Here is a 60,948-nt window from a genome sequence, read left to right on the forward strand (position 1 = left end):
CTAGGCGGATGGTAAGAGGAGACAAGGGACACGATGTTTTACCCAGGTTCGGGCCCTCTTGATGGAGGTAAAACCCTACGTCCTGCTTGATTGATATTGATGATGTGGGTATTACAAGAGTAGATCTACCACGAGATCAAGGAGGCTAAACCCTAGAAGCTAGCCTATGGTATGATTGTTGTTCGTCCTATGGACAAAAGCCATCCGGTTTATATAGACACCGGAGAGGGCTAGGGTTACACAGAGTCAGTTACAATGGTAGGAGATCTACATATCCATATCGCCAAGCTTGCCTTCCATGCCAAGGAAAGTCCCATCCAGACACGGGATGAAGTCTTCAATCTTGTATCTTCTTAGTCTTGGAGTCCGACCGATGATGATAGTTCGGCTATCCGGACACCCCCTAGTCCCGGACTCCCTCAACGACCTTCGTCCTTTCTCTCTCTTCTGCCGTGGTCAGGTCTTGAGTCTTACTCAATACTCACACCTTATGACACTGCCAAGAACTCCTTCTTTGCCGATCTATTTTGAACTCCTTCAAAATCTTGTCACGGTATGTATTCATTTGAAAGTACTATTAAGTGTTTTTGATCTATCCTCATAGATCTTGATACTCAATGTTCAAGTAGCTTAATCCAGGTTTTTATTGAAAAACACCTTTCAAACAACCCTATATGCTTTCCAGAAATTCTACAACATTTCTGATCAACAATATGTTAACAACATATACTCATCAGAAATTCTATAGTGCTCCCACTCACTTCTTTGGAAATACAAGTTTCTCATAAACTTTGTATAAACCCAAAATCTTTGATCATCTCATCAAAGCGTATATTCCAATTCCGAGATGCTTACTCCAATCCTTAGAAGGATTGCTGGAGCTTTGCATGCTTGTTAGCATCTTTCAGGATTGACAAAACCTTCTGGTTGTATCACATACAACCTTTCCTCAAGAAAATTGTCGAGGAAACAATGTTTTTTTCATCCTATCTGCAAGATTTCATAAATAATGCAGTAACTGTTAATATGATTCCAACAGACTCTTAGCATCGCTATGAGTGAGAAAGTCTCATCGTAGTCAACTCCTTGAACTTGTCGGAAAACATCTTAGCGACAAGTCGAGCTTTCTTAATGGTGACACTTACCATCATTGTCCGTCTTCCTTTTAGAATCCATCTGTCCTCAACAGCCTTACGACCATTGAGTAGTTCTTCCAAAGTCTACACTTTGTTTTCATACATGGATCCTCTCTCAGATTTTATGGCCTCGAGCCATTTATCGGAATCCGGGCCCACCATCGCTTCTTCATGGCTCGTAGGTTCATTGTTGTCTAGCAACATGACCTCCAAGACAGGATTACCGTACCACTCTGAACTAGTATGCATCCTTGTCATCCTATGAGGTACGATAGTGACTTGATCCGAAGTTTCATGATCACTATCATAAGCTTCTACTTCGGTGTAGGTGCCACAGGAACAACTTCCTGTGCCCTGCTACACACTAGTTGAAGTGATGGTTCAACAACCTCATCAAGTCTCCACCATCCTCCCACTCAATTCTTTCAAGAGAAACCTTTCCTCGAGAAAGGACCCGTTTCTAGAAACAATCACTTTTGCTTCCGGATCTGAAATAGGAGGTATACCCAACTGTTTTGGGTGTCCTATGAAGATGTATTTATCTGCTTTGGGTTCGAGCTTATCAGGATGAAACTTTTTCACATAAGCGTCGCAGCCCCAAACTTTCAAGAAACGACAGCTTAGGTTTCTCTAAACCATAGTTCATATGGTGTCATCTCAATGGAATTACGTGGTGCCCTATTTAAAGTGAATGTGGTTGTCTCTAATGCCTAACCCATAAACGATAGTGGTAAATCTATAAGAGACATCATGGTATGCACCATATCCAATAGGGTGAAGCTATGATGTTCGAACACACCATCACACTATGGTGTTCCAGGCGGTATTAGTTGTGAAACAATTTCCACAATGTCTTAATTGCATACCAAACTCATAACTCGGATACTCATCTCTATGATCATATCATAGACATTTTATCCTCTTGTCACGACGATCTTCAACTTCACTCTGAAATTACTTGAACCTTTCAATAATTCAGATTTGTGTTTCATCGAGTAAACATACTCAGAATCTACTCAAATCATCTGTGAAGTAAGAACATAACGATATCCACTGCATTTCTCAACACTCATTAGACTGCACACATCAAAATGTATTACTTCCAACAAGTTGCTTTCTTGTTCCATCTTACTAAAATCGAGGCTTTTCAGCCATCTTGCCCATGTGGTATGATTTGCATGTCTCAAGTGATTCAATATCAAGTGAGTCCAAATGATCCATCTGCATGGAGTTTCTTCATGTGTATACACCAATAGACATGGTTCACATGTCTCAATCTTTTCAAAAAACGAGTGAGTCCAAAGATCCATCAACATTGAGCTTCTTTATGCGTTTTATACCAATATGACTTACATGGCAGTGCCACAAGTAGGTGGTACTATCATTACTATCTTAAATCTTTTGGCATGAACATGTGTATCACTACGATCGAGATTCAATAAACCATTCATTTTAGGTGCAAGACCATTGAAGGTACTATTCAAATAAACAGAGTAACCATTATTCTCCTTAAATGAATAACTGTATTGCGATAGACATAATCCAATTATGTCTATGCTCAACGCAAACACCAAATAACAATTATTTAGGTTTAACACCAATCCCGATGGTAGAGGGAGCGTGCGATGTTTGATCACATCAACCTTGGAAATACTTCCAACACATATCGTCACCTTGCCTTTAGCTAGTCTCCGTTTATTCCGTAGCCTTTTATTTCGAGTTACTAACACTTAGCAACCGAACCGGTATCTATTACCATGGTGCTACTAGGAGTACTAGTAGAGTACATATTAATGTAATGTATATCCAATATACTTCTATCGACCTTGCCTGCCTTCTTATCTACCAAGTATCTAGGGTAATTCTGCTCCAGTGGCCGTTCCCCTTATTATAGAAGCACTTAGTCTCGGGTTTGGGTTCAACCTTGGGTTTCTTCACTAGAGCAGTAGCTGATTTGCCGTTTCATGAAGTATCCCTTCTTGCCCTTGCCCTTCTTGAAACTAGTGGTTTCACTAACCATCAACAATTGATGCTCCTTCTTGATTTCTACTTTCACGGTGTCAAACATCGTGAATATTTCAAGGATCATCATATCTATCCCTGATATGTTATAGTTCATCACAAAGCTCTAGTAGCTTGGTGGCAATGACTTTGGAGAAACATCACTATCTCATCTGGAAGATCAACTCCCACTCGATTCAAGTGATTGTTGTACTCAGACAATCTGAGCACAAGCTCAACGATTGAGCTTTTCTCCCTTAGTTTGCAGGCTAAGAAAATCATCGGAGGTTTTATACCTCTGGACGTGGGCACGAGCCTGAAATCCCAATTTCAGCCCTCGAAACATCTCATATGTTCTGCGACATTCCGAAATCATCTTCGATGCCTCAATTCTAAACCGTTTAACTTTACTGAACTATCACATAGTTATCAAAACGTGTATGTCAAATGTTCGCAACATCCATAGATGACGTTCGAGGTTCAGCACACCGAGCGGTGCATTAAGGACATAAGCCTTCTACGCAGCAATGAGGACAATCCTCAGTTTACGGACCCAGTCCGCATAATTGCTACTATCAACTTTCAACTATATTTTCTCTAGGAACATATCTAAACAGTAGAACTAAAGCGTAAGCTACGACATAATTTGCAAAAACTTTTTGACTATGTTCAGGATAATTAAGTTCATCTTATGAACTCCCACTCAGATAGACATCCCTCTAGTCATCTATGTGATTACATGACCCGAGTCAACTAGGCCGTGTCCGATCATCACGTGAGACGGACTAGTCATCATGGTGAACATCTTCATGTTGATCGTATCTACCATACGACTCATGCTCGACCTTTCGGTCTCTTGTGTTCCGAGGCCATGTCTGTACATGCTAGGCTCGTCAAGTCAACCTAAGTGTTTCGCGTGTGTAAATCTGGCTTACACCCGTTGTATGTGAATGTTAGAATCTATCACACCTGATCATCACGTGGTGCTTCGAAACAACGAACTTTCGCAACAATGCACAGTTAGGGGGAACACTTTCTTGAAATTTTAATGAGGGATCATCTTATTTACTACCGTCGTTCTAAGCAAATAAGATGCATAAACATGATAAACATCACATGCAATCAAAAAGTGACATGATATGGCCAATATCATTTTGCTCCTTTTGATCTCCATCTTCGAGGCTCCATGATCATCATCGTCATCGGCATGACACCGTGATCTCCATCATCATGTCTCCATGAAGTTGTCTCGCCAACTATTACTTCTACTACTATGGCTAACGGTTTAGCAATAAAGTAAAGTAATTACATGGCGTTGTTCAATGACACGCAGGTCATACAATAAATTAAGACAACTCCTATGGCTCCTGCCGGTTGTCATACTCATCGACATGCAAGTCGTGATTCCTATTACAAGAACATGATCAATCTCATACATCACATATCATTCATCACATTCTTTTTGGCCATATCACATCACATAGCATACCCTGCAAAAACAATTTAGACGTCCTCTAATTGTTGTTTGCATGTTTTACGTGGCTGCTATGGGTTTCTAGCAAGAATGTTTCTTACCTACGCAAAAGCCACAATGTGATATGCCAATTGCTGTTTACCCTTTGAGGGAGTCCTGGACTAGGGGGTGTCCGGATAGCCGAACTATCATCATCGGTCGGACTCCAAGACTAAGAAGATACAAGATTGAAGACTTCGTCCCGTGTCCGGATGGGACTTTCCTTGGCGTGGAAGGCAAGCTTGGCGATACGGATATGTAGATCTCCTACCATTGTAACCGACTCTGTGTAACCCTAGCCCTCTCCGGTGTCCATAGGACGAACAACAATCATACCATAGGCTAGCTTCTAGGGTTTAGCCTCCTTGATCTCGTGGTAGATCTACTCTTGTAATACCCACATCATCAATATCAATCAAGCAGGACATAGGGTTTTACCTCCATCAAGAGGGCCCAAACCTGGGTAAAACATCGTGTCCCTTGTCTCCTGTTACCATCCGCCTAGACGCACAGTTCGGGACCCCCTACCCGAGATCCGCCGGTTTTGACACCGACATTGGTGCTTTCATTGAGAGTTCCTCTGTGCCGTCGCAATCAGGAGGGATGCCTTTTCCCGTCTTTAAAGACGGCGCCGTCGCCAAGGGAGCTTTGACCACCGGCCAAACTATCCGGCTTGGTGGTTTTCTTATGACCGCCTGTTCGACCACGGCTCCGACAATGACCTCTCAGGTCATCAAAAGCGATCTTCACGTCAACTCGGAATTCGCCGAGCAGCTAGATCCGATGGAGCAATCCTCCGTGAATGAGCTCTTGGATCGCATCGCCGCCCTGGGAGTCGCTACAGACTACGATCAGATTGGGCTTAAAACCGATCTGAGAGAAATTAACTCTCCCCAGGCTACCCACCACGTTACTGTGGTAGAGGAGCCACACGGCGACTCTTCTTCTATGTTAAAGACCAGTTATGTCCGGATTCCCGATCCCTCCATGCCGGATTCCCGCGGAGGGACGGATGTCAATCAAGTACTGAACCTAAAGTCAGGCATCAGACCAGATTTGTTGGATAACATCCAGCAATCCAAGCTTCCAAATCCGGAAACTTCTCGGCCTTTGAGCCTCGGATTGGACAGGATTCCGAATTTAATTCCGCCCGCCCACCCAAACATAAGCGATCTATCTCAAATACGGCAAGAGCCCGATGAAACAGTACATCATTACTGGGCCAGATTCCTCCTGGTTATGGACAAGATAAAGGACTTCCGTGAGGAAAGCGCAATCTCAATTTTCTGCAACAATTGCACGGACAAGGGAATCATGAACGCCATAAGTCGTCGCGAAGTTACACGCTTCGCCAACCTGGCGACCATAGTACAAAAATACTGTGCGATGGAAAGTGCCTGGAAAACCGAAACCAGGTTTTGGGACAATCCGGCCCTGAACATAACCCTAGTTCGAAATAAAAGGGTGCGTCATACTCAAGCACCCGGGTCAAAAACCAAAAAGCAAAAACCCCCTAAAGGGCACGGAACCGTACTAGAGGGATGGCTCAACGGACCCTGTAAAATCCATAGTACAGAGGGCGCCACTCCAACACATAGCCTTCGAGCATGTTGGATACTACGGCAGGTGGACAAAAGTGGCGAAGGTTTTCTAGCCCCGGGTAACCAGCCCAACAGTACCAGTACGGTATTAACAGTCTTCGAGACTTTCGCATCAAATAATATGCGGAAACGAACAATCCGCAGCCTCGCCGAAGCCTACCAAGTAGCAACAACAAATCCATGGAGCGACACGGCTATCACCTTCAATGCCAGCGACGAACCTAAATTCCGAACAGCCCGAGCACCAGCCGCATTGGTCCTCAGTCCGATAGTGGACGGCTCTCGTCTTACCAAGGTACTCATGGATGGCGGCAGCGGATTAAACCTCATCTACGAGGAAACCCTCCAAAAAAGGGAAATAGACTGGAGCCGCATTGAGCGAAGCAGCACAACCTTTAGAGGAATAATCCCTAGTCGGGAAGTACGCTGCATAGGAAAAATCACACTACATGTAGTGTTCGGCTCACCGGACAATTACAGGTCCGAGGAGGTCACGTTCCAAGTGGCCCTGTTCGGCAACGGATATCACGCCTTGTTAAGGCGAGAGGCATTCACAATTTTCCAAGCTATACCCCATTACGGGTACATGAAGCTTAAAATGCCCGGGCCCAATGGAATCATCACTCTTGTCAGTGATCCAGATATAGCACTCCGCGCCGAGAATAAGACAGCCGCACTAGCCCTAGAGGCACTATCCGAAGCCCTAGCGGCAGAGGAACTCACTGCGCTGCGCTCCACGGTGAATAGGGACGATGTGATACTCGATAAGAGAACTAAGTCCACCTCTTTTAAACCAGCAGACGAAATAGTCAAATTCTAGGTCCATCCAACGGACCCCACAAAGACGACCTCCATTGGGGCACAATTAAACCCTGATGTAGAAGCCGCACTACAAGAATTCCTTCGGGAAAATTGGGACATTTTTGCCAGGCACCCTTCAGATATGCCAGGAATCCCACGCAGGCTGGCAGAACATAGCCTAAATATCCTAAAAGGATTCAAGCCAGTCAAACAGGCTCTTCGGCGATTTTCCGAACCCAAAAGACAGGCAATGGGAGAGGAGCTAGCCAAACTCTTAGAAGCCGGATTCATCAGAGATATAAAACATCCGGACTGGCTAGCAAACCTGGTAATAGTACCAAAAAAGGACAAATCCTGGCGCCTTTGTGTCGATTTCAAAGACCTTAACAAAGCCTGTCCAAAGGATCCTTTCCCCCTCCCCCGCATTGACCAAATCATCGATGCTACCGCAGGGCATGATTCATTGTGCTTCCTCGACGCATACTCTGGATACCATCAAATCAAGATGGCGGAAACAGACCAGGCCGCAACAGCATTCATTACTCCATACGGACCATTCTGCTTCAACACAATGCCCTTCGGACTCAAAAACGTCGGCGCCACATATCAGCGCATGATTCAGACATGTCTGGCTACCCAGATAGGCAAAACAGTGGAGGCATACGTAGACGATGTGGTCGTTAAGACCAAAAACGTCGAAACTCTAGTAGACGATCTGAGGCTTACATTTGACAACCTCCGAGCATATGACATTAAGCTCAATACCCGGAAAAAATGTGTGTTTTCGGGCGTACCGGCCCGGGAAGCTCTTGGGCTTCATTGTGATCCGGTAGAGAAATTGAAGCAAACCCAGCCAAGATCCGAGCTCTGTCACAATTGGATATCCCAAAAGACCTCAAACAAATACAAAAACTAACTGGATGCGTAGCGTCTCCCGTTTGGAGAAAAAGCCTGCCCCTCTATCGCTCCTCGCGTCACCGACATTTTGAATGGACGGATCGCAAAAGAAATAAGCCATTGGCACAATCCGTCCTGGCCGCGCCCACCTGGCGACCATGTTATTTATATCGCAGCAACCATAAGTTGTCAGCCGTACCGTCGAATGGGAACGGCACAATTCCCTTCAAAAACCAGTGTACATGTATCATGCTAACCCATGCATAGCGTACCACTACAAAATACGCGGTGTTCATGGCATCTCGGAAGCTGCGACACTACTTTCAAGAGTGCTCTTCCATAAACGGTTGGCCTCCGAAGTACCTCTCAACGACATTATAAACCAACCGCGACACGACGGGCAGGATTGCAAAATAGGCCCTTGAGCTCTTACCATTTGACATAACCTACAAACCACGGCGAGCTATAAAGTCGCAAGTTTTGGCTGACTTCATCGCCGAATGGACCGAAGCCGAACTCCCTAAAGAGTACGACGCATACTCCAATTGGATCATGCATTCCGACGGCTCCAAAATGTTGGCCGGCTTGGGGGCTGGCGTCGTCTTGACGTCCCCAACTGGAGACACAGTCCAATACGTACTTCAAATAATGTACACGGACTCCAACAATGCAGCCAAATACGAGGCCCTTCTACATGGTCTCCGGATGGCAATCTCCATGGGTATTCAACGCCTAGAGGTGCGCGGGGACTCAAACCTCGCAATAATGGAGACTTTGACGCCAAGGATCCGAAAATGGTAGCCTACCATAACGCCGTCCTAAAAATGTCAGCTCGGTTCGAAGGACTCGAATTCCACCATGTAGCCCGGGATAATAACCAGGCAGCAGACGTGTTGGCACGCATCGGCGCAAAACGCGACGCCGTCCCTCCAAACATCTTCCTGGAGTGGCTCTTTAAGCCATCCGTATTAGGGGAAGAGGAGTCCAGAAATAACAACCCGGAACCAACTACACCACCCAACACGGAACATTCTGACACAATCGGTGGCTCAGCCAATGAAATAACACCTTCAGCCCACGAAATAATGGCAGTAATTGCCCCGTGGACGGAACCATTCCTAGCCTGCTTAATTAGGCAGGAACTTCCCGAAGACCAAAATGAGGCCCGCTGCATAGTTCGGCGATCTAAAGCCTACAAGGTCCATGAGGGAGAACTTTATAAGAAAAGCACAACCGGAGTCCTACAAAGGTGTATCTCCGAAGAGGAAGGGCGAAATCTCCTGGCTGAAATTCACGCCGGACTCGGCGGGCACCACGCCGCAGCCCGGGCCCTTGTAGGCAAGGCCTTCCGTACATGATTTTATTGGCCGACAGCCCGGGCAGATGCTCAGGACTTAGTCCAACGATGCGTCGGTTGCCAGCTCTTTGCTAATCAAAGCCACATGCCACCCACCGCCCTCAAAACTATACCCATCACTTGGCCGTTCGCGGTCTGGGGGCTTGACATGGTTGGACCCCTTAAAGGGGGAACCCACAAGCAAAAATACTTATTGGTCATGGTGGACAAATTCACCAAATGGATAGAGGCCAAGCCAGTTAAAACGGCAGAATCCGGACCCGTGATAGACTTCATATCCGGGGTAGTACACCATTTTGGCGTCCCCCACAGCATCATCACTGATAACGGCACGAATTTCACGGCCGACGAGGTTAAACTCTGGTGCAAAAACATGGGCATCAAGCTCGACTATGCTTCAGTCTACACCTCAACTAACGGTCAAGTCGAACGAGCAAATGGTCTAATCATGAGCGGCATTAAACCCAGATTAGTGCGGTCCCTCACGGAATCTAACACGCACTGGGTAGAGGAGCTCGACTCCGTACTCTGGGGGCTGCGGACCACGCCAAACCGCACTACTGGATTCACACCATTTTTTATGGTATACGACGCAGAGGCAGTTTTGCCCTGCGATATAATTCATGACTCACCTCGCGTGCGCATGTACGAAGAAAGAGAAGCCGAGTTGGATCGGCAGGACAGTTTGGACGCCTTAGAGGAGGAGCGCGACGTGGCAAAATCCCGTTCCGCATTCTATCAGCAGCAGGCTCGAAGATATCAAAGCAGAGAAGTACGGGCCAAAACTTACAATGTTGGCGAGCTAGTTCTACGCCTGCCGGACAAGAAAAAGGACAAACTTAAGCCCAAATGGGAAGGTCCCTTCATCATCGACCAAGTCCTTACCGGCGGTGCATACCGTCTACGCAACGCATCTGACAACCGACTCGAGCCGAACCCATGGAACGCAGCCCGTCTCCGAAGATTCTACGCCTAGCGCCGGACTCAGAGTTCGTCTCCTTCCTCCGTCCACCTTTCATATTTTTTCGCTGTCTTTTGTTTCCCTCCTTTTTCCTCCCTCTTTCAGTAAAAGCCTTTGAGGGCTGATCTGCGCATTGTTCGCACACACTTGATGTGCTACTCGCACTCGTTATACCTGGGGGCTTCTTTAACAGAAGCTTATTTATACGGGCTTCATGCCCAACACATGTGTCATACTTCCACATGTACCTTTTACTCACCATTATATGCATCGATATGACTTAAGTTTTGGCCAAGCTGGGTTGCCTGGCTCCTGTGCTTACCCCTACATTCCCGATTGTTCGGCTAGGAGGTAAAGGGAGCACCTCTGCGATTGTTACTGCCGGGTCAGCCGGATGTGTACCTCAGACTGGGTGAAGCCGAAGGCTAGCGTTCTTAAGGGAATATTCGGTCGGTGACTTGAAAGATGATTTATTACTTATTTATTTATCTGCCCCCAGATGCTTTTTCTGCTCTTTTCGCAGTCCGGACATGCACTTTAGGGCATGCCTCCCAGGGAAAGGAACCCCTAACGGAACTATTCTCCCTGGAAGATGTTTCTTACTAACCATGTAATATAACATAGCTAGTTGGGCACTTGTCTGATAAAGCACTTATGACCCCTACGCCTGGTCTCCATGCATGCCCCGGTTTTTGTATAACCGTGAGGGTATTCGGACACACTCCGGACTGTTGGGTCCCGAGGTTGAAGCGAAAAGGTCCGCAAAGACAAACGATCTACAATCCGGCTAGAAGGCATTTTACATGTCATTTTAAATTACATCGTCAAACTGACTGATTGTACTCCTCTTCAATCCCATCTAACAGGCTGTCTAGTTTACAGTCCCGTTGGGAATATTTCGCGGCCAACTCTACTTGGCCGTACATCAGGCTCACAGGGATCTCCTTCCCATCGGGCCCCACAGGTCCGACCTCGGCCATGTGGTTTGGATCAGCCTTCGTGTACCGCGTCTTCACCATGGCCCAGGCCTCCCTGGCGCCTTGACGGCAGGCCGATATCTTCCACAGACGGAAGCGCTGCCGTACTCCCTGAAGCTTCTCAGCAAGCCCTCCAAGACCCTCGGGTAGGGAGACGGACGGCCATAAGGCCTGAACGACGCCGCTCATCGCCTGCCGGACATGTTCGTGCAGTTGCAGCAGCTCGGAAGAAGGTCACCCGTGGAACCAGGCATTTCCTCCGCCGGACGACCCGTGAGCACACCTACAGACACATTTCTGTCAATCGACTTCCTCGCCGAACTCTTCTTTTCAAAAGAGTTTGCTCAAGCACTTACTGTAAATGCCGCGACGAAGCCGCCGATTCTCCTTTACGGAGTTAGACAGCTGGACCCGAACATCTTTTAGTTCTTCGCCCAGCTGGGTGTTGGCATCTTGGAGTTTGTTCCTCTCCTGCTGCACCCTCATAAGCACCTTCTCGCCGGCCTTCAGCTGGCGCAGCAGATGTTGCTTGTCCGGATCTAGTCCGGCACCCTCTGCAATATTATTGTCAGACTAAACGCACACGCCGCACTTCATAAACTACTTATCTTTTCGAAATATGTATTACCAGAGGGGGTCTCTGTGGCTCCCCCGGCGGCGGCTAGTGCGGCCTCAAGTTGGGCCTTGCATTCTTGAAGCTCCTGGGACAGGTGGGTATTCTTCTCCGTAAGATCCTGCATAACAAATGATCCTTAAATCAGTTAGTTTAACTATTTTAAGTCTCGGGGGCTACTGGCATATATAACTATTAAAATTCCTCACCCGTATGTCTTTCACATACTGCTCCGTGGCTCTGGTTAAACCATCTTGAGCAGCACGGAGGTGCGCGTCTCCCGCATTAAAGGCATTCAACGCCTCTGGGGAGAAACACGCGTCACGAAGAACTGTCCGACGGCGCCTGTGATTCATGGCGCTCTCCACCTCAGACCTGGTGGCGGACAGCCTGTCGGCATCCTCCGTTGGAGGAGCATCCGGCTCGCGCCTTGCGCTCGCCTCCCCCTCCGGACCAGGTGTTGGAGCCTGGCTGGCGGAGGCTTGGTTGGCAACCTCTCCGGGCACAGTCCGGCGAGCGCTCTTTCTCCTGGAAGAATCATGAGCATTAATATACCTCCCAGGAGTCTTTCCCATAAGGACAATGGTGCGCCATACCTTTGCGGCGATGTTTCGATTCGCGCCGCACTCCTCTTCCGCCTGCTAGGCCGCACTGACCCTGGTTGGTCAGTCGCCGCGGGCTCGGCTTCCCGCCGCAAAGGCACCTCCTGCGAAGCACTGTTGATATACGGTGGTCAGAAATAAGCATTAAAAAAGTAATGGTGTCAGGACTTCGGTCGTACTCACCTGGGAAGCCGGAGATAAACCGGGGTAGTCAGCCGTAATGGCGACTAGAGCATTGTCTATGCTGAGTTGGTGGAACACCCCGTCAATCAGCTCCACCTTTATGTCCGGATCCTCTCCGGAGGCCGGATCAAGGGATCTTCCCGGATCCTCGGGTTGTGGAGTCGGGCTTTGTATGCCCTCCACATCCCGGCGCAATTCCTGCATCGAAATCATAAAGTAAGACACTTAACTTTGAAAGCACAGATCGGATATATAAACGTCCGCCTACCCAGCTCCGAGGGTTATTCATGGAGAATCCATTCAATGGACTCGTGCGGAGGAAGTCCTCCTTCTCCCCCTTGTACAAGCCGGACAGGATCTTCACCAGATCGGCGGTCGATCCCGGCCCCTTGCGGCCATGACGGGTGGCGTCATTCTCCCCGTTGAAATCCCACATGGGGTGGCCCCTATATTGGAGCGGCTGCACCCCTCGCATAATGCATGTGGCCATGACTCCAATCATGGTCAATCCGGAATGGGCCAGTAACCTTATCCGGCCCATCAGATATTGGACGCTCCTATCATCTTCCCGTTGAGGGCTCCGCGGGCGCCAACTCAGGCGTTTCTTCAGAGGAGCGTTACTAAACTCCGGGAGGCCGATCCGAACTGGATCCGGCAGCGGGGCGTCTTCCATATAGAACCATTCCGAAGGCCAGTCTTCGGACGCCTTCTTCGGGGTTCCGGATAGATATCCGGTCCCGGCGATGCGCCATATTTCGGCTCCGCCCACTTGATATATCGACCCCTCGTGAGAACGGGGTACGAGGCAAAACAATCTCTTCCACAGCGCAAAATGGGGCTCGATGCCCAAGAACAGCTCGCAAAGAGCTACAAAGCCCGCGATGAGCAAGATGGAGGCAGGTGTGAGGTGGTGAAGTTGGAGTCCATAGAACTCCAGAAGCCCCCGGAGAAACGGATGTATGGGAAATCCGAGTCCCCTTATTAGGTAGGGGACGAAACATACGCGATCTCCTTTGGAGGGATTGGGGACGCTTTCCGCCTGTTTCCCACCCTTGTAGGTGGCCAGTCCGGCTCGAACCGGAACCATAAAGGCTGGGGGAAGGTATCCCTCTGCTTGGAGCGTCACTAACTCGCTGTGCGGGACTGAACATCTCCTCCAATCTCCTGGCTGAGGACTGGGAGCGCGAGAGGAGGAGCCGCGTCGACTGTCCATGTTGGAATGGATTTTTGTCAGATGCGCTTCGATGAGTTCTTGCGGAAGGAGGATGGTGTGATTTGGATCTGGATCCTCGCCTCTCTTATAGGCAGCTTATTCACGCAGCTAGGGGGCAAAACATAAATATACATTGGCTTTTCGCATTCATACGACACGTGGAAGAGGGCCATTATTGGACGTAGAAGCCAAGGAGCGCAACATTTATAAGGAAACCGGACACTATTCGGCAAACACATGGAATATGGAGGAGAACCCGCCTTGCAAACGCCGAAGACAATATACGCGTTGGACTCGTCGTCATTGAAGCCTGGTTCGGGGGCTACTGAGGGAGTCCTGGACTAGGGGGTGTCCAGATAGCCGAACTATCATCATCGGTCGGACTCCAAGACTAAGAAGATACAAGATTGAAGACTTCGTCCCGTGTCCGGATGGGACTTTCCTTGGCGTGGAAGGCAAGCTTGGCGATACGGATATGTAGATCTCCTACCATTGTAACCGACTCTGTGCAACCCTAGCCCTCTCCGGTGTCTATTTAAACCGGATGGCTTTGGTCCATAGGACGAACAACAATCATACCATAGGCTAGCTTCTAGGGTTTAGCCTCCTTGATCTCGTGGTAGATCTACTCTTGTAATACCCACATCATCAATATCAATCAAGCACGACGTAGGGTTTTACCTCCATCAAGAGGGCCCGAACCTGGGTAAAACATCGTGTCCCTTGTCTCCTGTTACCATCCGCCTAGACGCATAGTTCGGGACCCCCTACCCGAGATCCGCCGGTTTTGACACCGACACCCTTCATAAGGACCCTTTTCATCGAATACGATCTGACTAAAGTGTGAGAGGCTGGCACCCACTAGCCACCTTTTGCAACAAGTGCATGTCAGTCGGTGGAACCTGTCTCACGTAAGTGTACGTGTAAGGTCGGTCCGGGCCGCTTCATCCCACAATACCGTCAAAACAAAATTGGACTAGTAACGGTAAGCATATTGAACAAAATTAATGCCCACAACAACTTGTGTTCTACTCGTGCATAGAAACTACGCATAGACCTAGCTCATGATGCCACTGTTGGGGATCGTAGCAGAAATTTAAAATTTTCTACACATCACCAAGATCAATCTATGGAGTAATCTAGCAACGAGGGAAAGGGGAGTGCATCTACATACCCTTGTAGATAGCTAAGCGGAAGCGTTACAAGAACACGGATGAAGGAGTCGTACTCGTAGCGATTCAGATCGCGGTTGATTCTGATCTAAGCACCGAACAACGGCGCCTCCGCGTTTAACACACGTGCAGCCCGATGACGTCTCCCGTGCCTTGATCCAGGAAGGGGAGAGGGAGAGGTTGGGGAAGACTCCGTCCAGAAGCAGCACGACGGCGTGGTGGTGGTGGAGCATGGGACTCCAGCAGGGCTTCGCCAAGCACTACGAGAGACGAGGAGGGAGAGAGGTAGGGCTGCGCCAAGAGAGAGTTCATCTCGTATGTTTTGCAGCCCCAAATACATCAAGTATATATAGGGGAAGGGGAGGGGCTGCACCCCCATCTAGGGTTCCCTCCCTAGGGGTGGCGGCAGCCCCCAAAACCCATCTAGGGTGCGGCCAAGGGGGAAAAGAGAGGGGGGCGCCCAAGGGTGGGCCTTAAAGCCCATCTGGACCTAGGGTTTGCCCCCTTCCACTCTCCCTGCGCCTTGGACCTTGGTGGGGGGCGCACCAGCCCACCTGGGGCTGATCTCCTCCCACACTTGGCCTACGCAGCCCTTTGGGGCCGGTGGTCCCACCCGGTGGACCCCCGGAACCCTCCCGGTGGTCCCGGTACGTTACCGATAGCACCCGAAACTTTTCCGGTGACCAAAACTGGACTTCCCATATATAAATCTTTACCTATGGACCATTCCGGAACTCCTCGTGACGTCTGGGATCTCATCCGAGACTCCGAACAACATTCGGTAACCATGAATATCTATTCCCTATAACCCTAGCGTCATCGAACCTTAAGTGTGTAGACCCTACGAGTTCGGGAACCATGCAGACATGACCGAGACAACTCTCCGGCCAATAAACAACAGCGGGATCTGGATACCCATGTTGGATCCCACATGTTCCATGATAATCTCATCGGATGAACCACGATGTCAAGGATTCAATCAATCCCGTATACAATTCCCTTTGTCTAGCGGTATAGGACTTGCCCGAGATTCGATCGTCGGTATCCCGATACCTTGTTCAATCTCGTTATCGGCAAGTCTCTTTACTCGTTCTGTAACACATCATCCCATGATCAACTCCTTGATCACATTGTGCACATTATGATGATGTCGTACCGAGTGGGCCCAGAGATACCTCTCCGTTACACGGAGTGACAAATCCCAGTCTCGATTCGTGCCAACCCAACAGACACTTTCTGAGATACCCGTAGTGCACCTTTATAGACACCCAGTTACGTTGTGATGTTTGGTACACCCAAAGCATTCCTATGGTATCCGGGAGTTGCACAATCTCATGGTCTAAGGAAAAGATACTAGACATTTAGAAAAGCTTTAGCATACGAACTACACGATCTTGTGCTAGGCTTAGGATTGAATCTTGTCCATCACATCATTCTCCTAATGATGTGATCTTGTTATCAACGACATCCAATGTCCATGGTCAGGAAACCGTAACCATCTATTGATCAACGAACTAGTCAACTAGAGGCTTACTAGGGACATGGTGTTGTCTATGTATCCACACATGTATCTGAGTTTCCTATCAATACAATTCTAGCATGGATAATAACCAATTATCATAAACAAGGAAATATAATAATAACCATTTTATTATTGCCTCTAGGGCATATTTCCAACACTATCTTTTACTTCTTAGTACTTACCTTTATGCAAGAGTCATGGTGATCTTCACCACTTCCTATATTTTGCCTTTTTCTTTTGGCAAGCGTCATGTGTTCGGGAAAGATCTAGACACATATATCCAATCGGATGTAGGTGATCATGAGTTATTATTGTTGACATTACCCTTGTGGTGAATAGTTGGGAGGCGAAATTGTAAGCCCCTATCTTTCTTTGTGTTCAATTGAAGCGTTGATCGCATAAGTATCTCGTGAGTGATTAGCAATTGTGAAAGACTAAAAGATGATTGAGTATGTGGATTTGCTAGACAAGCTCTTATATTGACTCCTCCTAATGTTATGATAAATTGCAATTGCTTCAATGACCGGGATCATAGTTTGTTGGTTTTCAAAAAAGATTTTTTGTTCATACTTTACCTTGTGAACGAATTGTCACTTTAGCATAAGGATTTATATGACAATATGTTGTTGTTCTAAAGATGACCATGATGCCCTCATGTCAGTATTTTATTTTATCGACACCTCTATCTCTAAACATGTGGACATGATTATCGATCTCGGCTTTCGCTTGAGGACAAGCGAGGTCTAAGCTTGGGGGAGTTGATACTTACATTTTGCATCATGTTTTTATATCAATATTTATTGCATTATGGACTATTATTTCACATTATGGAACAATTCTTATGCCTTTTCTCTCTTACTTTACAAGATTTACATGAAGAGGGAGAATGCCGACGATTGGAATTCTGGACTGGAAAGGAGCAAATCTGAGATACCTATTCTGCACAACTCCAATGTCCTGAAACTTTACAGAGAATTAATTTGGAATAAACAAAAAATACTAGGTGAAGAAAATACTAGAGGGGACCCATCAGGTGGCCACAAGCCTTTGGGACGCGCCCTACCCCCCAGGGCTTGTGGCCCCCATGGAAGGTCTCTGGTGCCCATCTTCTGCTATATGGAGGGTTTTGACCTGGAATTTTTTTTAAGAGAGAGCTTTCAGGATGAAGCGCCGCCGTCTGAAGGCGGAACCTGGGCAGGAGCAATCTAGGGCAAAGGTAGAGCGATTCTGCCGGGGAAACTTCCCTCCCGAAGGGGGAAATCAAAGCCATCGTCATCACCAACAATCTCATCGAGGGAGGGTCAATCTCCATCAACATCTTCACCAACACCATCTCCTCTCAAACCATAGTTCATCTCTTGTATTCAATCTTTGCCCCAGAACCTCAGATTGGTACCTGTGGGTTGCTAGTAGTGTTGATTACTCCTTGTAGTTGATGCTAGTTGGTTTATTCAGTGAAAGATCATATGTTTAGATCCTTAATGATATTCAATACCCCTATGATCTTGAACATGAACATGCTTTGTGAGTAGTTACTTTTGTTCCAGAGGACATGTGAGAAGTCTTGTTATAAGTAATCATGTGAATTTGGTATTCGTTTGATATTTTGATGAGATGCATGTTGTCTTTCCACAAGTGGTGTTATGTGAACGTTGACTACGACACTTCACCATGATTTGGGCCTAGGGGAAGGCATTGGTAAGTAATAAGTTGATGATGGGTTGCTAGAGTGACAGAAGTTTGGACCCTAGTTTATGCGTTGCTTCATAACATGCTGATTTGGATTCAAATGTTTCATGCTATGGTTAGATTTATCTTAATTCTTCTTTTGTAGTTGCAGATGCTTGCAAGAGGGGTTAATCATAAGTGGGAGGCTTGTCCAAGTAAGGACAGCACCCAAGCACTGGTCCACCCATATAACAAATTATCAAAGTAACGGACGCTAATCATATGAGCATGATGAAAACTAACTTGACAATAATTCCTATGTGTCCTCGGGAGCGCTTTGCTTTATATAAGAGTTCATCCAGGCTTGTCCTTTTCTACGAAAAGGATTAGGCCACCTTGATGCACCTTTGCTACACTTGTTACTTTTTACCCATTACGAATTATCTTATCACAAAACTATCTGTTACCGACAATTTCAGTGCTTGCAGAAAATACCTTGTTGAAAACCGCTTGTCATTTCCTTCTGCTCCTCGTTGGGTTCGACACTCTTACTTATCGAAAGGACTACGATAGATCCCCTATACTTGTGGATCATCAGACGGTGATGACACTGCTGCCAGACGAATCCTAAGGTTTCCCCTGGTACGCGAAGGGAAGTGGGGGATGGCTACCACCGACACCCTCCAAGAAGGAATGGTGGCACCTGCCGGTGTCACTGCATTGGAGCCGGACGAACCGACAAGGATTTCTCCCGCACTCCAAACCCCACCGCCCAACCGGAGCCGACCAACCAAACCAGTGCCCAACACCATGCGCCATCGTGGTTGCGCCGCCATGATAACCCACAAGTGTAGGTGATAGTTGTAGCCTCTTTCGATAAGTAAGAGTGTCAAACCCAACGAGGAGCTAAAGGTAGAACAAATATTCTCTCAAGTCCTATATGCCACTGATACGACTCTACGCACGCTTAGTGTTCGCTTTACCTAGAACAAGTATGAAACTAGAATTACTTTGTAGGTGTTGTTGGATAGGTTTGCAAGATAATAAAGAGCACGTAAATAAAAAGTAGGGGCTGTTTAGATGAAGACACAACTAAGTTAGTTTTAGTAGAGAGCTTTTTGTCACGAGAAAGTTATTTGTCCCAAGGCAATCGATAACTAGAACGGTAATCACTATTGCAATTTTATTTGAGGGAGAGGCATAAGCTAACATACTTTCTCTTCTTGGATCATATGCACTTATGATTGGAACTCTAGCAAGCATCCGCAACTACTAAAGATCATTAAGGTAAAACCCAACCATAGCATTAAAGTATCAAGTCCCCTTTATCCCATACGCAAACAACCTACTGACTCGGTTCTGTGCTTCTGTCACTCACGCCATCCACCATAAGCAAATCATGAACATATTGCAAACCCTACAGCGGGGATCCCTCATGCTTGCGCGACACGGAGAGCACCATAGGATAGCACCAATAATAAAACATGCAACTCAAGCCAATCATGATCATCAATTAACCCATAGGACAAAACGGATCTACTGAAACATCATAGAATAGCCATACATCATTGGGAAATAATATATAGCGTTGAGCACCATATTTAAGTAGATATTACAATGTGTAAAAGAGAGGTTACACCGCTGCATTGAGGGGGGAAGAGTTGGTGATGAAGGCGGTGAAGTTCTTGGTGTAGATCGCGGTGACGATGATGGCCCCTAGCAGCGTTCCGGCGCCACCGGAAGCAAGGGGGGGGAGCCCCCCTTCTTCTTCTTCTTTTTCCTTGACCTTCTCCCTAAATGGGAGAAGGGTTTCCCCTTTGGTCCTTGGCTCCCATGGCGTGGGAGGGGCGAGAGCCCCTCCGAGATTGGATCTGTCTCTCTGTCTCTCTCTGTTTCTGCGCTCTAGATTCTGCCCTTTCACCGTTTCTTTTATATTCGGAGATCCGTAACTCCGATTGGGTTGAAACCTTCGCCTAGATTTTTCTCCAAAAATTAACTTTCTTGCGGCAAAAGAATAGCAGCAACTGCCTTACGAGGGGCCCACAAGGGTTAGGGGCGCGCCCAGTAGGGGCAGGTGCGCCCCTTGCCTCGTGGCCACCTCGGGCACTGTCTCGCGTTGATTCTTCCTCCCATATTTCCCAAGTATTGCAAAAATATTCTCCGTACGTATTTATCCTGTTTGGACTCCGTTTGATATGGGGTTTCTTCGAAACATAAAACATGCAACAAACAGGAACTGGCATTGGGCACTAGATCAATATGTTAGTCCCAAAAAATGAGTATAAAAACTTGCCAAAAGTATATGAAAGTTGTAGAATATTGGCATGGAACAATAAAAAATTATAGATACGACGGAGACGTATCAGCATCCCCAAGCTTAATTCCTGCTCGTCCTCAAGTAGTTAACTGATAAAAAAAGATAATTTTTGATGTGGAATGCTACCTAGCATAATCTTGATCATATGTCTAATCATGGCATGAATATTAAGGCACGAGTGATTCAAGGCAATAGTCTATCATTTGACATAAAAACAATAATACTTCGAGCGTACTAATAAAGCAATCATGTCTTTTCAAAACAACATGGCCAAAGAAAGGTATGCCTACAAAATCATATAGTCTGGCTATGCTCCATCTTCATCACACAAAATATTCAAATCATGCACAACCCCGATGAAAAGCCAAGCAATTGTTTCATACTTTTGACGTTCTCAAACCTTTTCAACTTTCACGCAATACATGAGCATGAGCCATGGATATAGCACTATAGGTGGAATAGAATATGATGGTGGGGGTTATGTGGAGAAGACAAAAAGGGAGAAGGTCTCACATTGACGCGGCTAATCAACTGGTTATGGAGAGGTCCATCAATTGATGTCAATGCGAGGAGTAGGGATTGCCATGCAACAGATGCACTAAGAGCTATAAGTGCATGAAAGCTCAAACTGGAAACTAAGTGGGTGTGCATCCAACTTGCTTGCTCATGAAGACCTCGGGCATTTGAGGAAGCCCATCGTTGGAATATACAAGCCAAGTTCTGTAATGAAAATTCCCACTAGTATATGAAAGTGACAATATAGGAGACTCTCTATATGAAGAACATGGTGCTACTCTGAAGCACAAGTGTGGAAAAAGGATAGTAACATTGCCTCTTTTCTTTTCTTTTTATCTTTTTTTGGGCGGGCTTCTTTGGCCCCCTTTTTTATTTAGGTTTCTTTGGCCTCTCTTTTTTTATGGGGCAATGCTCTATAATGATGATCATCACACTTTATTTACTTACAACTCAATATTACAACTCAATACTAGAACAAAGATATGACTCTATATGAATGCCTCCGGCGGTGTACCGAGATGTGCAATGATCTAGCGTAGCAATGACATCAAAAAATGGACAAGCCATGAAAACAACATGCTAGCTATCTTACGATCATGCAAGGCAGTACGACAATGAATGCTCAAGTCATGTATATGATGATGATGGAAGTTGCATGGCAATATATCTCGGAATGGCTATGGAAATGCCATGATAGGTAAGTATGGTGGCTGTTTTGAGGAAGACATAATGAGGCTTATGTGTGATAAAGCATGTCGTATCACAGGGTTTGGATGCACCGGTGAAGTTTGCACCAACTCTCAAGGTGAGAAAGGGCAATGCATGGTACCGAAGAGGCTAGCAGTGATGGAAAGGTAAAAGTGCATATAATCCATGGACTCACATTAGTCATAAAGAACTCATATACTTATTGCAAAAGGTTATTAGCCCTTGAAGCAAAGTACTACTACGCATGCCCCTAGGGGATAGATTGGTAGGAAAAGACCATCGCTTGTCCCCGACCGCCACTCATAATGAAGACAATCAAAGAAACACCCCATGCTTCAAATTTGTCACACAACGGTTACCATACGTGCATGCTACGGGACTTGCAAACCTCAACACAAGTATTTCTATAATCCACAACTACCCACTAGCATGACTCTAATATCATCATCTTTATATCGCAAAACTATTGCAAGGAATCAAACATATCATATTCAGCGATCTACAAGTTTATGTAGGATTTTATGACTAACCATGTGAATGACCAATTCCTGTCATCTCTCTAAATAGATATAAGTGAAGCAAGAGAGTTTAATTCTTTCTACAAAAGATATGCCCACGCTCTAACAAATTTAAGTGAAGCAAAAGAGCATTCTATAAATGGCGGTTTTCTATGTGAAGAGAAACAGGCAATCCAAACTTCAAATGATATAAGTGAAGCACATGAAGGATTCTATGAAGCCATACTCAAAAGATTTAAGTGAAGTGCAATGAGCATTCTATAAATCAACCATGGACTATCTCATAGCAGAATGGTGCATAAAAGAAAAGTAAAAACTAAATGCAAAAGACGCTCCAAGACTTGCACACATCGCATGAACGAAACGAATACGAAAACATATCGATACTTGTTGAAGAAAGAGGGGATGCCTTCTGGGGCATCCCCAAGCTTAGACGCTTGAGTCTCCTTGAATATTTACTTGGGGTTCCTTGGGCATCCCCAAGCTTGATCTCTTGCCTCTCTTCCTTTTCCTCATATCGAGACCTCCTCGATCAAACATTTCATCCACACAAAACTTCAACAGAAAACTCGGTAAGATCCGTTACTATAATAAAGCAAATCACTACTATAAGTACTATTGCAAACCAATTCATCTTTTGTTTTTGCATTATGTCTACTGTAATATAGCTTTTCCATGGCTTAATCCGCTGATATAAATTGATAGTTTCATCAAAACAAGCAAACTATGCATCAAAAACAGAATCTGTCAAAAACAGAACAGTCTGTAGGAATCTGAACATTCACCATACTTCCGATACCCCAAAAATTCTACCAAAATTAGGAAAAATAAAAAATTTGTAGAGAAAGACAGTTCAAAAAGAATCAGAACCATTTGACGTTCCAGCAAAAAATTTAAAATCGTGCACTACAGAAAAAGTTTCTGTCCTGAACCATACAAACCAACAAGCACTGTAAACATCCTAAAGGCAAACCTTGGCACATTATTTTTATAATACAATGAAATTCTACAAGGGTATAATTATTTTTGATGAAAAGTTTCTGTAATTAAGATTCAAAAAGTTTCCTTGAGCATGAACAAAGTTCAAGGAGCTTTCCCACTTGAACAATGCTTGTCTTTCTTACTTTCACTTGCCTTTTTGAAAAGTTTTAGGTTCCCCTCTTTATTTTTTTGTTTTTAGACTATATGAAAGCACTCAACAGAAATAAATGACTCTCTAAAACTTCCAGGTTGTCTCCCTGGCAGCGCTTTCTTTAAAGCCATTAAGCTAGGCATATAGTGCTCAAGTAATGAATCCACCCGGATCCCAAGGTATATCAAAGCCAATTTTAATTAGCAATGATTTGTAATTTAGTAGTGAGCACAAAGTAACATATATCAAGCAACAACGAAGTCTAACTCTCTTCCTATGCATCACATGTCATAAAAGAACAATTCATGCACACATAGTAAAGGCCAATGCATAGTATAAGCAGTTTCTTGCAATTTTATCATATTGTAAACATAGAGAGGTGGAGATATAGTTCCTCTCTCATAATAATTTCAAGTAGGAGCAGCAAGCACATACATATCACATTCATCAAAATTATCATGTGCAACGGTAAAAGGCAACCCATCAATATAATCCTTAATAAGCACAAACTTCTCTGATATAGTGTAGTTTGGAGAATTCAAAAAGATAATAGGACCATCATGCGTGGGTGCAATAGCAACAATTTCATGTTTAACATAAGGAACTATAGCAAGTTCATCTCCATAAGCATAATTCATATTGTCATCTTGGCCGCAAGCATAGCAAGCATCATCAAAAAGGGATATTTCAAGAGAATCAATGGGATCATAACAATCATCATAGAAATCATCCTTCAGTAAGCACGAAGGGAAATTAAACAATGTATGAGTTGAAGAGTTACTCTCATTAGAAGGTGGGCACGGGTAGCTAATCCGCTCTTCCTCCCTTCGTTCTTCGCTCTCCGCATCATCTTTTTCATCCAATGAGCTCACAATTTCATCAATTTCTTGTTCCATAGACTCCTGCAAAATATTAGTCTCTTCTTGGACAGCGGAGACTTTCTCAATAAATGCATCAATATCGGAATTGTATTCATAATTTTCATAACAATATCTAAGTATAGTAAAAAATTTAGGTCTGTAAACTGAATCATCAAAATCTTCAAACTCTTTAAACATAGATTCAATCTCATAAGCACCCATAAAAGCAACGAATTCTTCTATCTGTTCCACATCATAGTAATCATATATACCATTAGCATAAGAAGCCAAGGTTTTATAATCATTAAATTTGCATGAAAATGGAAGGTGTGGAGCCTTCATCCTAGAGCAACAAGTATAATCACGTCTCAAGCATAGATCCCGAGCATACCAACGCAACATAGAAATTTGATCCCATAATAGTTTCTCTTTTTGTGTCAAGCGATAATCCCTAAAGTATTCATGTTGATCCAAGGTGTCTCCCATAACATAATTGAATGGGGTTTTCTCAGGATTATCAAAGTAGTACATAATTTCTTTCACATAACGAGCATCGAGGGTTTTAGGAGGTTCCCCATCTCCATGAGTAGCAAGTACACCTAATTTTGTTGGTATTTCGAGTTCCATATCCATAACTAAAGATAGAGAACAACTTAGAACATCAAATAAAAATTACTTAGTGATAAAGCAAACAAGCACACACGAGAATATTCACCCCACGCTATGACTCCCCGGCAACGGCGCCAGAAAAAGGTCTTGATAACCCACAAGTGTAGGGGATAATTGTAGCCTCTTTCGATAAGTAAGAGTGTCGAACCCAAAGAGGAGCTAAAGGTAGAACAAATATTCTCTCAAGTCCTATCTGCCACTCATACGACTCTACGCACGCTTAGTGTTCGCTTTACCTAGAACAAGTATCAAACTAGAAGTACATTGTAGGTGTTGTTGGATAGGTTTGCAAGATAATAAAGAACACGTAAATAAAAAGTAGGGGCTGTTTAGATGAAGACACAACTAAGTTAGTTTTAGTAGAGAGCTTTTTGTCACGAGAAAGTTATTTGTCCCTAGGCAATCGATAACTAGACCGGTAATCACTATTGCAATTTTATTTGAGGGAGAGGCATAAGCTAACATACTTTCTCTTCTGGGATCATATGCACTTATGATTGGAACTCTAGCAAGCATTCGCAACTACTAAAGATCATTAAGGTAAAACCCAACCATAGCATTAAAGTATCAAGTCCCCTTTATCCCATACGCAAACAACCTACTTACTCGGGTCTGTGCTTCTATCACTCACGCCACCCACCATAAGCAAATCATGAACATATTGCAAACCCTACATCAGTGATCCCTCACGCTTGCGTGACACGGAGAGCACCATAGGACATCACCAATAATAAAACATGGAACTCAAACCAATCATGATCATCAATTAACCCATAGGACAAAACGGATCTACTGAAACATCATAGAATAGCCATACATCATTGGGAAATAATATATAGCGTTGAGCACCATGTTTAAGTAGTGATTACATCAGGTAAAAGAGAGGTTACACCGCTGCATAGAGGGGGGAAGAGTTGGTGATGAAGGCGGTGAAGTTGGTGGTGTAGATCGCGGTGACGATGATGGCCCCCGGCGGCGTTCCGGCGCCTCCGAAAGCAAGGGGGAGAGAGCCCCCCTTATTCTTCTTCTTCTTCCTTGACCATCTCCCTAGATGGGAGAAGTGTTTCCCCTCTGGTCCTTGGCTCCCATGGAGTGGAAGGGGCGAGAGCCCCTCCGAGATTGGATCTGTCTCTCTGTCTCTCTCTGTTTCTGCGTTCTGGATTCTGCCCTTTCACCGTTTCTTTTATATCCGGAGATCCGTAACTCCGATTGGGTTGAAACCTTCGCCCAGATTTTTCTCCAAAAATTAGCTTTCTTGTGGCAAAAGAATAGCCCAGTAGGGGCAGGCACGCCCCCTGCCTCGTGGCCACCTCGGGCACTGTCTCGCGTTGATTCTTCCTCCCATATTTCCCAAATATTCCAAAAATATTCTCCGTCCATTTTTATCCCGTTTGGACTCCGTTTGATATGGGGTTTCTGTGAAACATAAAACATGCAACAAACAGGAACTGGCACTGGGCACTGGATCAATATGTTAGTCCCAAAAAATAGTATAAAAAGTTGCCAAAAGTATATGAAAGTTGTAGAATATTGGCATGGAACAATAAAAAATTATAGATACGACACAGACGTATCACGCCACCCACGCCGTCTCACAACGAGCACCAACACGAGGCCAAGAAGACCAGAGAGAAGTACCAAGCGACGGGAGCAGCAGCACCAAGGCCGAGCGGGAGGGAACCACCTCCACCACCGTCATGCAAGAGGCCCACGCCTTCGACACCATCGCGGTCGTTGTCCGGACACGGTAGTGGGTCATACCAGGCCACCCCTGGCTCGGCCAGGCCCGAAACACGCCCCCTAAGCCCTACCAGCCTTGATGTATCAGGCTGGCATCGGCGCTGCCAGCACCCAGCCGCTCATCGCCGCTTCCCCACCTCCCGGGAGTCGCGCTGTAGAACCGCCCTGCCGCGGCCCGCCCAGGTCCATATGGGGCTCATAGGGCCCAGATCTGGGCTGAGCGCCGTCGCCAGGTCGCACCACTGCGCCACCCCGCCGCCAACAACGTTGCTGCCCGCCCGCGCCGTGTCGGGGAACTCTGTCGCATGCCAGAGCATCGCCATCTAGGAGCGGCCCCCGGTGCAGCTTCGCCCCATACCGGAGAGCCACCGAGAGGGGAAGGCCAGGGGGGCTCCTCCACCAGCGTCCCCGAGGCTAGGCCGGCCGCGGGCGCCATTGACTGCGGCGGGAAGGAAGGGGAGAGGGGGGCTGGAGGAGGAGGAGGTCGATGCGCGGGAGGTCGCCCGCGGGGGCGACACGGTCAAGAGAGGAGGGGGTGGGTGTCGACGGTGCACCACACCGACATTTACTCCACCTCTTCTCCCCATGCATGGTGAACTTATCTCACACCATCAAAACTTGTAACAACTTCATCTATGAGGGTTGAATTTGAAAACTTACAACATGAGAGTTACATGGAACAATGAGATGAAGCTAGTGGTCAAAGGAAATTTCAAACGAGTGACCGCCACTAGTGCAGAACCGGGCTATAGCACTAGTTCATAAGGGCCTTTAGTGCCAGTTCTGCAACCGACACTAAAGGGTGGGGACTAAAGGTCCCCCCCACTTTAGTACCGGTTCAGCATGAACCTCGGGGAACTCTGCCGCATGCCAGAGCGTCGCCGCCTAGGAGCACCCCCCGGTGCAGCTCCGCCCCATACCGGAGAGCCACCAAGAGGGAAGGCCAGGGGGCCTCCTCCACCAGCGTCCCCGAGGCTAGGCCGGCCGTGGGCGCCATTGACTGCGGCGGGGAGGAAGGGGAGAGGGGGGCTGGAGGAGGAGGAGGTCGACGCGCGGGAGGTCGCCCGCGGGGGCGACACGGTCAGGAGAGGAGGGGGTGGGTGTCGACGGTGCACCACACCAACATTTACTCCACCTCTTGTCCCCATGCATGGTGAACTTATCCCACACCATCAAAACTTGTAACAACTTCATCCATGAGCGTTGAATTTCAAAACTTACAACATGAGAGTTACATGGAATAATGAGATGGGGCTAGTGGTCAAAGGAAATTTCAAACGAGTGACCGCCACTAGTGCAGAACCGGGCTATAGCACCAGTTCGTAAGGGCCTTTAGTGCCAGTTCTGCAACCGGCACTAAAGGGTGGGGACTAAAGCCCCCCCCCCTTTAGTATCGGTTCGGCATGAACCGCCACTAAAGTGCCACCACGTGGCACGAGCCAGGGCCGGGTGCGGGGAGACCTTTAGTACCAGTTGGTAACACCAACCGGTACTAATTGTTTGGGGGTTTTGGTTTTATTTTTTATTTTTCCTTTAGTTTGTGTTTTCAATTTAATTTAGAGATTGTTTTTACATTATAATGAGTTGTTAAATCATTAGGTGAAAGTACCGCAGATTAGTTTCAACTGGATGCATGCATGGATCCTAGCTAAGTGATCAAAGTATATATGCCATATCCATATTACTTGATCACTTATATTAGGTGAGCAAGTAATATGAATATGGCATATACTTGATCACTTAGCTAGCTAGGATCCATCCAGTTGAAACTAATCTGCGGTTTCTTTCATAAATGATGTAATAACTTATCATCATCATATTAATATAAAAACTATTGCATCATATATCATCACCAACAAGTTAACGGTATACTAGCTAGCTAAAAATCATTATAGTCGTCATTACCACTATTTAATCATCATAGTCATTACCGCTATCTAATCACCACCAATACTAACTTAAAGAAGAAACATTCACTTGTACCAGAAGGAAAGATATCATCGAGTTCAACATGGTCATGATTATAAGCGTTCATATATAAGACCACAAAAGCAAATCACTCTTTGAGATTAAGTTCAGGACGAAGAACACAGACATGAGAGGACAAGTACTAAGAGCATGCTAATCACTCCTGCTGCTCTCTCTCAGGTAAAATAGCATAGAACATGTATAGCTCTCCTGATTCATCATATTGGAGCATGTAGATGAACCCGTCTCCTAATCGTGTGTTGCGCTTCTGATTGCTGCCCCCTAGTACTTCTATGCAATCGTGGACAATTTTGCTTCAGTCTTTCACTATTAAGCATTCTTCGCTATTAGAAATCCTGAATGCACTAAAGTGCATTGTAGGATGTCTTGGCCGTAAGCTAACTATTCTCATGCGACCTTTAGTCTCGATCCACTGAGGCACAACATTCATCGGGAGTCCCTGTTGAAGAACATCGTATAGTAACATACTTAGCAATGAAGTTTAGCTTAAAAAATAATGTATGCAAAAGATGCACCGAGGAAAAATAGTAAAATTCTTACCATCTTTCCTAAATAGATGTGACCGTAGTTCAATACGATCACTATTGGTTGCACATTTTGAGTACTAAGATTTTCAAATTCAGGAAAATAATTTTTCTTGACAGCATCAAGATCCTCAAGCCATGAAACATAATGACTTATCTCCTCGCAGTTTAGTTCAGCCCCGGGACAGTGGACGGTCCTGTCTACCAAGCACTGGACATATTTGCTTGAATGGAAATAAGCTGTCAATAGAAATTAGTTGTCAACTACTTTTCAAAAAACAATATCGAAGACATAAATATGGTTGAGAAACTCACATAATGGTAGAACTGGAGGCGTCTGCACATCGACCCAAATGTCTCTACTACCTTCAATATCATCTTCAGGACGAATATCAAAGGTGAAAAACATATCATGCTCAAATGCATAAGCCTTGCATAGTGCTTGCCAAGTTTTGCATTCAAATGGGTGTATGTGTCTTGATTGTATAATTTGACGTTGAAGGTATAACCATGCTCGGTCTTCAAGTAAACTCTCTTTACCTCCATAGTTTTGTTAAGACTGAAACCAATCTTATCCAAGACAAAAATTCTTGCATGGCAGGGGATATGCCAGTAGAATAGTGAAAATTTAAAATAATAAGTTGAAGCAAATGAAGCATATATAAGTCATGCTTAATTACAAAAAAAGACTTGTCGTTGTGACTTACTGTATCCACTTCGAAGGTCTCATCCAGCTTGATGCTGAAGCGCCTATCATCAACTAGGAAATTTTTGTCGCACGGGCCGCGTTGGTCTTTGCAGTCTTAGCACATAATGAAATTGTTTTCGTCGTCAGACGATATTTCCTATGTTCATAGGTGAAACTTTAAACACTTATTAGTTATATTAATTCAACTAATTAAACTACTTCTATTAATTCAACTAATTAAACTAGTTCTATTAATTCAACTAGCTAGTTCAACAAATTAATTCAACTAAGCACTTACAAAAATATACCTAAGTAGCTCCTAATTCAACTAACTAGTTCAACTAATTCAACTAAAATAGTTCTATTAATTTTCTTACTAAAAATAAAGTAGCTAGTCTATATACTAAAATTTTAATTAGATGATCAAATCTCATATACCTAAATTTAATATATATCTAATTCATCTAACATTAATATAAATTCATCTATAACTAAAAGTATAAAAACTAACTCATCTAACATTATCTAATTCATATATAATCTAACATTTTGACATTAAACATTTGTGTGTGTGTGTGTGCGTGTGTGCATGTGCACGGAGGCTGCCGGCGAGCGGCAGGAGGCCGGCCAGGGCGCGCGAACGATCTTACAGCGGGGGGGGGGGGGGGAAACGACGATGACGGGGGCGGCGACGACGGTGACGGGGGCGGCGCACGGACGGGGGCAGCGACGATGGTGATGGGGGCGGCGCGGGGACGGGCGCGACGAACAGATGAAGATGATAACTGAAATTTTCATAAGTGTTGCTTATATGGGGGAGGCCTTTAGTACCGGTTGGAGATAGGAACCGGTACTAAAGGTCAAATTTGGCCCGGCAAAGCAGCGGGAAGTGACCCCCTTCAGTTCCGGTTCATGGCTCCAACCGGTACTAAAGACCCGCCCTTTAGTACCGGTTGGAGCCAGGAACCGGTACTAAAGGGGGTGTGATCCCGTTCCGCGGTGCACAATGTTTAGTCCCACCTCGCCGAGCGAAGGGCAGTCGCACTCGTTTATAAACCCAGCCATGGCTGCTCCTTCGAGCTCCTATCTAATGCAGGCCTCTGGGCCTAACTTTGCCGCGCTGCCCTGTGAGCCTGCTGAGCCTTATGGGCCTGGATAAGCACGCCCAAGGCCGAGCAGGCCCACTAGGCAGCGCGGAAACAATTTTTTTCTTTTGTGGTTTATATATTTTCTTCCATTTATTTCTAAGTAGTTTTTTTTGCTGTATTTAGAGTTTCTTATGTCTAATATTAGTGTGTTTTATCATTATATTCATATTTGTAGTGATTTTTCAGTTCATTTTGTAGTGTTTTTCAATTTCACGGTGATTTAGCTCTGAAAACAAATCAGTAAATGCATCGAAAATAGAAAATTATGTCAGAAAGGGTTGAAAGTTGATGACGTGGATTTGAATTGTACATCTGAACGCAAAAAGTTCGGAGTTTTAATAAGTTATTAAAATATTGAATAGCCGGTGTAACAGATGAGTTTTTGTCCGAAACCCTGATACTTCGAAAGAGATTGTCCAGTTTGTGCACGAAGTGCATCCAATTTTTGCCGTAACCCTCTCTACTTTTTTGCACATGCTATGCGGGTGAAATGATGATACCTTGCCAAGTTTCAACCTTTTCAGAGTCATTTTGTAGTGCTTTTCAAGTTCATGGTCATTTAGCTCTCAAAACAAATCAGTAAATGCATTGAAAATAGAAAATTATGTTAGAAAGGGTTGAAAGTTGATGACGTGGATTTGAATTGTGCATTTGAACACAAAAAAGTCCGGAGTTGTAATAAGTTATTAAAATATTGAATAGCCGGTGTAACAGATGAGTTTTCGTGTGAAACTCTGATACTTCGAACGAGATTGTCCAGTTTGTACACGAAGTGCATCCAGTTTTTGCCATAACCCTCTCTACTTTTTTGCACATGCTATGCGGGTGAAATGATGATACTTGCCAAGTTTCAACCTTTTCAGAGTTCATTTTGTAGTGCTTTTCAAAATCACGGTCATTCAGCTCTCAAAACAAATCAGTAAATGCATCAAAAATAGCAAATTATGTCAGAAAGGGTTGAAAGTTGATAACGTGGATTTGAATTGTGCATCTGAACGCAAAAAAAGTCCAGAGTTGTAACAAGTTATTAAAATATTGAATAGCCGGTGTAACACATGAGTTATTATCCGAAACCCTGATACTTCGAAAGAGATTGCTCAGTTTGTACACAAAGTGCATCTAGTTTTTGCCGTAACCCTCTCTACTTTTTTGGACATACTATGCGGGTGAAATGATGACACCTTGCCATGTTTCAACCTTTCTAGAGTTCATTTTGTAGTGCTTTTCAAGTTCACGGTCATTTAGCTCTCAAAACAAATCAGTAAATGCATCGAAAATAGCAAATTATGTCAGAAAGGATTGAAAGTTGATGACATGGATTTGAATTGTGCATCTGAACACAAAAAAAGTGCGAGGTTGCAATAAGTTATTAAAATATTGAATAGCCGGTGTAACAGATGAGTTTTCGTCCGAAACCCTACTTTTTTGCACATGCTATGCGGGTGAAATGATGATACCTTGCCAAGTTTAAACCTTTTCACAGTTCATTTTGTAGTGCTTTTCAAGTTCACAGTCATTTAGCTCTCAAAACAAGTCAGTAAATGCATCGAAGATAGCAAATTATGCCAAAAAGGGTTGAAAGTTGATGACGTGGATTTCAATTGTGCATCTGAACGCAAAAAAATTCCGGAGTTGTAATAAGTTATTAAAATATTGAATATCCGGTGTAATAGATGAGTTTTCGTCTGAAACCTTGATACTTCGAAAGAGATTGCTCAGTTTGTACACGAAGTGCATCCAGTTTTTGTTGTAACCCTCTCTACTTCTTTGCACATGCTATGCAGGTGAAATGATGATACCTTGCCACGTTTCAACCTTTTCAGAGTTCATTTTGTAGTGCTTTTCAAGTTCACGGTCATTTAGCTCTCAAAACAAATCAGTAAATGCATCGAAAATAGCAAATTATGTCAGAAAGGGTTGAAAGTTGAAGACGTGGATTTGAATTGTGCATCTGAACGCAAAAAAAGTACGGAGTTGTAATAAGTTATTAAAATATTAATTAGCCGGTGTAACAGATGAGTGTTCTCCGAAACCCTGATACTTCGAAAGAGATTGTCTAATTTGTACACGATGTGCATCCAGTTTTTGCCGTAACCCTCTCTACTTTTTTGCACATGCTATGCGGGTAAAATGATGATACCTTGCCAAGTTTCAACCTTTTGAGAGTTCATTTTGTAGTGCTTTTCAAGTTCACGGTCATTTAGCTCTCAAAACAAATAAGTAAATGCATCGAAAATAGCAAATTATGTCAGAAAGGGTTGAAAGTTTAAGACGTGGATTTGAATTGTGCATCTGAACGCAAAAAAAATATGAAGTTGTAATAAATTATTAAAATATTGAATAGCCGGTGTAACAGATGAGTTTTCGTCCGAAACCCTAATACTTCGAAAGAGAATATCCAGTTTGTACACGAAGTGCATCCAGTTTTGTCGTAACCCTCTCTACTTTTTTGCATATGCTATGCAGGTGAAATGATGATACTTTGCCAAGTTTCAACCTTTCCAGAGTTCATTTTGTAGTGTTTTTCAATTTCACGGTGATTTAGCTCTGAAAACAAATCAGTAAATGCATCGAAAATAGAAAATTATGTCAGAAAGGGTTGAAAGTTGATGACGTGGATTTGAATTGTACATCTGAACGCAAAAAGTTCGGAGTTTTAATAAGTTATTAAAATATTGAATAGCCGGTGTAACAGATGAGTTTTTGTCCGAAACCCTGATACTTCGAAAGAGATTGTCCAGTTTGTGCACGAAGTGCATCCAATTTTTGCCGTAACCCTCTCTACTTTTTTGCACATGCTATGCGGGTGAAATGATGATACCTTGCCAAGTTTCAACCTTTTCAGAGTCATTTTGTAGTGCTTTTCAAGTTCATGGTCATTTAGCTCTCAAAACAAATCAGTAAATGCATTGAAAATAGAAAATTATGTTAGAAAGGGTTGAAAGTTGATGACGTGGATTTGAATTGTGCATTTGAACACAAAAAAGTCCGGAGTTGTAATAAGTTATTAAAATATTGAATAGCCGGTGTAACAGATGAGTTTTCGTGTGAAACTCTGATACTTCGAACGAGATTGTCCAGTTTGTACACGAAGTGCATCCAGTTTTTGCCATAACCCTCTCTACTTTTTTGCACATGCTATGCGGGTGAAATGATGATACTTGCCAAGTTTCAACCTTTTCAGAGTTCATTTTGTAGTGCTTTTCAAAATCACGGTCATTCAGCTCTCAAAACAAATCAGTAAATGCATCAAAAATAGCAAATTATGTCAGAAAGGGTTGAAAGTTGATAACGTGGATTTGAATTGTGCATCTGAACGCAAAAAAAGTCCAGAGTTGTAACAAGTTATTAAAATATTGAATAGCCGGTGTAACACATGAGTTATTATCCGAAACCCTGATACTTCGAAAGAGATTGCTCAGTTTGTACACAAAGTGCATCTAGTTTTTGCCGTAACCCTCTCTACTTTTTTGGACATACTATGCGGGTGAAATGATGACACCTTGCCATGTTTCAACCTTTCTAGAGTTCATTTTGTAGTGCTTTTCAAGTTCACGGTCATTTAGCTCTCAAAACAAATCAGTAAATGCATCGAAAATAGCAAATTATGTCAGAAAGGATTGAAAGTTGATGACATGGATTTGAATTGTGCATCTGAACACAAAAAAAGTGCGAGGTTGCAATAAGTTATTAAAATATTGAATAGCCGGTGTAACAGATGAGTTTTCGTCCGAAACCCTACTTTTTTGCACATGCTATGCGGGTGAAATGATGATACCTTGCCAAGTTTAAACCTTTTCACAGTTCATTTTGTAGTGCTTTTCAAGTTCACAGTCATTTAGCTCTCAAAACAAGTCAGTAAATGCATCGAAGATAGCAAATTATGCCAAAAAGGGTTGAAAGTTGATGACGTGGATTTCAATTGTGCATCTGAACGCAAAAAAATTCCGGAGTTGTAATAAGTTATTAAAATATTGAATATCCGGTGTAATAGATGAGTTTTCGTCTGAAACCTTGATACTTCGAAAGAGATTGCTCAGTTTGTACACGAAGTGCATCCAGTTTTTGTTGTAACCCTCTCTACTTCTTTGCACATGCTATGCAGGTGAAATGATGATACCTTGCCACGTTTCAACCTTTTCAGAGTTCATTTTGTAGTGCTTTTCAAGTTCACGGTCATTTAGCTCTCAAAACAAATCAGTAAATGCATCGAAAATAGCAAATTATGTCAGAAAGGGTTGAAAGTTGAAGACGTGGATTTGAATTGTGCATCTGAACGCAAAAAAAGTACGGAGTTGTAATAAGTTATTAAAATATTAATTAGCCGGTGTAACAGATGAGTGTTCTCCGAAACCCTGATACTTCGAAAGAGATTGTCTAATTTGTACACGATGTGCATCCAGTTTTTGCCGTAACCCTCTCTACTTTTTTGCACATGCTATGCGGGTAAAATGATGATACCTTGCCAAGTTTCAACCTTTTGAGAGTTCATTTTGTAGTGCTTTTCAAGTTCACGGTCATTTAGCTCTCAAAACAAATAAGTAAATGCATCGAAAATAGCAAATTATGTCAGAAAGGGTTGAAAGTTTAAGACGTGGATTTGAATTGTGCATCTGAACGCAAAAAAAATATGAAGTTGTAATAAATTATTAAAATATTGAATAGCCGGTGTAACAGATGAGTTTTCATCCGAAACCCTAATACTTCGAAAGAGAATATCCAGTTTGTACACGAAGTGCATCCAGTTTTGTCGTAACCCTCTCTACTTTTTTGCATATGCTATGCAGGTGAAATGATGATACTTTGCCAAGTTTCAACCTTTCCAGAGTTCATTTTGTAGTGTTTTTCAAGTTCACAGTCATTTAGCTCTCAAAACAAATAAGTAAATGCATAGAAAATAGCAAATTATGTCAGAAAGGGTTGAAAGTTGATGATGTGGATTTGAATTGTGCATCTGAATGCTAAAAAAGTCCGGAGTTGTAATATGTTATTAAAATATTGAATAGCCGGTGTAACAGATGAGTTTTCGTCCGAAACCCTAATACTTCGAAAGAGATTGTCCAGTTTGTACACAAAGTGCATCCAGTTTTTGCCGTAACCCTCTCTACTTTTTCACATGCTATGCGGGTGAAAGGATGATACCTTGCCAAGTTTCAACCTTTTCAGTGTTCATTTTGTAGTGCTTTTCAAGTTCACGGTCTTTTAGCTCTCAAAACAAATCAGTAAATGCATCGAAAATAGCAAATTATGTCAGAAAGGGTTGAAAGTTGATGACGTGGATTTGAATTGTGCATCTGAACGCAAAAAAAGTCCGGAGTTGTAATAAGTTATTAAAATATTGAATAGCCGGTGTAATAGATGACTTTTCGTGCGAAACCCTGATACTTCAAAAGAGATTATCCAGTTTGTACACGAAGTGCATCCAGTTTTTGCCGTAACCCTCTCTACTTTTTTGCACATGCTATGCGGGTGAAATGATGATACCTTGCCAAGTTTCAACCTTTTCAGAGTTCATTTTATAGTGTTTTTCAAGTTCACGGTCATTTAGCTCTCAAAACAAATCAGTAAATGCATCGATAATAGCAAATTATGTCAGAAAGGGTTGAAAGTTGATGACATGGATTTGAATTGTGCATATGAACACAAAAAAGTCCAGAGTTATAATAAGTTATTAAAATATTGAATAGCCGGTGTAACAGATGAGTTTTTGTCCGAAACCCTGATACTTCGAAAGAGATTGACCAGTTTGTACACGAAGTGCATCCAGTTTTTGCCGTAACCCTCTCTACTTTTTTGCACATGCTATGCGGGTGAAATGATGATACCTTGCCAAGTTTCAACCTTTTTAGAGTTCATTTTGTAGTGCTTTTCAAGTTCACGATCATTTAGCTCTCAAAACAAATCAGTAAATGCATCAAAAATAGCAAATTATGTCAGAAAGGGTTGAAAGTTGATGACGTGGATTTGAATTGTGCATCTGAACGCAAAAAAGTCCGAAGTTATAATAAGTTATTAAAATATTGAATAGCCGGTGTAACAGATGATCTCAGAGACCATTAGCCAGCTTATCGGACCAAACGCAAGTTGAAACACAAGGCATGTTAATTTCTCGTACCACTCGGTACTCATTAAAAATACCCCATATACACAACTAAAGCACCAACCTAGTAACATCCAACATAAAGAAGTAATGCATAGTCGTTCGAACCGGCTCTTGTGTAAACATGTAAAAATATACATAAAAATACATTGATCAGTACCGCCTTTCAGCCAAAACGCGCTACTGCTACAGAGCAATACATCAAAAATACATTGATCATCAATGATCTTTTTGTGTATAATCTGAATTGTCAATATGAGTCCTCACCGATTTAGAAAGCTGAGTAGACTCATATTGTGGCCACAAATTCTACACATAGAGTTCAATGAAGACCAAGTGATTATGATAGTTTCAGAAGTAACATATTTAAGGTGGTAAAAACTCTGTTAGCGAAGCGAGGTGGGACTAAAAAATCGCTATCAACTAGGAACCGCTAGTACCGGTTTGTGGCACGAACCGGTACTAAAGGTGCTGGTGGGCCCCCAGCCTGACCATAGCCTGCAACAACCACTTTAGTACCGGTTCGTGGCGCGATCCGGTACTAAAGGGTCGCCACGAACCGGTACTAATGATCTTCGCCCCCTAGCCGTTGGGACCGGCACTAATGATCACATTAGTACCGGTTTTGTTACAAACCGCACATTAGGCCCTTCTTCTACTAGTGCGCGTGCGATGAATTTGATGAAATTCTTTTAAAATAAGTCCCAACTTGAACATGAAATATAGTCCATGAGGGTCGAAATACAAAAATTACAACATGCGAGTTGTGTTAAACAACGAGATGAAGCGAGTGGTCAAAGAGAATCTCAAACGACCGACCGTGTGCGATGAATTTGATGGAATTCATCTAAATTAAGTCTGACTTGAACGTGAAATATAGCTCTATAAAAAATCGAGTTGGTGATGATGGTGTGCCTGCCATCTTGCAATATAGACCGTCCGATCTATATCTAACGGATAGAAAGCAAACTATGGTAATTTTGCAAAAAGATACTCGCATCTCTCTCCACATTTGCAGATAAGGCCTTCCCTCGTTCATCTTTATCTCCCGCAACCTCATTGTTGAGCAATTAAAAAAGGAAGTCTCTGGAACAATCTGGCATGGTGGCCGCTGCCAGCGTCGTTCATCCCCATGCCCCCGCTCAGTCCGACCACCAATCACCACCACGCCCCACTCCTCCTCACCTTATCTCCCATCTTTCTCGAGATATCATTAGTTTTTACACATATGATTACTCCCACATGGGTCAATCACAACATGTGTTTTGTAAAAAAATATGCATCTTGGTGTTCCGTGCAATGCAACGGGCATCTTGCTAGTTTTTCTTACAACATGAGAGTTATGTGGAACACCGAAATAAAGCTAGTGATCAAAAAGATTCAGTCGCCGCGTGTGACAAATTTGGAAAAATTCGTCTAGAAAATCTCCAAACGAAAACACGGAATTGAAAATTAACAGTGAACGAAACTTGGAATAGATCGCATGAATGGAATCACAATGTCGAGGCACATCTTTATCATGTAGAGTTTACCTTGAATTGAAGCACCGTTGTGTAGATTTGAAGGGATTAGGTGAAGGAGATTCAGAAAGGTGCACAGGTTACCCACCAGCTTGCACCATCAAGCCGCCGGTACGAAATGCAGGGCCCTTTCATCGCTCGCTAGAAATAGTCAATTCATCCGTTCCTCAATAGCCAGTCTCTAGGCTACTTTGAAGATGGTGCAAGCCTTTTTCTCCCCGCGGCCCAGGCAATCAAACAACGCGAGTCTGCATGGTTCTTATGCGAGCAACCAAAGATGCTCTTAGTGTGCAGGAGGGTTTGCCACACACCATCCCCAGTAAGGAGCTTGTACAACCATTGTTTTTGACCTAGATGTTTTGAGTACCTAGATCTTCCTAGTCTTTGAGGGACAAACCACGCTCCATTTCATTAGTCTATTTTTTTTTCATTGTCCCCTTGCCAAAAGGACCTCGATTTGAAATAGCCCAGTCTTTGCAAGACCCATTTTGGGAGTTGAAAAAACGAGAGCATAGAGAGAGCTTCATATTGGGTAGTAACTCAGCAGCAAAAATGTGAAGGCGGCATGCACCAGGATGCAACACGCGCAGAAGGAGCGTGCAAAAAACGAAAGGAGGGAGGGAGGGCCAGGATAAAGAATGTGGTGCTGGCCGGGTGTGAGGCTAATCATCGGATGAAGCTCACGCCTGTCATGGGAATGTGGTGGTGTTGGAGGGAATGAATGCAACATGCCACCTTTCTCGCACAAGCCAAGAATGTATTCTCCTACACACTTCTCCGGTACTACCCCACTTGCTGTTTTCATGCATGGTCTATCACTTCCATTAAAAAAAATTCTTGTAAGAAATATCAGCTTTTATACCTTTTTGGTGCAAGCCAGGAATGGGGTATTCTCCTACACACTTCTCCCAACTGGGCCGGCGTGCATGGTCTATCAGTTAGATTTTTCAAAAGGGAAAAACTTGTGATGAAATCAGCTTTTCCATGGAAAGTTGTCCTCTATTTTATTTCAGAGTTTTTTTATATATAAATCAGAGCAAAAAAAAAACCCTTTGCCATTTACTAGTTTGGCTCACATTTCTCCTCGAATTATTTGGACTCACTTAATTCCCTAAAAACATCATATCTTGAAGCACTTTACCCGCCGACTAGTTTCTAGAATGATAAAAGTGTTGTCCCTACAAGGTTGTTCCACATTATTTGAACAATAAAATCGTATATGCATGCAAATTACGGGGCGAACGTCATACGAGCAATTTTTCGGTTACAGAATATGACTATTCACGATTGGTGCAAAAATAAAGGTAAATAATTCAGTTGTCATAGCACGGGCAGTAAATCGCCATTAAAAAAAAATCACATGCATACATTTCACTGCGTACCCTACGTACATATCTGATACTTTAAAATAATAAATAGGAATTTTGTGCAGATTAAACTGTTGTAATACTTGCAGTTCTATTGGTAATATTTCGCTGCGCATATGGAGAGACCGGGTGCGACAATTCCATTTTGATAGAAATAATGATGGCAATCAACTCTATATGATCAAAGTTTGCGGTATGGATGCCTATCCATATACATGGGGCTCTAGCCATTTGTGGTCTTCATCTTCTCCTACCACTCTACGTATGAACGTACAAACTAATGCTGTAATGCACCTGCCGGCCGGGTAGATCATGAACCATGCATGATCACTAATGATCAGTGTCATACATAGGGACAAGCACATGATTATTTACATCCCCCAGGCTTAAGCTTGACCCACACATTATGCTCTACACATACAGCCTAGGTAGGGCAGGTACGTGGGATGACGATGGGGCTATAGCCAGAGACGACGATGGATGTAATGAGGAGGGACATGAACACTTATCACGCATGAGATTGCTACCTGCATGCCTAGCTTTCTATCTACTCGGCATATATATGAATCATGCAGTTATATTAGACTATTGCTAAAAATGAACATATATAGTACCAACAATTGTCAATGCAGATAGTCGTAGATATTGGAGTCAAGTTAACGATGACATTTCCGAATGTTTTTTTTGTATAAAAGATAATTCGAGACGTTGGTTTCAAACAAAAGATCTAGCTAATTAAGAAAGGGATCTCGATCGCGGTAAAGGCGCGAAAACATCTCTTTCGGTGTGCAGACATGAGATCGCGCGGCGGATCGAGTACTCATCACATGAGTATTTTGAGGGATCGGTCTACGGCAGGCGAAAGCCGTTCTCATCATCATAGGAGTATAAATGTCATTATCTTGCAAAGACTAGACTTACATACCCGATCGAAGTCCTACCCTTCAGATACGCCCCCCCAAATTCTTTTCATACTATGTACTCCCCCGTCCTAAAATACCGAGTTCCGAGATTTAATTTTGTCCATCGGTTAAACCCACAACATACGGGTTGCGTATCCAGTCGGTCGTACCGTTGTAAATTTCTTCAAAGCACATATTCGATGATTCAAATTTTGTGGTATACATACACATAACCTCCACACTGTTGGACTACTGACTGGCGGTGAAAGTCGAACCTCGAAATATACGAGCGCCGTACGGTTTATCGCGAGAGGAAGTGGAATGGCACGAGCTATAGTATCCATCACACTTGGAGGCACTAGGCAGATGGATGGATGGATCAAGCTAGCCACAAACCCTAGAAGAGAGGAGAGGAGCAGTAGCAATTGGCATTGGGCTTTTGGAGGGATATTTTATGAAAAGAAACTGAAAAGGAGGGGAATGATGGCGCGAGGCAACAAGGGTGGACGGGAGGGATTTGTTTGGTGGGTGGTCGGGTCCCTTTCCCTCCCTCCCTCTCTTTCTTTTCTAGCATTGCGTGTGGGCCACAGGGGGTCGCTGTTCTCCTACGTCTTCTTCTTCTCCACCTCGACCCCTTCTCTCACTCACTCGCCACCACCTCCATTGCCCCTCCCTTTCACCCTAGCCAGGCAGCTCGATCCTCCGCGGTTCATCGGATCGATCGCTGCCTAGCTCGGATATTAATCTTGTTACCTTTAGCTGCCTGCCTGTCAACCGATCCATGGCGGCCATAGATTAATCAATCCTTGCGCTAAGCTTTTCCTCCATTTGATCATCCTATCCCGTTCTGCCCCCCATACATTTATCAACCCCGTTCCCGTCCCGTTCCCCCACTCTCTCTCCTCCTCCTCTCCTGCAGCCCTCTTCCTCTCTCTCCTCTCTGCAGCAGCTACCTGCTCAGCAGGATCAAGGGACGGAGGAGGAGGAGGAGGAAGAAGCAGCCAACAATCAGCCAAGAGCTCCGCCGGAGGGTGCATGCAGACCGATCGATCGACTAGGCAGCAGGTATATATGAGCGAGTTTAACCTTGATGATGTTCTTTTTTTGTTCCATGTACTTCTGTGAGGAGCTAGCTAGCTAGATTCATCTCAGCTCTTGTTCTTCTTAGTTGGTCTTGTTGGTCCTTGAGCTTTCTCTGACGTTGTTTGTTATTGTTGTGTTGTACCTGTGCGCGCGCGTGCTCTTCTCTGCGGTCGTCGTTCTCGACATTCTCCTTGGGATCTGAGCCAGACAATGAGTTATTAGGGATCAGAAAGGCAGATCGGAGAGACAAGCCTTGAGACAAAAAGCTCATCCCTGTCTACTAGCTATTGTATTGCTGCTCCCCTAGCTAGCTAGCCAGATCTCTGGGCTTCTTTCTACAAGGTTTCATCACGCATCTCACGACTGATCTCCATTGATCAAACAAAGGTATAAAACCGAACATGTATTTCAGTTGTCCTGAAAAACATGTCTTCCCTGGAACCCTAGATCAACTCTTATCTATATATGATATGATAAGTAGAGATGTTCTGTTCGATCAGTACGTTAAAATTGATCACAGATGCAACATACTCTATATTACTAGCACACTAATATACGCAAGAATTTCATACATTTAATGGATTGCATCTTCTTCAATATGGACTTATCATTTGCAGAAACCTATATGTACATATGAGAGTAAATTTTTGTGTTGACGAGATCCAAGTTCAATCTAGCACACATACATATATGGATATCATTTACATATTTGATTTCAAAACTTGTGTGAGCTACTGGCTTGCTACCACCTTTTATTTTCAGCTCCCCAAATATATATTGTGTTTGTGTGTTTTATTTTCTTGTGGCGGATGGATATATATAGTTTGTCTGTATGTTCTATTTTCTTGTGGAGAATGGATATGATGTGTTTTGTTCTGCTACATAATCTATGCTTGAGATTTCTTTGTGCTGATAAGTATGTACATATACATGTAAATTCTTCTGGAAAGGGATCATATTATCATATATAACACACACTGATAGATGTATATCTTGTAAGTACATGCATGTTGAGATGATGTGTGTGTGCATGTCTACTTTATTTAAACTTGAAATGCTTATAATTAAATGAATAAGGATATATATCAACTTGCACATGACCACGTATATTTGTACTTACAACATTATACATACACATCCATGCACCATGCATGAGTGCTAAATGTATCCTCCAAATAGATCTTACAAACTTAGATCAGATCCAGGCATAAAGCATGCCCACCAGTCAGCTAGCTAGCACATATGATCATAGATGCATGAGCACCTTGACTGGGACCTAAGCTAATACAAGTGCTTATATATTACCCAACTATGTACAAAATAATAAAAGTGCAAATACAAGTAGCACATACATATGTTCACTACACAAGTAGCTAGGTAGAGCAGGGACAAACATACATACATGCATGTATGATGAGATCTACCTTTGAGCAGTAGAAGCTGGGGAACATTTCCACAAGGTGCAATGAGTGATGCCTCTCAGCATGTGTAGTATGCATGCGTCACACAAATGATCATGCTTTCTCCCAGCATTACCACTACTTTTTACCTATCCATTATCACATGCACGCTTCCCACACAAGACACATCTAGGCATGCATGCTTGCCTGCTCGATCTTCATCAAATTCTGTTAAATTAACACAGGCATGCATGCCTACGTGTATAGATGGGCAATATGTTTCCTGATCTGATCTTTTGCTGTCTTCTCTGCACTGCATGCATGCTTCATTTTTACTCACACGCCACAGTTATGTAATTAAGAAGATTTCCATACATTTTGCAGGTGTAGTTATACATCGATCGATTGGACGGACGACATGGGCAGCAACACACAGCCGCAGGTCCCTCCGGGTTTTCGGTTCCATCCGACTGACGAGGAGCTCGTGGACTACTACCTCCGCAAGAAGGTGGCGTCCAGAAGGATCGACCTAAACGTCATCAAGGATGTTGATCTCTACAAGATAGAGCCATGGGATCTCCAAGGTACATACATTACATACACAATTAATTAACGAAGTCCAATTAAATGTACAATGACAACTTTTTTTACATTAAAGTGTACAATGACAACTTAGTGTAGCCTTGACAACATAGTATGTTTTTGCTGATCTTCTATACCATTCATTTGTGTACAGAGAAATGCAGGATAGGGCCTGAGGAGGAGCAGAGCGACTGGTACTTCTTCAGCCACAAGGACAAGAAGTACCCGACGGGGACTCGGACGAACCGCGCGACAGCGGCGGGGTTCTGGAAGGCGACAGGGAGGGACAAGCCCATCTATGCAAAGCACTGCCTGGTTGGCATGAGGAAGACCCTGGTGTATTACAAGGGTAGAGCTCCCAATGGCCAGAAATCCGATTGGATCATGCATGAGTACCGCCTCGAGACCAATGAGAATGGCCCTCCACAGGCAAGCTGTTGCTTCTCCAACTTATATCCATGGATCCTCTGTCCATCTTGACTCACATACATATAAACCTGCAAGCTACTCTATAAATTAATATAGACTAATTAAGTTTGTAAATTTCAGGAGGAAGGGTGGGTAGTATGCAGGGTGTTCAAGAAGAGATTACCCACAACAAGAAGAGATTTAGACCATGATGCACCATGCTGGTACGTCGACGATGATGGGCCCTTCATGCATGACCTCAACTCTCCGATGAGAGGGATGCCGCCTCACCACAGCATGGCGCTGCAAGAACAACACCTCCAGATGCTCAACAGCACCTATAAGAGGGAGCTGAAGCTGCAATACCAAATGCCAAACCACCATCATGTTCTCAACACCATTCCTCACGAGCTAGAGAGCCCTTCTTCCTTCCATTCTCTTTTGGTATCGCCAGACGATCACCAGATCAATGTGCACCATGCCCAGCACCACCATGTTCAACTTATTGACCATGCCGTCGACGACCAAGCTGCCACTGACTGGAGAGTTCTGGACAAGTTCGTCGCGTCTCAGCTTAGTAATGATGCAGCCAAGGGTGTCGATTATGCTCATGAAGGAGACATTCTTCAGCTCAACGAGAAGGCGCAAGAGTTGGTAACTGATTACGCGTCGACCTCAACATCGAGCAGTCAAGTTGATCCATGGAAGTGATGAGCAGCGGCGCCAATCGAATATACTAGCATCCCATCTATAATTATTATATTAAGGAGTTACAATAAGGATGATGATCATATATCAATTATTGGACAGATAAGTATTTTGAGTTACATAACGCCATGTAAATAAGACTATTACATATGCTGTGTGTAGTGTTGTGCTGTTTACGTGCTTCAGGGGCATTGTACTAAATATACAATTACATATCACTGTGTTGCTATATATATGAAATAATATCATGGAGAACATAAAGGCTTCATGAATTATGATTTGTAAAGGGCAACACGGTTCAGTTATGTAATTTTAATCCGTTGGTCTTTCAACGATTTGATAGCGCATATGTACAATTGTGCCAATAAATATATGCTCGAACACCGTACCGACTGCGCTCATTTTTATAACAAGACATTTGTTTCTACATTTGTTGCCCGTTGCTATAATCCTCTTGTCAGAGAACAATTTTTTTTAGCAGACTTAACCATGTACAGACGCTAAGAAGATGTTTATACTCATAGCCTTACATGTTTCTAGTACTTGCATAATAAGAAGTACAAATGACAACGTGAAGATCTTCCAATTAAATTAGCAAAGATTGTTCAGAATAACTAGATAACATAAGACACCAATATTACATTCAAATAAATTAGGCAAAGATGTAAACAATGTAAACACTTACTTAATCTTAATAAGTATGACTAATCATTCTCCCTCTGTGGTCCGAAGGGTGAGCCATCATTCTTATCTATGTGGATGCATGTGAGTATGCATTTAGTTCATCATCAGCTAATTCTTTTACAGAAACAAAGGGCTATGGGATGAAGTGTTTATGATTACATGCGTGCAGTATATTTGATTAAATACCTATAATGGTAGCTAGCTTGCTTGAACAATGTGTGTTCATGAGGATCACCAAGAAAATTATCTAGGTCCCTCGAGTGCATATATTATATGAAGTCTTAACTTGAACAGTTAGTAATGCATGGGCCTGAAATGTCGGTCTCACATGTTCTTCACATTGTTTCACCTAGTTCGATACAGGCTATGTTCTACTCTGCTACGATCATACCTAAATAAATAAATAAACACTTATAGAATAAACATTCTCTATGTCAAAGTCCTGAAATAACTCACAGAATCAACAACGAAATGTAGGTCTCTGCTACGACTCTGGGTACTAGCAAATAACTGACGCCGAAAACATGTAGACATCAGAAAACTTAACATGGCGTCATAGTCGCAGGGAATGAGTAGTCTCAGAGCAGAATAATAACTTAGATCAACAAAGCAGTTTTAAGTTCAATCATAAGAAACATATATGGAGAAGGAAACCGACATGCATGGAAGAACTTCTTCAGATCATGATACAGAACAGTCCGGTTATATGATGCTGGATAGGTCTGCTAGAGAGAAGAAAACTAACTAAACTTGACATCATATATTTGACAGGGATGACCTATATACTTGACATCATATATAAGTGATAATGTCTTCAGATATAGCTCTGCATCGAAGGTAATGTTACCAGAATGACAGGTACCAAAAATCTACTGTCCAACTACTTATCTACATCACAAGCACTTTACGTTAATAGGAACAGGGTAGCTCTACCACTCAGGGAAAACAGTCACTCTTGTTTCATGAGACATTCAAACAGCAACTTACAAAAGGTAAGAAATGGGTTTAAAAAGCAAAGCATATAATCTAGGGCCCTGGGCGAGTCGTATACTGAGCCACAAAGGCGAAGTGTTTTTCGACAAAAAGAGCTACAGGTAAAGGAATGACTTTCTGGAGAAGAATGAAAAGAAAAGGTAAATGTCAATCACAAGCCCGGAGATATTAACCAGGCTAACCAACGACGTGGCAATAAGGGAAGAACAGTAATGCATATACGGAACTCACTTACCACAGATAACACTCTGGTGATTATGGCCCAAGGATGGTGCTGAAGCAGCAAGTAGATGACACAGCATTAGAGACAAGCCAGAAAGCCCGGGATGAGATCGACAGCGACCGCTTACGGCCCCGAGTGCGTGGTACCGGCGAAGCAGGGGATGTATATATGCATGCTTCCCAGCCACTGCTTTAAGGGGATGGCAAACACGCATAAGAGCAGCAATGACATGCATGCCTCCCACCAACTAAGCTTCCGGCTGGCCGGCCGACTGCCTGCTGGCTTATATAGTGCATGCAAGAACGAACCCTATGCTCGACCGCAAGCCATGCACGGACCGCAATCTCGCCTCTCACCACTCAGTGCTGCTCAGCTTGTGCGAAGCAGTCGGCATGATGGAACACATGCATGAAGCGTACTGACCGGAATGTCAGAGGAGAAGAAAGCGCGGCGGGGAACACAATATGATATAATTATGCGCGCGTGTATGAGGTTGAAAAGATGGTGTGGAAAAGGCAGTGACTCGAGAGGATGAGATGAGGCGGGCGGGGCGGGGCGGGAGGGAATAATTAAGCGAGGAGGGAGGGACAGATGGGAGATGGTGATGTTTGTTTGCAGAGGAAGATAAAATGATGCCTGCCTGCGTGAAAGCTCTCATGTGAGGACCCATCATGCACGCAGCTAGCCCTTCTGTTCTATCTTGCTGATTAATCCTGCCTTCTACTATGCTGTTTTCACACTGCATATCTCTCGCGTGCAAAATATAATAGTGTCTGAACAATGATGCACACAAAACAAATAGAAAAGGAATTGAGAAGCTACATGCAACGGAAGGGAAAACGATCCTGGTACTTACATCATTATTGTGCTCATCCCATGTGTATCACGGAATGATGAACGCGGCAGATCCACCATTTGCCAAGATCACCCCGTTTTATTCCTCCTGTCTCGGTAATTAGTTGAAGCACTGAGATCCAAAGGGCAGGCCACCCAGTTCAGATCAAGATGCCATTTTCGCCCCTTGCTGTTGTCCAGCTTGTTTCACATGATTTTCATTTGCCGCGGCGAAACAGCTTTACTGTACATCTGCATAACAACAAAAATGAATGAAACATTGGAATATCTGATTCAAGAGTGATGGATAGAGTAGAACTTAGAAAAAAAAACAAGAGAGACAAAAAGTTCAACTCAATATGTTCTCTACCTGGGGTATGCGGGCCGACCGAAGCCAGAAGAACCAGCAGGCGATCCTTTCCGTATGCCATTAGCTTAGGTTTAGCCTTAACTCCAAACTAGTAATCGCACAGCGCTATGATTGAGCTTATGAGCACATGTTCCCCTCACCTTTGACCAAAGCTTAAGGAAGAAGCTACCAGATTGCAAGCATACTCCATTTCTACTTTTTCCCTGGGTGATGTCAAGCCCTGCATGCCTGCGTGAGTACACATCACATTTCCTATGTGTTTCCTTAGGTGACACACTACAGAAAAAAATATTGAGTAGAGTATATTTAAAAGGTATATACACATATAAATTGCAAATATTGTTTGCTGTTGTCAGGGTTTCTGAAAGCTTCGGTTAAACTGAAATTCAACGGAAGATCAGGTTCTTGGATGGGTCAGTTGCAACAGTACAGGCTGAAATACTATGTCAAGAAAAATCTGTCAGTGTCTCAGTGATTCGGCCAGATCAAAACCAGGCTGCCGAGATCGGGAACGCCAAAACACGCTACCGCCTACGGTGGCAGCAAATGCAACAATAATTGCCATTTGTTCCTTGCCAGGAAATTACCACGGCATGCCTACAAACAGCACCCAGGACCAGGCAGCAAATGCAGTATGCTAATGAGTTGAGCTGGGCATAGACCCAACCACACATGAAGGCCATTGCCCAGCCAGGAGCAAGCAATAATATATACTGCTACTACTACCAAGGCAGGGGCAAAGGAGGCATAAGCATGTGGTGTGGAGCCAACCAGCAAGCAAGGGGACAATGCTTCTTCCTCCAGTGATTGCTGTTTACTCCACCAGGGACCAAACACCCAGAAAAAAAGCAGGGGTGAAGGTCCCAATGGAAAAGGGCTATGTTGAGTTACTTTTAAGCATTGAGCGCAGGTGTTTGTCCCTAAACCCCCCAAGGTTTGCAACTTGCACACTTGCTTTATTGACTTCTCGTGCGTAGTGCTGAACTTATCCAAACCTCAAAGTGGCAAATAAGGTGTGGTTGCATAGCTAGTTGTTTATTTCAGTTGCCTTGCCAAATGCCAAAAGCTGGAATGCATAGCCTTTTCAACTTCAGAAGAAGAATATAGCCAGGAGATATCAGATAATAAAGTAATTAAGAAGCGTCTTCTGAACTAGACGTGCTAAAATTACGGAGTTTCTGCGGAAAAAATATATAAATCCATCAGTATTGCAAAACAGAGTTTTGTTGCAGCTAAATTCATGAACTGCAAGAATTTGCTCAGGTCACTTATCTGCCAAGTTTCTTAAGGCATATCCTGTTGACTGCTAATATAACTGTCAAACTTTACAGCGGTTCTGGTTGTCAAAAGAAGCGAAAAGCTGCAATGTAAATAATTGTGGGAATATATTTTGTCGTCAAGAAAGGCTGCATAAAAAGGAGGCAATAAGCAGCAGGCCAAACAGTTGCTGACATATCAATGTTAAGGTTTTTGCAGCAAGAGTAAAGTATTTCTCAAATTGATCGCAAATTTGGACTTTGGACCAACCTGTAAAAATTCAGTCAGTAGAGAAGGCGAAAGAAATAGAAGAGAAACAGGGGAGCAATGAATCCAACAACAGTTGAAGCGCCGTGCAAGGAGCATGATCAGAACCACCGGCCAACCTCATTTTATCTGTTCCTTTTAGATCATAATAATATGTAAACAGAAACATCATAGAGAAAAGTGAGATATGATGTCGTACCTAACTGTGACTGATAAGGAAGTCAAAGAAAAAGGTGCTGAAAGCCAAATATAAGGCTGCGATAGGCACTAGTTTTTGATACAATGAGGAACTTGTTTTCTTTATGTAATTACATTGCTTACAAGAATTTTTCTATACCAAATCATTAGCAACTACTCCCTCCGTCCCATAATATAAGAGCGTTTTTTACACTAGTGCTAAGAAATATAAGAGGGAGTATTATTTAATATGCTAAGAAATGTTAGCCAGCTTGATTATCTTATAACTGAATTTACAGTACCAATATAGCAATCAAGACATATGAGTAGATCCTTAACCACATATCTGCATTACCTGAAAAATCCAAGATCGAAATGAAGGTGATCATGACTTCTGCTTACGCCTTCATAGTGGGCGCCGCACATCTGAAGCTTTGCACCAATGCAGTTAAAGTATCAGGTTCATATCCTTGTCAAGTCATCTCAGAGTAGCTGCCTAACCTTTCTCTCTTAGGTGCGCTCTTCCTGCAACAGAGGTCATTGAATTTGAACTATGGCGGCACAACAAGTCACGCCCCACATCCCAGAGGGTCCATCGACCACCTTGTGTTGGAACAATCTGGGCAAGCAACAACTGAAAGGACAAGCTCAACAGATAACATTCATCCACCTCATGTCGAAAACTTGAATACAAACAAAACAAACAACCCCCAACAAAGCATGTATCCAATGAAAAAGGAAGCTACATCAAAATTGCTCAGAAACAGCCAGTTGGAGCAGGTAGCAGAGCTTTTCTTCATCATCAAGCTTATTACATTCCGGTAAATGGATACCCCAGGTTTAGTCTGGGCTAAAACGCATGCTGATCCGCGCTTTCAACAAACACGCTTCCCACAGCATGGATGAAAATTCAGTACTTGTTTCGCCAAGCGTGCCAGTTTAGCTTTAGCTGGTACCACAGAGGGGATATGCCATGGACTCCACTGGACAAGCGTGAGTCGAAGACGTTGAATTCGCGGCGCCGCAGGGAGTCCAGAAGGACCTGGGCCGGCACAGCTGGGAGGAGCACAGGGAGCGCCTCTGCTGGCACAGACGCGGCAAGCTCCCGCGCCTTCTGCAGGTGAGCTTCGGCAACAGACGCGACCTTGAAAACTGCGTCCGGGAGCGCATCGCCCATCCTGACCTCTGTCCGGCCACCCTCCCGGGCAAGCAGCCCGCACTCCTCCGCCACACTGGCCGGGATGTATGGTATCTTCCCTTGCTTGCTCACATGGTGGGGCAGCGCCTTGAGCAGCAGCAGCAGCCCACTCGCCTTGCCGATGTGCGAGGCCGCATGATCAGCAACAGTGGACTGTATCCCGCCGGCCTGCAGCGTCATGTACAGGATGGTCGACTGCGTGTCCTCCGCGTACCTCTCCAGCTCCGGGACGTTCTCAGGGATGGCGTCCTCCTCCCGGTTCCCGTCGTTGATCCTGGCCTCCAGCGACCGCTTGAGCCAGTGCTTGCTGACCTTGTGCTCGGAGAGCACCGAGGAGAGCGCGAGCGCGACGGGGTGCTCGACCGTCTTGCCCGCGCAGACCTTGTCGACCACGTCCTTCCACCAGAGCAGGCGCATGAGGCCCTTGCGGGGGTCGGAGACGACGTCCATGGCCTTGGCCGTCTCGACGTTGAAGGCCCGGAAGGTGAACGCCGCCCTGCGCATCGCCGGCGGCAGGTGGAGCAGGCAGAGGTAGTTGTGGTAGTCGTAGCTTCGGACCTGCTGGACGCAGTACGAGAGGGCTGTCCGCAGGCCGCCGCTCGCCACGTTGCCCCTGCTCATGAGGTCTGCTTCGGAGTTGTACAAGATACTGCAGCGAAGAGGAAATGCAGACGATTGTTAGGCCAGATGTATGCAAAGTAAACTGGCAAGCAAAGCATAACAGCCTGATTGTTTTGGACCTAACAGTCTAAGAGAAGATATGATTCACCTAACAAGAAAAGATGTGTAGTGCTAGCCTGAATGAAAACTGCGCAGTGGATCTTGTGAAAATGAGGGGGCTCTACTTGCATTTGAGATCCTGATGAAACTGGGTTCAGTTAGCCCACAATACATTGCAACCAAATTAGAGATGTACACTGGTCTGGAACTGTGCAGTGGGTTCTAGAATTGGCAGTATCCTACATGGTGATGGCAATGTAACTTAGTACCAAGCAAGGTGTCTACTCAGTAACAGAAATGGACTAATTTTGGACTCCCTAATAATCACTAGCAGTAGGTTGAAATAATTCAGTACAGGTAGCACTAGCAGGGGAGCCAAGGTACAGATCCGGTCCGGGCCTTGGCCGAGAGCTGCGGGCCCTGTGCTCTAGTTCTTCTAGGTGCGGCCACCCAAGACGGCGGCGAGGGACGAAAGCGGCGCCCGCGGCAGGGCTCAGAGTGCCGCGCGGTTGGCTGAGGTGGGGAGAAAGGGGGGTGGGGAGCATACCGTGGCGGCGGGGCGGAGAGCGCCGGAGCAGAGCAGATCACGGCCGCCGGAGACGGGTAGCCGGACAGGAAGGAGGAGCAGGACACCGATGGGGATGATGGACTGGATCGTGACCTCTCTGTGGCCTTTCGGGTGGGTCTGATGGGCTCTGCCCACGGGCCTCTCTGCGAGGCCCATTAAGAGGAGGAGCCCCACGTGGCGGGCCGCGCCACCGCGGGGGCGTTATCCTTGGCGCGCCACCCGTTCCGTTCGGTTCCGTTGGCGCGCGACCCACCCACGAGACGGACGATGCTTCTGCTGCGCGCCAGCCCGGCGCCGGCGCCGGCGGTCGCCATCCCGATCTCCTCCTTCTCCGCGGCGTCCGTGCCGTCTTACACCAGTAGGATCCCCATACCATCCTCCTTCTCCACTGTGCCCCGCTGCTCCGTCGGCAACCTCTCGCCGGTCCAGTTCGAGCCCCTCCGCGGCGACGCCGGGGCCGATCCCGCCTTCTTCCAAGCCGGCGCGGCCACCGCCGACGGCGATGAGCAATACCAGCCGCAGGAGCACGGCGGAGGTGAGGATCAGGACGAGGAGGAGGAGAAGAAGGGCGGCATCAACGTGCCGCGCCAGCGCTACATCGCGGTGCCTAAGGCGGCGCTGCTCGACGCCGCCCTCTCCCTCTTCCCCTCCCAGCCCGCCGCCGCCGAGGACTTCAGGCGATTCGCCAGGCCAGTACTCACCTCCCGCGCCCCTCCTCCGCATGTATTGGACCGGCATATTCAGAGCCTTGCTGGTGCGCTGCAGGTGTTTGGACGCGGTCCTGCACGCGGAGCACAAGGAGACGCTCGAGCAGATGCGCGCCTACTACATGCTCCGGGACGACGACCAGGAGCAGGAGGAGAAGGGGCCTGCCCAGGCCTCCGGCGGCAACCAGGCGTCGTCATCGGTGAACGGCAGGGGCTCCGGGCTCTTCGGCATGTCCCAGGACGGAGGCGATGACGACGACGACAGGATGTCGTTTCTCTCCAGAAGCCTGGACTGGAAGACTCTGCTTGGCCTATCCCCGGATCCCGCCCCTGTTTCTCCAACCAGGTAATAAAACACACTCTAAATTTTCCTTGGTTACTCGACCAATTGATTGAAATTGATACTACTCGTACTAACCATAGTTCACTGCTTGTATGATGATGAAAACAAGGGTGGCCTTTGCGACTCACTTCCAGCGCGCCTTCATGAACCTCCTACGCAACGCACAGTTCGAAGAACTCTCCGCGCAGGACCTGCTCCTGACATATTCACTGAACAGCGATTACCTCCTGACGCTGCCGGTTTACGTCGACTGGAAGAAGGCAGCTGAGTCTAATGCCATCATATTCCGGTGAGTTTTAATTTGGCAGCCGGGTTATTTTTGTTATGTACTGCCCATATGGCCACAGATGAAAAATGGGAGGTACAACTAACTCTTGACCTTGGCAGGCGTGGGTATTCGACCGAGAGCCAAAAAGGCCTGCTATTGGTGGAGAAACTTGATTACCTGCAGTCCAAACTGTTGCAGAATATTTTCTTCAGCCTTTCCAAACCCTTGGGGAAACTGGGGAAGTGGACCAATGAGGTCAGTCAATCTTCCCCTCATGACAGTCCATTTGATCACAATTCTAAATGCCTTGCTCACCTCGCATTTGATCGCATTCCTAAGTTACTCATTTAGTCGCACTCTGACTGAAGTCACTTATATATGTACATCGTTGAAGCGAAGTTTTCTACATGGCTAGGAAACGCTGAATACACTGATATTCATGTTAATTTCTCTTGTCTGAACTCATAATGACTGATAGACCTGTTACTTTTATGATTCAGCATGCCCATACCACTCTTAGCTAATTGTATGTGATTATTTTAGTTCATGCCAGGCATTGAAAAAATCAACAGGGAGCCCGGGATTTCAGATCTGGATTGACAAATTGAAGCTCTGGCTGAAAGAGCAAACTTATGCAGAGAATTCACTCTTGTTGATAGAAAACTATTCTAGGGGCAAACTTACGCCAGATCAATTACCAGATGCAGATCTTCCTATTTGGATTGCTGCACAAAGGGCAGTCTCTCGTTATGAAGGATTTCTGTCACCTGTCGGCCCTCGCGGCAGACTCCTAAGGAGAGTGCTTACATGGACAGGATTAATTCCATCTTTGCCAGAAGCAACGCTGAAATCTGATACTGAAACAAAACAATCAGAAGGTTATGTGAGGTTAGATTCTGAGTAGATGCTGGTTTTTGTTTGCTATTCAGGGCGCATCTAACTTTTATATTACCTTTGGCAATTTATTTCCACACTAGTACTACGGAGCCCATGGTTTCACTAAGAACGCCTTAACCATGTGCTTATCGCAAACTTGCACATTCTTTGAAGCCTATTCCACATTCTCATTTTCCTTTGCGTTCATCCTTGCAACTCACCGACACTCCATAAGTACTGCTGTCGCCCTTATTTGTCATTTTTTTGAATATAATCCTTGAAAGAAGTTTGTTATAATCAATATTAAAATTATTGCTTAGTGGGATATATATGAATAATGTGTTGCTTGTTAATTTGTTCTGCTTAGTTCCATACTTGATCATTGAATGTTCATGAATTTTAAGAAGTATATTCTGCTTTCTCTTCAGGCCAAATTTTCTGCCTAGAATTACGCTTGCAAATATATGGGAGCCAGCAAGCAGAGAATCTTGTGACAACAATGTTTGGGAGATAGTGAAAGCTTCTTTTGGCATTCTATTTGCCCAGTCTACTCTGCAGGTATGCTGGGATTTGATTTTTTAACACCCCTTTCTTATCAGTAGGTGATGAATATAAATGTCCATTTATGATTGTGAAATATTCGCCATGTTGTGTGAAAAAGAGAGGGTAGAGTAGTTTGTGTGAAATGGTTGAGCATTATTATAGAACTAGCGTGCACTCTGTAGTCTTACATATGGCCATTAAACACCTTGGATAATGAAGCATAAGAAACAGTATAATAGTAACAAACATATGATGGACACAACCTTTGCCCAAATTACCCGAGACCTATTTTGATTTTGCAGGAAACTAACAATATTCAGATGATTATTTGTTATTATTTTTCTGGTTACTGTGGATGCTCATAAGCTATAGTAATATTAATTTATCAAAATAGTATACAAAGAAGATATATAACTTCAATTTGTTAATTGCCAGGAACCAGCATTCGAAGAACTGATCATACTTTATTCTGATGATTCTGCTCAAAGTAATGAGAAGGAGAGCTCTGAGATGCAGATGCTGCCGCCGCAGTTGAAAATTTACCAGAAAATACCCATCCCAGATCTTCCAGTAAGTGCATCAGTCTCATGGACGCATTTGGTTTACCAACATCTGCAATGCATTGCTCCTAATCCCTATCTATTATGGTTATTAAGATGGAAAAATTGGCCAAAAAACTTCGAATCATATTTCAGTACTGAAGTTGCATCCAAAAGCCTATGCACTATTAAGAATATATTTAGCATCATAGTACTTTCTATTTCGGAAAACACAAGAGAAATGCATATCTTCTGCATTAAGAGAACATTGCCAAATATCATAGTAAGTAACTGCCATATGAACCTTGTTTGCAGGTGGTTTTTCCTCACAAAAAGTTGTCCTTCCGCATCCTTGATACAGTAATTATTCCCTCTTGAACTCTTTTTCTTTCTCTTTTCTTCTTCCCGCATTCTGGTTTGCTGATACTGTTTTCCTTCAAAAATACAGGTAAGGCTGGATATAGCTACAGTAATAGGATTGTTGGCATATGTTGTCAACTACAAATTCGAGAGTTTAGCCTCATCGCCGTAAGTATGTAATTTGCATCAGTGTTATTATGGAATTCTTTCTTATTTTCACAAAACAAGTAACATTGTTTGCATTTCTTCCATGGTGTGTAATGCAGGTCAGCTTTCCTTCTTGATCTAGCTGCTTTTACTGCACTTGCAATATTGGTGTTCCGTGTTACGCTGGGCTACAAACAGACTAGGGATAGATACCAGGTGGATCATTTATGTTGCTCTATATTTTGATAATAACGAAAATTTATATGGTTCAGTTTGCAAATGGTAGTTTATTTGACATCAATACCTCTTCTCCAGCTTCTTGTCAATAAGACGCTCTATGAGAAGACATTAGCAAGTGGCTTTGGTTCAGTTTACTTTCTTCTAGATGCTTCCGAGCAACAGCAGGTAACACATTCAGTGCACAGTCAAAACAATATTTTTTTGTGCATTTCCCTCAGTTGAGTAAGGAAACTTCCTCGCCATCTCTTTTCGTACAGTATAAGGAAGCACTATTGGCATATGCTATGTTACTCAGCAGAAATAAGTATCAGGTATGTGTTGCTGCTTTTAGTACTTGAGACTTGTCACATTTATTTACAGAATCCTTGGCCTGATTCAATCCGTGCAGGTGTCTTCTCGCACAAGCGTCAGAGATATGTGCGAGCAGTTTATGTATGAGAAATTTAATGCGAAGGTGGGGAGTCGACACCTTCTATCCATGTATTCTTGGATTGTCGTGAAATCGTCAAGTGAACTTCTAATTTTCCTTGTAGATTGAAATGCCTATCGACAAAGCTATGGAGACGCTGCTGCGGTTGGGTCTGGTGGTTGAGCTGTCAACTAATGGCAGCAGCTCCTCCGTAATAGCTCTTCCATGTCCAGACGCTTATGAGATCCTCAAAGGCCGCTGGGATAGTCTGCTGGAACATAAGACATAACAAGGTTAGTAAACGTTGATGAACTCTAAGCATAGCATAGCTCTTCGGCAGAGGTGTAGTAACCAAGTAAAGGATTGTGTGATGGAGAATGCTCTTTGAAGTGGAAGGGCTTTGCCTAAGATCCATGCTGTATGTTTTGCAGGGTGATGAAACCTCGCTATCAAGTTTTGTTTGTACAGCGGAGACCGAAATTACAGTGTAGTCAAGTGTGATAGCTGATGGGAACTGCTGCTGATTTTGCTTGATCTCTCTATGGTGTACACTGGAGAAGTTGAAGGAAAAATACACTACCGAATTTCCAAAAAGAATAGATGCTTCTGGATTTCGAATCTTGAGCGCCAACGAAGAATGGCAGTTGTTGATAGACAAATATGATATTTTTCTCTCTCTCCAAGTCATGTGAGAATTTCTAGTATCTGAATTTGTGCATAAGCTCAGTCCAAGATTTGTATATATTTATTCAGAAAATGTTCAGCGTGTCGTATAGGCCACAAAGGGGGATTAACTGAGAATTACGCAAGTTTTTTGCCAGGTGATAGATAATCTTGTTCCTTTTTTCTCTGTTGAGAAGACAGGTTAAGCTCCTGGTCCAGCGATGCTAATTGGCGGTCACCCGCCATTTAGCTCATTAACGGCCTAATTCCGACAAGGTGTTATTTCCTTTTTTTGGAAAGTCATCCTTGGTCAAACTTCCCATTAACTTCCTTTTGGAAAATCCGGCTCCAACTTTTCGAATTTCTAGAACTTTGGAAATTTCAAGACTTTCGGTAATTCAGAATTTAAGGAATTTGGAACTTCTAGAATTTTTAAACTTTCATAGTTTCAATTTTCTCCTTTAAAAAATATATATTTTGAATATTCCAACCAGCGCCGAAGGGAAATGGTTGCCTCTTCCTCTCTGAAGCACAATGGGGGGGCAGAAACTGCCCACCTGATGTGGTTGCCTCTTCCTCTCTAAGTTTCATTCAGATGGAAATGAGAATGCCTAAAGTGTGCATTCAAAAATTGAAGGAAACACGCTTTTTTGAGTTTCCAGCAAAAGAAACAAGACATTCTTCTGAGCACTTTTCAAGGGAAAACAGTACCTATCCTACTTCATGTACATATAATTTTTCAAATGCATGTACGTAAAATAAAGTAACAAACGACAAAAATAGAGAGTACTATTCAAATATAGGTTTCAATTTGTTTCTTACTCCGTGCATAATCATGGCAAGCTCTGCTTTTTAAAATTTGCCCTGCATCATTTTTTTTGTGTCATTTGTCCGGCATCTGTAGTGTGACTGTGTGAGGTTTAGCTGGGCTACTTGTGCCCCGAATGGCCCAGCCCAACTGATCAGCAGACCGGCCACCTATATGGAGAAGAAGCAACAAAAGGCTGGGAACTCCTATGTGCCGCTCGCTGCGGCAAATTGCCGAGCGGACGCACAGACAACTCCAACTGGGCCGGCCCATTAGCGCAACACAGTGAAAATCGCAAAAAAGATAAGTGATGGAGGGAGAGGGATCGAACAAGGACCACTGTTTTCGAGAGTGGCTAGCCAACGGGATAAACGTGCTTTGTTGGTTTAAGATGGCACGCAAAACTATAGGCAATGTCAGATCCGAACATTTTGTCAAATTCCAAACTCGAACAGTATTTTCTCAAATTTGAGCGAAATTATGTTTAAAATGCGAACATTTTTTGAATTTATGATTTTTTTTGGAAAACACAAACTTTATTTTTGGAAAAATTACATTTTTTAAAGTGAGAACAATTTTTTAATATTACGAACAATTTTTGAAACATGAGTTTTTTCCGAAAAAAATAAAGTTGAAAAATAAAAAAGAAATAGAAAAGAAAAAAATAAAGTAGAAAAATAAACAGAAAAACGTAAAAAAGAAAAACCAAAAACCAAAAAGAAAGAAAAAACCGGTTCAGGGAACCTTCTAGAAGCTTCCCAAAACCAGAAAAAACCGGCTGGGAAACTCTAGAAGATTCCCAAAACCGGAAACGCGGACACTGTTAATGGGCCGGCCCAATTCATCGTTCGATGGCCAGCTCTTATGCGAAGCCTCGACAGCTTGACGCAGAGAGCGTCAAATAGGATATAGGTTTGCCCACATTCGAAAAAAAAGGTTTGTCCAGCCCAGGCCCAGCTGCTCTCTGAAGGACTGGAAGGATGTCTGAACTGATGCCCCCCTGGATAGATCGAGTGCGTAGAAATTTACTGCAAGCAACTTGCAGCAATGATCATCATCAGAAGAGATGATCCTTGGTTTCCAGCAGTAAAATTCGACACATAACACAAGTGTAATTGCGCAAGTATAAAATGTCCCGCTGCAGCTCTTCTGAATTTTCCAACCTTGAGCCAAGTAGAAAAAATGTACAACAGTTGTGTATCTAGTTTCTGAAGATCTGACACCTCAGTTGCCAAGCGGGAAGCCCGTTTGTGAAGAGCCAACGATTTTGGTTGCATGTCGTCTTAAAAATTCTCATTCAATATATGGCATTGTGCATCGATCAACTGAAAGCTGGGAGTTCAACTTCTTTTCATCGAGGGAAACACAAGGAAATCTTAGCACTGCATAAATTCAGATCTCAGAGAGGTGTCATTATTTAGATGTGCAATAAAAAAAACTATGTTTGAACATGTCCTAGGATGCCGACATGGTTTAGACGGTGGCCCTTCAACAACCAATGGGGCGAGCTGCTCACTAAGCAAAATCATTTAGTCCAGGACTAGACTGGGCTAGGGTGCCGGTGGGTCGTATTGACTAGATTAGGTTGCATATGCGATATGCCACGGTTTGGGTAGGACTAAAATACACTAGCCATTGTTAAATGAGGGCATCATATACAGTTCACCTCTTGTAGATGGGCTTAAACTAGAACAGGGATGAGCTACGTGACAGAAGTGATGGCACTTAATTAAGTGAAGCATCTCAATCGCTGGTGCTATCAGTGCTTACATGCAGTGAGATCTCAACATTGATTGAAGGGTCGCCAAAATGCCGCTATTCTACATTGAAAACATCTCAACCTGCGCCAAGAGCGAAATGGTTGCCCCTTTTTTCTCTTTGATTGAAGAAGGGTCTACGGCGCGCGGGGGGCAGAAACTGCCCACCTGATGTGGTTGCCTCTTCCTCTCTGACTTTCATTCAGATGTGAATGTCCAAGTTGTGCATTGGAGAAGCTGAAGGAAACATACTCTTCTGAATTTCCAGGAAAAAAGACACTCTTCTGAATTTCCTTTTTCAAGGGCAAACAGTAACTATCCTACTGCGTGTACATATAAATTTTCAAATGCCTGTAACTGAAGTAAAATAACAAAACATAAAGATAGAGAGATACTCCCTCCGCCCGGAAATATTTGTCGAAGAAATGAATAAAAATGGATGTATCTAGAACTAAAATACATCTAGATACATCCATTTCTACGACAAGTATTTCCGGACGGAGAGAGTACTATTCAAATATAGCCTTCAACCCATGCATGCTTGCAATTCATGATATGATTTCTTTCTTGCACCGTGCATAATCATAGGTAAGCTTTGCTTTTAGAATTTGTGCTGCATATGTAGAGGGAGGTTTGGCATCGATTAATTGGCAGCTGGGAGTTCAACCTCTTTTTTCAGGGAAAACAAGGAAAGCTTAGCGCTGCACAAATTCAGATCTGAGAGATGTGTCATGATTTAGAAGTGCAATAAAATAACTATATAGTATGTTTGAACATGTCCTGGATGCCTACACGGTTTAGACGGTGGCCCTTCGATAATCGATGGGGCGAGCTGCTCACTAAGAAAAAATCGTTTAGTTCCGTACTTGACTCAGCCGGTGCCCTCTTGGGTCGTATTGAT

At 44.0% G+C, this 60,948-nt stretch overlaps 3 protein-coding genes across 3 annotated transcripts; 2 read left to right on the forward strand and 1 right to left on the reverse strand.

Annotated features, from left to right (window-relative positions):
- The first annotated feature begins 41,571 nt into the window (after positions 1-41,571).
- Positions 41,572-45,382, forward strand: LOC123088591 (NAC domain-containing protein 7). Its single transcript, XM_044510811.1, has 5 exons — positions 41,572-41,980; positions 42,206-42,385; positions 43,783-43,982; positions 44,135-44,409; positions 44,530-45,382. Exons 3-5 carry the CDS (start codon positions 43,817-43,819, stop codon positions 45,097-45,099), a joined length of 1,011 nt encoding a protein of 336 aa, XP_044366746.1. The 5' UTR covers positions 41,572-41,980; positions 42,206-42,385; positions 43,783-43,816; the 3' UTR covers positions 45,100-45,382.
- Positions 45,383-50,536: 5,154 nt separating this feature from the next.
- LOC123088593 (NADH dehydrogenase (ubiquinone) complex I, assembly factor 6) lies at positions 50,537-52,522 on the reverse strand. The gene is made up of 2 exons (XM_044510813.1): positions 52,367-52,522; positions 50,537-51,748 (listed from the first exon to the last, which is right to left on the reverse strand). Exon 2 carries the CDS (start codon positions 51,718-51,720, stop codon positions 50,812-50,814), a length of 909 nt encoding a protein of 302 aa, XP_044366748.1. The 5' UTR covers positions 51,721-51,748; positions 52,367-52,522; the 3' UTR covers positions 50,537-50,811.
- Positions 52,523-52,620: 98 nt separating this feature from the next.
- On the forward strand, positions 52,621-57,682 carry LOC123088592 (uncharacterized). The gene is made up of 15 exons (XM_044510812.1): positions 52,621-53,076; positions 53,153-53,440; positions 53,547-53,726; positions 53,825-53,960; positions 54,259-54,593; positions 55,010-55,139; positions 55,560-55,694; positions 55,979-56,023; positions 56,112-56,191; positions 56,290-56,386; positions 56,486-56,575; positions 56,668-56,721; positions 56,799-56,864; positions 56,944-57,112; positions 57,251-57,682. The coding sequence occupies exons 1-14, from the start codon at positions 52,655-52,657 to the stop codon at positions 57,106-57,108; spliced, it is 2,223 nt and encodes a 740-aa protein (XP_044366747.1). The 5' UTR covers positions 52,621-52,654; the 3' UTR covers positions 57,109-57,112; positions 57,251-57,682.
- Positions 57,683-60,948: the final 3,266 nt, after the last annotated feature.

The sequence above is a fragment of the Triticum aestivum genome, chromosome 4A (assembly GCF_018294505.1).
Source record: "Triticum aestivum cultivar Chinese Spring chromosome 4A, IWGSC CS RefSeq v2.1, whole genome shotgun sequence".
NCBI lineage: Eukaryota > Viridiplantae > Streptophyta > Magnoliopsida > Poales > Poaceae > Triticum > Triticum aestivum.

Excerpts from the sequence above, each read along its gene's own strand:
- LOC123088591 (XM_044510811.1), top strand. The coding sequence starts at position 43,817 with ATGGGCAGCAACACACAGCCGCAGGTCCCTCCGGGTTTTCGGTTCCAT. Across the intron at positions 43,983-44,134 it reads AGAGCCATGGGATCTCCAAG|AGAAATGCAGGATAGGGCCT; the intron begins GTACATACATTA and ends ATTTGTGTACAG. Across the intron at positions 44,410-44,529 it reads ATGAGAATGGCCCTCCACAG|GAGGAAGGGTGGGTAGTATG; the intron begins GCAAGCTGTTGC and ends TGTAAATTTCAG.
- LOC123088593 (XM_044510813.1), bottom strand. The coding sequence starts at position 51,720 with ATGAGCAGGGGCAACGTGGCGAGCGGCGGCCTGCGGACAGCCCTCTCG.
- LOC123088592 (XM_044510812.1), top strand. The coding sequence starts at position 52,655 with ATGCTTCTGCTGCGCGCCAGCCCGGCGCCGGCGCCGGCGGTCGCCATC. Across the intron at positions 53,441-53,546 it reads GCCCCTGTTTCTCCAACCAG|GGTGGCCTTTGCGACTCACT; the intron begins GTAATAAAACAC and ends GATGAAAACAAG. Across the intron at positions 56,192-56,289 it reads GAGAGTTTAGCCTCATCGCC|GTCAGCTTTCCTTCTTGATC; the intron begins GTAAGTATGTAA and ends TGTGTAATGCAG.